We start from the raw sequence: 72,089 nt of genomic DNA on the forward strand, positions 1-72,089 counted from the left end.
GTCCGGTCAACAATTTTCCATCTTCTAATTTTTTCCCTCTCATATCAACAGTTACTTTTCTCAGCCTTGTTCCCGAACGTTTTTGAACATGGCCTACACATTCTATATTGCTAATAATGGCATATCCATATGGCTTAAAATTCACCACATTGTTGCATGCCTTAGTGTCACCATCGCCCAAATATTTGGTATACCGTACTCCTCTTCTTTCTACGGAGCGGTGAAATAATTGCTGTGTTCCATGAACTTCCATACCACCACTTGTTCCTCTAAAATTAGCCACACAGTTGTGTTATTTATGTTCATTGGCTTTACTACATTTGCAATATTTAGACATTATCTCCACATCTAACACTTTATCGATGTCTACATTCGTGGCAGTCACTACTCCATTCAGAGAAGTATGTCCTCTTTTCTGCCAACTGCCATCAAGTGCAACTGGAATATCCGAACATCCATCATTTTCTTCCACTGCTTTCCTAGCAGCCAGTTTCATGCTTTCCTCACTGACCTCACATACAGTTTTCTCTAATGTTGCGGTGTTTTTCAAATTTATTTGGTGGTTGATGTAAGTTCATCACTGAACAAAATGTTCTCCCTGCAGCCATGCCCATGATAATGGATCGTAAGGCATAAACTAATCTAGTATTGATTCCATAAGGGCCACTTGCATATGGTTTTGAAGAACTCATAAATGAAATCACACAGCTGAGCATTTAGTGCAAATTAAATCCAAAGCAATTGCTAGGCCTTTTCTCTCACTGGCACTCTCACAAATTTTCACACTCTGTGACTAACCACACTGTCGACATTGTACAAATTGAGAAATTACATCTGATAATATTCTTAAATGGTTTAAATGGCTCTGAGCGCTATGGGACTTAACATCTGAGGTCATCAGTCCCCAAGAACTAAGAACTACTTAAACCTAACTAACCTAAGGACATCACACACATCCATGCCCAAGGCAGGATTCGAACCTGCGACCGTAGTGGTCGCGCGGTTCCAGACTGTAGCGCCTAGAACCGCTCGGCCACCACGTCCGGCTGATAATATTCTCAAATTTATAATAATGTTAGTGCACCCCTTGTCATTTACAGTAAATTCGTTGTAACTCTCTAGAAGCAGTGAGAGCTTCTTTGATGATGCACTTGTTGAAGAATTACAATTAGTAACATCGTTGCCAGGCGACATAACCTCTTGTACAAAAGGTTTTCTAAACTTTTTTCCTCTAAATTCTCGTTTCTTGAAAATGCCTTTAAGTTTCGTCATCTTCAATAAACACAACAAAACACACGCAAACAACTACTCGCAATCACAAAAAAAAAAAAAAAATCCTAACGTGCAATGTAGGGGATATACAGATCTAAAATATATGCAGTAATGTGGATGACAGAAAAGTGGGCGTGCACATAAACACACGTGGTAGGAAAATGCCATTGAAATGCTCAAAAAAAATTTTCTCAGTAAAATCCTTTTCAGAGTACTTAAATAAAACCTTAATCTATCGAAATATAATGGAAACCGAAAATCGATTTTTTTCGACCTGAACCACCTTAATAAGGTTTTATATGTAAGTAGGACGCTATATACTCTAGGTTTTTATTTTCAGTGAGTCAAAAAAACCAAACGATAAATAAATAAATAGTCCATGATCTCCAGTGATACGTTACAGAGTAATGATGAAATTATTATTTATCACTCCAGTTGCCTTTGGTTGTGTGAAAATACCTTCACAACAGTGAAAACGCCGTTAGTACGGTATCACTAAAATACACAACACCTAAATACAGAATAGTGCAACAGTCCTTGGAAAGTAGTGTGGTGCGGCTGGCGCGACTGCGAAAACAGCTCAGTATAGTGTCGTCGTGCTGCTCGTGCTCTCAGGAGTAGGAGGAGGGGAAGATAAGTGTTTAACGTCCTGTCGATATCCAGGTCATTAACTCGGATTAGGGAAGCATGGAGAAGGAATGTGGCCGTGCTTCTTAGAAGGAACCGTCTCGGCATTTGCCTTGAGTGATTTAGGGAACTCACGGAAAACCGAAATCAGGATGGCCGGACGCGGGTTTGAGCCATCGCCCTCTAGAACGCGAGAACTGCATGCTATCCATTGCACTACTCTGCTCGATCTTCCATTCAGTGAAACCACAATAAGCTGCCTGTCAGACTACTCTTTGTAAGAAACCTATCCACACTGTCTTTATTACTGTTTGATATACAAGTTCCACTGATGGTAAAACAAACCTAAAACAGAACGAACTTTAATGAATGCAAATTTGGGTGCGAAAGCATTACAGGAAATAGCATGAATGAATGGAACTAATTTCTTTACAAACGAGACACACTGCGGATGCAATCGAGGTTTGCAATGTACCTTTATCTCTTAAGTATCTTTTACCTACTACTCAAAAAATATTGAACATTTTGCAATAAAATGCTCCATATGGTAAGAAAATACTGTTTACAGCGCAGAAAATCTAATAATGTGTCACAAAGAAAATTAATAAAAATGTGAGCGCAAAATGAGGACGCAAAACGGCAGCAGCAGCTTATTCTCGTTACAGAAAGATGTTTCCCTTGCGTGACGTGGTTGCCGTTAGCAACTGACATATTGCGGTTGTAAATAATCGACGTATCCCTCATACCATGAATGTGCGAAATTTCAGGTATGGAATTAGACTGTAAGAATAACTCGTTTAGCTATGAGACTCCAATATTGGACGAATGATGTGCTAATGCTTTCGTGGTTTGGGTGATACGTATGGGTTAGAAGACTATTTGCTGTTTTTGAGGAAAGTAGATCATAACTCAGATTACTAATTGTGTGAGAGCTGCATGTGGAGAGTATTTGTCTCGCCAGTCGGCGCGAATGCTTCTCGAAGTTATAATTATTAAGTAGTAGCCCCCGCGATTGCTAATTTTTGAAGGACGAGATCATAATAATATAAGATCTGATAATTAGCTTCATGTCCTCCTTCAAACAAAAGGTGAAAGTAAAGAGGTCAGAAGAATGGCGCGTACTGCAGATCGGCCAGCCAGGCTCAGATCGACTCGATGCCCAGCCAGTTAGAGCAACTATGGCAGTAAGACGTGGCAGGTCTGTGACCACATTTCGCACCTTGTACATCCGCAAAACACCTATAAATTTACTTACTCTTCTCTCTACTCTCTACACAAACGATCATCAGAATCGCATTATTTGGTATCTTTTCTGTTATACGAATAGTAATAACCAGTAGTGTATTAGGTCAACCTAATACGACTGGTTTCAAATACTATATCTCAGTTTTTTAGTAGTTCTAAAAGGAAACGCAGGAAAATCTTCAAGGAGTCTATCACTAAAAGAATTGTTCTTTCCCCATAAACTGAGTGCAATGAAATTTGCGTGTCTGACGAAAATAAGTTTTGGCACACACTTCCTTCTATTTGCGCTTTTCCACTAAGTATGAATAGCATACTGCTTATTTATGTGGTCATATGCTAACTCACGCTGTCAGTGTAGTTTTGGCCTCTGCTTTATAGAATTGCCTCGCTTTAGGGAACGTTTCTCCACAGCCCACTGGCAGCGGTTGCCTGGTGAAGCATCTGGGCAGGCCCGTCTGTGGACGCACATCACACTCCTGGTCAGTTTCGACGAGCCGCTGCGTGCACATTCGCCTCAAGTGTTTGCCGACCGCAGGAAGTTGCCTGCCGCTCCGTTCCGGCGTACTTTAATTAATTGGCAGGCTGGTGGAACAGCATTAACAGCCGCTTCCCTCCCATGCATGTTAACCAGCGCGCCAGGAATGTAGCGCTCTAAACTGTGTCAGGCGACACCGACTCCACTATTAATCTGGGGCGTCAGTCTGCTCTAATTGCAGTGGATTATGTACAAAAAACACTAGAAAAATTATGACGTCATCCATCACTGAAGTAAAGGATTATAACAAGGTAGTACAATATTAACTACTCTTATTAATAAAAATTAATAACTGGAAGTAATACAGGTTCTTACAAGAAGGTACGGCCAAACTTTCGGGAAACATTCCTCATACACAAAGAAAAAAAAATATGTTATGTGGACATGTGTCCAGAAACGCTTACTTTCCATGTTAGAGCTCATTTCATTATTTCTCTTCAAATCGCATTAATCATGGAATGGAAACACACAGCAACAGAACGTACCAGCGTGCCTTTAAACACTTTGTTACAGGAAATGTTCAAAATATCCTCCGTTAGCGAGGATACATGCATCCACCCTCCGTCGCATGGAATCCCTGATGCGCTGATGCAGCCCTGGAGAATGGCGTATTGTATCACAGCCGTCCACAATACGAGCACGAAGAGTCTCTACATTTGGTACCGGGGTTGTGTAGACAAGAGCTTTCAAATGCCCCCATAAATGAAAGTCATGAGGGTTGAGATCAGGAGAGCGTGGAGGCCATGGAATTGGTCCGCCTCTACCAATCCATTGGTCACCGAATCTGTTGTTGAGAAGCGTATGAACACTTCGACTGAAATGTGCAGGAGCTCCATCGTGCATGAACCACATGTTGTGTCGTACTTGTAAAGGCATATGTTCTAGCAGCACAGGTAGCGTATCCCGTATGAAATCATGATAACGTGCTCCATTGAGCGTAGGTGGAAGAACATGGGGCCCAATCAAGACATCACCAACAATGCCTGCCAAAACGTTCACAGAAAATCTGTGTTGATGACGTGATTGCACAATTGCGTGCGGATTCTCGTCAGCCCATACATGTTGATTGTGAAAATTTACAATTTGATCACGTTGGAATGAAGCCTCATCCGTAAAGAGAACATTTGCACTGAAATGAGGATTGACACATTGTTGGATGAACCATTCACAGAAGTGTACCCGTGGAGGCAAATCAGCTACTGATAGTGCCTGCACACACTGTACATGGTACGGAAACAGCTGGTTCTCCCGTAGCACTCTCCATACAGTGACATGGTCAACGTTACCTTGTACAGCAGCAACTTCTCTGACGCTGACATTAGCGTTATCGTCAACTGCACGAAGAATTGCCTTGTCCATTGCAGGTGTCCTCGTCGTGCTAGGTCTTCCCCAGTCGCGAGTCATAAGCTGGAACGCTCCGTGCTCCCTAAGGCGCCGATCAATTGCTTCGAACTTCTTCCTGTCGGGACACCTTCGTTCTGGAAATCTGTCTCGATACAAACGTACCGCGCCACGGCTATTGTCCCGTGCTAATCCATACATCAAATGGACATCTGCCAACTCCGCATTTGTAAACATTGCACTGACTGCAAAACCACGTTCGTGATGAACACTAACCTGTTGATGCTACGTACTGATGTGCTTGATGGTAGTACTGTAGAGCAATGAGTCGCATGTCAACACAAGCACCGAAGTCAACATTACCTTCCTTCAATTGGACCAACTGGCGGTGAATCGAGGAAGTACAGTACATACTGACGAAACTAAAATGAGCTCTAACATGGAAATTAAGCGTTTCCGGACACGTGTCCACCTAACATCTTTTCTTTATTTGTGTGTGAGGAATGTTTCCTGAAAGTTTGGCCGTATCTTTTGTGTAACACCCTGTATATACAAGAATATATGAAAATATCAAATAAGAGCAACTTAAGAGACCTCGTTGCACGCAGACGTTGCTGTAATACTTCAGTAAAGATAAGACAGCTTGCAATATGTACTTCAGTACTTGAATCACCTGTGTAAACAATGGTGTAATCAAACACATGTAGACTGCAATTAAATTCGTAAAGACACTGTGGACGGCGGTATATGGACTCTATAAACACACATTATCTTGGGGGAGCCATAATCTTTATTTCTTTGAGAAATGGAGTAGCGCTCTATGAAAACCACGTTTCAATAGATTTGATACAGTACTTAAAAGACGTAGTAAATAATAAAATTTCCGGTAGTATTGGTAGGGAAAGCAATATAAATGTATCTGTAAGAGAGAAAGTGGGAGCCGACGACTTCCATTTCTATTTCACATAATTAGAACCGCACATCATTCACTGTTAGTCCTCTGTGTATTTATATTCTTAGACAATATAAACATCATTTTAGAAGTAATAAAAGTTTTTTGATCACGTAAATTTTTCACTTTTATTTAACCAAAGTAATTACTTTAGATGCAAGTACAGGTTACATGGACAAACATAAAATACACTCCTGGAAATGGAAAAAAGAACACATTGACACCGGTGTGTCAGACCCACCATACTTGCTCCGGACACTGCGAGAGGGCTGTACAAGCAATGATCACACGCACGGCACAGCGGACACACCAGGAACCGCGGTGTTGGCCGTCGAATGGCGCTAGCTGCGCAGCATTTGTGCACCGCCGCCGTCAGTGTCAGCCAGTTTGCCGTGGCATACGGAGCTCCATCGCAGTCTTTAACACTGGTAGCATGCCGCGACAGCGTGGACGTGAACCGTATGTGCAGTTGACGGACTTTGAGCGAGGGCGTATAGTGGGCATGCGGGAGGCCGGGTGGACGTACCGCCGAATTGCTCAACACGTGGGGCGTGAGGTCTCCACAGTACATCGATGTTGTCGCCAGTGGTCGGCGGAAGGTGCACGTGCCCGTCGACCTGGGACCGGACCGCAGCGACGCACGGATGCACGCCAAGACCGTAGGATCCTACGCAGTGCCGTAGGGGACCGCACCGCCACTTCCCAGCAAATTAGGGACACTGTTGCTCCTGGGGTATCGGCGAGGACCATTCGCAACCGTCTCCATGAAGCTGGGCTACGGTCCCGCACACCGTTAGGCCGTCTTCCGCTCACGCCCCAACATCGTGCAGCCCGCCTCCAGTGGTGTCGCGACAGGCGTGAATGGAGGGACGAATGGAGACGTGTCGTCTTCAGCGATGAGAGTCGCTTCCGCCTTGGTGCCAATGATGGTCGTATGCGAGTTTGGCGCCGTGCAGGTGAGCGGCACAATCAGGACTGCATACGACCGAGGCACACAGAGCCAACACCCGGCATCATGGTGTGGGGAGCGATCTCCTACACTGGCCGTACACCACTGGTGATCGTCGAGGGGACACTGAATAGTGCACGGTACATCCAAACCGACATCGAACCCATCGTTCTACCATTCCTAGACCGGCAAAGGAACTTGCTGTTCCAACAGGACAATGCACGTCCGCATGTATCCCGTGCCACCCAACGTGCTCTAGAAGGTGTAAGTCAACTACCCTGGCCAGCAAGATCTCCGGATCTGTCCCCCACTGAGCATGTTTGGGACTGGATGAAGCGTCGTCTCACGCGGTCTGCACGTCCAGCACGAACGCTGGTCCAACTGAGGCGCCAGGTGGAAATGGCATGGCAAGCCGTTCCACAGGACTACATCCAGCATCTCTACGATCGTCTCCATGGGAGAATAGCAGCCTGCATTGCTGCGAAAGGTGGATATACACTGTACTAGTGCCGACATTGTGCATGCTCTGTTGCCTGTGTCTATGTGCCTGTGGTTCTGTCAGTGTGATCATGTGATGTATCTGACCCCAGGAATGTGTCAATAAAGTTTCCACTTCCTGGGACAATGAATTCACGGTGTTCTTATGTCAATTTCCAGGAGTGTATCTATATAATTCTTATTTGTTATTTTGTACTCAGAAGAACCTTGCTCATCATGATCAAAGACAGCAGTTTCTTGTTATTACTGATAAGTGCGAAAGTTGTTTATGAATCATAGAAACAGGTTTTATATAAGCTGGACGAACTTTGAAGTGATGTTTCATATAAAGGGTGTTTCAAAATAAACATACTGGTTTTAAGGCGTTGTAGCATTTATTACGTTCAACTTACAATTGTAAATAATACACCAAATGAAAGAGCAACTCAAACAGTTTTGTTGTATACCTATGCGCAGTGTGAAGAGTATGGAATGACAAAGAGTGACTGAAAGACGTGTTGAACAAGAGCGAGTCTTTCAAGCTTAGGCCCTAGAAATATGCCCGCGGAAAGTTTATGGGCATTTCTTTTGCGGTGAATCAACTGTAACTGATGTTTATTATCTTGGTGTACTACATCTATGGCCCGTGCCCCAATGGGAAGACCACATCTTTATTTGGGAGCAAGATGGTGCGCCGCCTCACTGGCGTAACTCAGTAAGCCACTGTTTAAACGACGTTGTATCCGACTGGTGGATTGGGCGCAAGAGGCCGGTTGACACAGCATTTTATGCATGACCTCCACGTTCACACACGATCTGACGGGATCACGTGTATGTGCCTCCGATACCAGCTGATATGTCCGACTTTAGAAACAGTGTTATTGCAACACTTACTCCTGACACAGTGATCAAGTTTTCGGAACAACTCGCCAATCGACTCGATGTGTGATCGGTGTTCACACTGAATAATTGTAAGGAAAACAGTTTGTGTTTCTCTTTCATCTGGTGCATTATTTATAGTTGTAAGGTGAATGTAACAAGTGCTACAAAGCCTTAAAACCTGTATATTCATTTTGAAACATCCTGTATTTTGTTTTCCAGATTTATTTAAATGTTACCTTTCTTGGGGAAACTGAGTTTTCTGGCCTGTATGATAAATCTGTATTTTTTTATTTTTCCTAAAACATCCCTGTTTGATGTTACAAATCAAATATTTTCGAAATCTAAGTTCAGTTTTGCTGTAAACACTTTTTTTTAAGTAACAGACAGGAGGATAGCTATGTAGTATAGAAACGTTTCATAGGTTTCGTGGCCCTCTCCTACAGCCTCACTCAATTTCTAGACGGTTCAGAGCTTTCCACTTTTTGTCGAATCTAATAATATGACCGATCGCATGCGTAAACAAAGCAATCAATATGAGGTAAACCTCGATAGGTATGTAACACATCTGATGCAAAGGTAATGCAGACACGATCTAGGCTACTAAGAGAGCTACCGTAGTCTACACTTACATATGACGGTCTACGGTAGCTGTACATCGCTATTTGCAATACATGTCACTTACGGGCAGATGACATCCTGTTGCGAGCTATGGAGGTAGTAATTCCCACTTAGGTCAGTAGCAATAGGAACCAGGAGGCAAGTTTTGGCTAGCGATCGCCAGAGATCAGAGGCCAGTACAAGGACTTGAAAGTCTCTTCGGGATTGCTGCCGGCTCCTAAAATAAACTTGACTCGATATTTCGGCGATCCAACTGGTCGCCATCTTCAAGAAAATGCTGCTTCTGCTGATGAGTTCCGCTGAGAACTGACGCCAGGTCGCAAATCGACGTCCTATATAGGCACCGTTCAGTACACGGCGCATGCGCCGCCCATCATGGTGTCTGCCTTCCAAGACAGGGAAGTGGCGCCGCCCTTAGTGAAACACTGCTGGCAACGATATATTGCAATCAAGGCCGCACCGAAGAACGTTCAGTTTTGATGCGAGATAATACGGGATTCCACGTCTTGCTAAGAGGAAACCCATTGTCTCTGTTGATTAAATTGTCAGCCAACCTAATTTCAATCGCTTCTCTATAGACACTGTTCCAAAAACCGGAAATGTTGGCAACTACCGCAGTTTCATCAACTTTCATACTGTGTCCCTTATTTAGGCAGTGTTCCGCTATTGCCGATTTTTCCGGCTGTTGTAGCCTCGTATGACGGCAATGTTCCACACACCTGTCATGCACTGTGCGAATCGAACGGCCAATGTAAGCTTTCTCACATTGACACGGAATTTTGTACACACCGGGTTTCCTAAGCCCCAAATCATCTTTCACAGAGCGGAGCAGAGCCTTAATCTTAGAAGGTGGACGTCATACAGACAGTCCTGAGGTGAATGTTTTCATAATGTTGTTGAAGAATACAGACATGGTGAAGAAAATTTACAGCACTGATGAATGCTGGTATGTCCGCTCGTACTCCTTCAGCTTAGACGGTATTAATAAAACACAAATTAATGTACTTTTTGAAACAAATTGAAGTGACAGTTTTCATTTATTATATTCAATTAAGACTTTTTTCCATTATCAAAATCTTTTAATGTGACCCGAATATGGCTCTAGAAAATGTGGTCATCTTGAACTCTTGTCAAGCGGCTACTGATGCCTGTACTTCCCATACTTCTTCATTGAGACAATGAGAAGCTGCCGACAATGAGAAGCCGCCGACTACTGGCGATCGCATACACAGCAATGCCGCTCCGCCCGCCGGAGAACCGAATACTTTAAATGTCAAACGAAGGCAAAGGTCCCGAGTTCGAGTCTCGTTCAGGCGCACAGTTTTAAACTGCCAGGAAGTTTCATATCAGCGCACACTCCGCTGCAGAGTGAAAATTTCATCCTCGTCACTTTAAGTGTCACTTGCCTTCTACTCATTGAGCTGTATAAAACTGATTTCAGTTACGTTTACGTTCGTATTCCTTGCTGCAAATTAGTACTAAGTATGAACGTGAATGTCTCTAAAATGAACTTTCGTAAGTCCTTGTTAATCTGATGTGTAATTCTGCTATTCGGACGGAGGCGTGCACCCGCTGGCGTTGTCGGCACTGAAAAACAAGCGAGAAAAGATTCCTGCTCCCATGACACCGCTCCCCGCCGCAACATTCGTAGCCACCGTCCAATTTATTTTCTACAGACTGTTTGTGTCTGGGAAAATAATCTGATCTGACCCAGACGTCCGCGGTATTTGAAGTTTTTGTCTATGGTCGGAAATTTAAGCGATTGCAGGCCTACCCCAGCGATACGTCAGGTTAATAGTTACTCGTTAATGGTACCTGGATTAATTTAATCCACAACAGTACCCTGAATCTGTTTTAAATGATGAAAAGCAAAATTACGTTATTCGGTACATAATTAAATGAACATGTATACTGCTTATTTTAACTTTGCCATACCCCTGAGATACGTCTTCACTTAGGACCATCCTCTGTCAGAGTAATGTAGCACTGCTTAAGTTGAAGTAAGTAAATAATTGCAGGATGGTTTCACTCAGAAAAATGAATCAATAGGTCGCTCATCAAAAACACTAGAGAGTGGTTTCAGTTAAAAGAATGAACAGATGGTTCAAGCGACAGTAAAACTACTGATCGTTTTCACTTGAAAAGAAAGAATGAATAATTCAGTCAATATGCGGAACTACAACGCTTTCGAATCTTTTCATTCGATTGCTACCACTGACTGCTTTCACTCGAAAAAAGTAGATGAATAATAATTCAACTGACACGTAAAGCTACAAACGACTGACACGATTGTCTTCATTCTGTTGCTCCCACAGACTAGTTTCACTCGAAACAGTGAATGAATAATTCAAAAATGGTTCAAATGTCTCTAAGCATGAGACTTAACATCTGAAGTTCAAAAAAAAAAAAAAAAAGTGGCTGAGCACTATGGGACATAACAGCTGAGGTCATCATTCCGCTAGAACTTAGAACTACCCAAAACTAACTAACCTAAGGACATCACACACATCCATGCCCGAGGCAGGATTCGAACCTGCGACCGTAGCAGCATCGCGGTTCTGGACTAAACCTCCTAGAACCGCTCGGCCACAGTGGCAGGCTATGAATAATTCAATCGATATATGTAACCACAACCGCATGAGTTGTTTGTTTTCCAACAACCGAATGAATCGATTGTTTTCATTGGGTTGTTCGTATCAGTATGTATTACTGCCGGACATATTAGGATATTTACAGTCTACTCATAACTCCTGTGTGGTGTATTCTGGAAAACAACTCTGTCTTCTATATTTTTCTTTTCCCTGTCCTTATCCGATGTCTTCCCAGGGTCGAGATGTTATTCTGGATTTGGCAGTGTTACAGGTAGAGGATGGTCGGTTGTAATTTGCATCGCCACCAATTCATCACACCATTTGGCAGCTTCTACTGTTAAACTCTATGAAAGGGTGAGACTTTTTCGAAATGCTTGAGAATCGTCCAAATAAAGCGGAGTTGTGGCCTCGCACGTTATTAACCGAGGTAGATGAGGCAAACAGCATAAAGATCACACCCAAGGTGTCGGCACACCATCTCTCGGTCTTAGTCCACGAGGATATTTGATTCATGGCTGGCACAGCTTGCAGAATCTCGGAAGCGGTGTGATAAACCACGCCGCCATCGAGACGGGTGTACTGCATAGCCATTTTGTGACCGAAAATGCCTTACAATCTAATGCTGCTTTCAATAAAACGGCGTTTCTCAAAATGTGCAGTTTCGTGAATGTTCCCACATATATCGGCGGTAGCAGCTTATTGAGTGACGAAAACAGTGTTACATACTGAGTCATTCCATTTCTACAAATGGGTGACTATGTCGGCTTCTCGGTATAAGGGATGGAAACAGAAAAATAAACAGCACTGGTGTACTTTTGGTACTCAGCACCGCGCCACGGAATAGGAAGAAAACGGTCTACAGTGTTACATTGTACGGAGGCAAGCAGTCAGGAGAATTTAATTAAAACTAGGGAACTGCCGGCAGGCGAAGGCTTCATGGGCGTTGGGGGAAGTGGCAGGCGGGCAGTGTGCGGTTAGCAACAATGAGGTAGAGTACAGGGAGGGAAAGAGAAGGAGAAAAATGACAATGGTGCTGCGAGGAGCCGCCCCTCGTTTCCTCGCATTTGCGACAGTTTCGCCCGTTGAATTTCTAACGCCTTCGTAGCCTGACCAGAGGTATTTGAAAATTAACATTGGGCACGTTTTGGCGCCTCGGGAGAGCGCCAGGGCGCTTGTTGACAAGGGAGCAAACGCGTCACAGCCTCCGCCGTCTTCTGTGTGTGAATGGGAGACGAGAGGAGGGAATGCAGCTCAAATTTAGGCGCTTGTGCAGGGAATGCATGAATGTCGGAGACGGCAGAGCGGGTTCCTTGCGATTTCTCTTCTCATTCCGAGTCGCGGCACATCCCTCGCTTTCCCGGGGACAGGTGTAGACGTTTGTACCTGTGCCGTCTGGATCCTGAATGCAGAGGAGGGAGGGGGGCAGGGGGGGAGGATGGAGGGACCTGCGGGAGGATGGAGGGACCTGCGGGAGGAGAGCAAAGAGCGGGAAGGGGAGAGAAAGTTCGCGGCCCGGGGTCTTAACGATCGGCTGTGACCCTAATCACCATCATCGGCGGCAGATTGTCGGGGAACGAAAGAGGGCAGGTGGAACTACTGTATTATTATCCAGCGACAGGAACTGGGGACGGTGGTGGGGGAGGGGGGGGGGGGAGTCTAGAACTGCAGCAGCAGAGCCGATGTGAGATTATTTCCGGAGGTTATTGAGTCTCTCCTGGAGGCTTTGGGAGAGGGCGTCCAGCCAGAGTGCGCGGTATAGAACCTTTGCGGCAGTAGGGAGAGTATTTTGACTGAGGCGGACTCAAGGGTCTGAGGGTGGTAGGGAGGGAGGGGCGAGGGATGGGGCTGGTCCTGCTGGCATCCAACACATGTATGACGTAATAAGGACGGCCTGCCCTGCGACCGCGGATGATGCCTCGTTACGGAGCCTTACCCGCCCACTTACAGTCGGGCGAGCTCGGAACTGGAGATGACAAATCAGACTGCTGCTGGGGAAATGGGAAAATCACCGCACGGGACTGGCTACCTGCTCCGCTGGTAGCGGAAAGGCGCGCACTGTGCGCCACGGGCGCCTATTGTGCGGAGCCAATTAAAAACGAGTGCCGGAGGAGGATGCGCGCTTTGTTACGGAGCGGGAGACGTGTGGCCCGGCCGGCAGCTAGTCCCAGTCCGCCGAGTGTGTTGGCGCCGGGGAGGCGCGCCGCCCGCGCTAACGAGTGAGCCCGCCTGGACGTGATCTGCGCTGCTCGCTAAACTAGCGGCCATTGTCTGCGGGCTCACACGGGAAATGCCCGTATAAATGCGGAAAGCGAGGTCCGCGTAGCGGAAGGCGGCAGTGGGGCGTGGGGAGGGCGGCGCTATTTCCGTACCTCGAGTCGGTCGAGCGTCCCTGTGCCGCACGCGGCAGCTTTATTACGTTAACGTACTCTGGCCGAGAATTCCCCCCCCCCCCCCCTCTCTCTCTCTGTCCTGCAACCGAATGATAACAAACACGTCCAAGCAAACGTACGTTAAAATATGACTTAGGGGTTGGAGTACTTTTACAATTACTCGGTTTCGACGCTAATGGGTCGTCACCAGAAATAAAAATCCGGTACCTTGTTGCGGAAGTAGTAAGACATGGCATAATCTAGCACTCATTGTGGTCATCTCCAGTTGATTTTAAGTGACCACAGTGACGGTTTGATTACACATTTATGTTTTACTTTCGTAAAAAAGGTTCAAATGGCTCTGAGCACTATGGGACTTAACATCTGAGGTCACCAGTCCCGTAGAACGTAGAACTATTTAGACCTAACTAACCTAAGGACATCACACACATCCATACCTGAGGCAGGATTCGAACCTGCGACCGTAGCGGCCTCGCGGTTCCAGACTGAAGAACCTAGAACCGCTCGGCCACACCGGCCGGCCGTAAAAAAGGAACCTCTTTCTCATTTCTAGTGACGGCTTACTGGAATTTGGGTCTTTCTGGTTAAAATAGCATTGTTATTGCCTCGTAAGGTATCAATTCAAAACGGAAGTGGAATGATGTTACAAAAATACTTGCTGCATGATGAAACAGGAGAAACATATGCGCGGAAACGTTTTTATTATTATTAAAAATGAACAGTCGAGATCACAATAATACACTCCTGGAAATTGAAATAAGAACACCGTGAATTCATTGTCCCAGGAAGGGGAAACTTTATTGACACATTCCTGGGGTCAGATACATCACATGATCACACTGACAGAACCACAGGCACATAGACACAGGCAACAGAGCATGCACAATGTCGGCACTAGTACAGTGTATATCCACCTTTCGCAGCAATGCAGGCTGCTATTCTCCCATGGAGACGATCGTAGAGATGCTGGATGTAGTCCTGTGGAACGGCTTGCCATGCCATTTCCACCTGGCGCCTCAGTTGGACCAGCGTTCGTGCTGGACGTGCAGACCGCGTGAGACGACGCTTCATCCAGACCCAAACATGCTCAATGGGGGACAGATCCGGAGATCTTGCTGGCCAGGGTAGTTGACTTACACCTTCTAGAGCACGGTGGGTGGCACGGGATACATGCGGACGTGCATTGTCCTGTTGGAACAGCAAGTTCCCTTGCCGGTCTATGAATGGTAGAACGATGGGTTCGATGACGGTTTGGATGTACCGTGCACTATTCAGTGTCCCCTCGACGATCACCAGTGGTGTACGGCCAGTGTAGGAGATCGCTCCCCACACCATGATGCCGGGTGTTGGCCCTGTGTGCCTCGGTCGTATGCAGTCCTGATTGTGGCGCTCACCTGCACGGCGCCAAACACGCATACGACCATCATTGGCACCAAGGCAGAAGCGACTCTCACCGCTGAAGACGACACGTCTCCATTCGTCCCTCCATTCACGCCTGCCGCGACACCATTAGAGGCGGGCTGACGATGTTGAGGCGTGAGCGGAAGACGGTCTAACGGTGTGCGGGACCGTAGCCCAGCTTCATGGAGACGGTTGCGAATGGTCCTCGCCGATGCCCCAGGAGCAACAGTGTCCCTAATTTGCTGGGAAGTGGCGGTGCGGTCCCCTACGGCACTGCGTAGGATCCTACGGTCTTGGCGTGCATCCGTGCGTCGCTGCGGTCCGGTCCCAGGTCGACGGGCACGTGCACCTTCCGCCGACCACTGGCGACAACATAGATGTACTGTGGAGACCTCACGCCCCACGTGTTGAGCAATTCGGCGGTACGTCCACCCGGCCTCCCGCATGCCCACTATACGCCCTCGCTCAAAGTCCGTCAACTGCACATATGGTTCACGTCCACGCTGTCGCGGCATGCTACCAGTGTTAAAGACTGCGATGGAGCTCCGTATGCCACGGCAAACTGGCTGACACTGACGGCGGCGGTGCACAAATGCTGCGCAGCTAGCGCCATTCGACGGCCAACACCGCGGTTCCTGGTGTGTCCGCTGTGCCGTTCGTGTGATCATTGCTTGTACAGCCCTCTCGCAGTGTCCGGAGCAAGTATGGTGGGTCTGACACACCGGTGTCAATGTGTTCTTTTTTCCATTTCCAGGAGTGTATGTCTTTATTAACCAGTTTCGGCTTATCGCTTATCTATAAGCTAGTTTCAGAACTTTTTTTTTTTTTTTTTTTTTTGCCCGCTGTGACTCGTGATACCACTTTTTTGAAAATCTCTTGTATTTAGTAAGTTTACTAGCCGCCACACACCATCACAACTCAGGGCACGGAGTATTCGGATGCCCAATGCAGATGCGGCGGAGGGACAGAAGAATCGGCAAAGAACAACAGGCGTGGCGGTGACAACCATCCGCAGTTTCCGGAAGAGTGAAGATTAAATATGAATTGCGTCACATCAGTCGTTGTTTAGTGCTGTTTCTGGACTGACCGAGTTAATTATGGCCCCAGGGCAGGATAATAGAACTTATTATTAAATGACTTCTTTTCAAATGTACAGGGGTTGAACAAAAATATGGAAACACCGCAGGAAATTTACTTCGTTTCCCTTAGCTTCGCTCAGGTCTTGTTTACCGAGAAATGCAGTACCTGTAATCGTGTACTGATAATAATGATAGAGAATCCGATAGACGGTAGGTTAGACCAATAAGAGCTTCACGAGGAAGGAATTGTGAGATTAAGTATTAAGTAAAGGGAAGTTTGAGACAGAAGTCGCGGAATGACTTTATAAAGTCCAGCCATCTTGAGCTAGTACACAGCTGTATGATAATACATGACATTATCTCAGCAAGAGAGAAAGCTTTCAACAGTAAACCCTCACAGGAGAACGTAATTACAGTTTGCATCTGTTGTGTACAGACACAATTACAACCTGGTACCTACCATAAGATTGGATCCATGTTTCTACAGATGAGGTTGCGATAGAAAGAGGTGAAAACACATTGGTACAGGTAATTAGTAAACTTCTGTCTAATGGCGTAGCGAACATAACTGGCCCTTTGATCGGGGCTCCTCCCCATCTGACACCCTCCCAGCATCCCTCCCCCCCCCCCCCCCCCCCCGACTTCTAGGCGCCAAGGGTACGAGACCACACTTTATTGGTGCCCTCCCCCGCCAGAGACATATTCACTTATTTTTTTTATTTACACGTCAAGTTCCGTAGGACCGAATTGAGAAGCAAATCTCCAAGGTCATGGAACGTGTCAGTACATGAAATTACAACATAAACGTAATAACAGATAAAAATAAAACGTTTATGACCCCGAAAAAAGCCAAGCCGCAAGCTTAAGTAAACGCAATCAACAATACAACAAGAATCAGCTTAATTTTTCAAGGAAGTCCTCGACAGAATATGACGGACACTGATAACCGCGCAGTTGAGCGCCCCACAAACCAAACTTCATCGACAGAATAGAAGGAGTGACCCATGAGGAAACTCTTTAGTTTCGATTTGAAAGCGCGTGGATTACTGCTAAGATTTTTGAATTCGAGTGGCAGCTTATTGAAAAAGGATGCAGCAGCATACTGCACACCTTTCTGCACAAGAGTTAAGGAAGTGCGATTCAAATGCAGGTTTGATTTCTGCCGAGTGAAAGCTGCTTATTCTTGGGAATAAGCTAATATTGTTAACAAGAAATGACAGTAAGGAATATATATATATATATATATATATATATATATATATATATATATATATATATATATATATATATATATATATATATATATATATACAATTCTACTGTACGTATGTATGTCACTGAACTACTCCTAAACGGTTGGACCGATTTGAATGAATTTTTTTTGTATGCGTTTGGGTGGCACCCTGGATGGTTTGATTCACAAATGATCCCGCCAGATGGCGCTGCAGTCGGTATCTAGGTCATTTATCTATACTGCAACGAAACGGCTGGACTGGTTTGAATGATTTTTTGTGAATGCATTCAAGTGGAGGCCTGGGTGAATTAGATTCACAAATCAGTCCGGCAGATGGCGCTGCAGTATTAAGTGTATTATATCCACATATAAGTTACGTACATAAAGCAATGCCATGTCTTCGTGGACGAGGAGGAAAAATTGGTCGACGGACTCGAAATTCACAATTAGTCCAGAGCCGTCGGTTAAATAGATCGGCAGAAGGAGAAGATGGGTATCATTTAAATATCAAACAAAAAAATGCAGTCGGCCGTGGTGGCCGAGCGGTTCTAGGCGCTACAGTCTGGAACCGCACGACCGCTACGGTCGCAGGTTCGAATCCTGCCTCGGGCATGGATGTGTGTGATGTCCTTAGGTTAGTTAGGTTGAAGTAGTTCTAAGTTCTAGGGGACTGATGACCTCAGAAGTTAAGTCCCGTAGTGCTCAGAGCCATTTGAACCATTTCACCTAACGTTACCGCTGGATATATTTCGTAAACCACATCAAATACTGACGAACCGTTTCCACAGACGGAACGTGAGGAGAGGGGCTAGTGTAATTGTTTAATACAAACCATACAAAAATGCACGGAAGTATGTTTTTTAACACAAACCTAGGTTTTTTTAAAATGGAACCACGTTAGTTTTGTTAGCACATCTGAACATATAAACAAATACGTAATCAGTGCCGTTTGTTGCATTGTAAAATATTAATTACATCCGGAGATATTGTAACCTAAAGTTGACGCTTGAAACCTCCGACGTTCAGTTGCGTGTTGTAACAAACACGGCCCACGGTCGGCGAGCAGCATATGCAGGGGCATGTTTACGATGACGACCGTGTTTACGAGTGTGGCTGTAGTGGATTGTTGTGGTTTGGTCTAGCTGTCGCAGTGTCCGCTTGTAGCGCTTGCTGCTATTGTTATTCTGCATTCGTCTCCGCACGCAGACCAACTGTAGTACACCATGTTACCAGACGTCTGTGATAGTGTAGTGTTGTAGGAACTGTGACCATGGTGTATTCGAACTCTGAAAAGGCGGAGATGATATTCATCTATGGCGAGTGTCGACGAAATGCAGCTGAAGCCTGCAGGGTGTATGCAGAACGGTACCCGGACAGAGAGCATCCAACGTGCCGCACATTACAAAACATCTACCGCCAACTGTATGCAACAGGTATGGTCGTAGCACGGAAACGGGTCCGTAACAGGCCCGTCACAGGAGAAGCGGGTGCAGCTGGTGTGTTAGCTGCTGTTGCCATGAACCCACACATGAGTACACGGGACACTGCGAGAGCTGGTGGACTGAGTCAAAGTAGTGTCATGCGCATACTCCATCGTCACCGCTTTCACCCGTTTCATGTGTCGCTACATCAGAAATTACATGGTGATGACTTTAATCATCGAGTGCAATTCTGTCAAAGGGCATTAACAGAGAATGCGTTGCAGTTCTACCTGTTTACCGATGAAGCGGGTTTCACAAACCACGGGGCAGTGAATCTACGGAACGTGCATTACTGGTCCGTGGACAATCCTCGCTGGCTCAGAAAGGTAGAGCGACAGCGACCGTGGACTGTAAATGTATGGTGCGGAATCATTGGCGACCACCTCATTGGTCCTCACTTCATTGCAGGGGCCCAAACAGCTGCAACATACATCCCCTATCTACAGAATGATCTGCCAACGTTGCTCGAAAATGTCCCACTGGAACGTGTCGACGTATGTGGTGCACCTGCACATTCCGCAATTAACACTAGGCTGACCCTTGACAGGATGTTCGACGGGCGTTTCATAGGACGTGGAGGAAGCATAAATTGGCCAGCCCGTTCTCCTGATCTTACACCTCTGGACTTCTTTCTGTGGGGTACGTTAAAGGAGAATGTGTACCGTGATGTGCCTACAACCCCAGAGGACATGAAACAACGTATTGTGGCAGCCTGCGGCGACATTACACCAGATGTACTGCGGCGTGTACGACATTCGTTACGCCAGAGATTGCAATTGTGTGCAGCAAATGATGGCCACCACATTGAACATCTATTGGTCTGCCATGTCGGGACACACTCTATTCCACTCCGTAATTGAAAACGGAAACCACGTGTGTACGTGTACCTCACCCCTCATGGTAATGTACATGTGTGTCAGTGAAAAAGACGAATAAAAAGGTGTTAGCATGTGGACGTAATGTGCTGTTCCAGTCTCTTCTGTACCTAAGGTCCATCACCGTTCCCTTTGGATCCCTACGTAATTCGGTGCTCTCCGATACACACGATCGAACAGCGGAGGAGTGGTACTCAAGCGTCAACTTTAGGTTACAATATCTCCGGATGTAATTAACATTTTACAATGCAACAAACGGCACTGATTACGTATTTATTTATATGTTCAGATGTGCTAACAAAACTAACGGGGTTCCATTTAAAAAAAACCTAGGTTTGTGTTATAAAACATACTTCCGTGCATTTTTTTATGGTTTGTATTAACCAGTTACACTAGCCCCTCTCCTCACGTTCGGACTGTGGAATCGATTCGTCAGTATTTGATGTGGTTTACGAAATATATCCAGCGGTAATTTTAGGTGACTCACCCTATATATATATATATATATATATATATATATATATATATATAAAATGTGTGTGTATTGAGAGGCCAGTGTCAAACACCCAGACTCGTGAACAGGGGTCGACAAGAAGTTCGAGACCTTACACCACCTATTGTCCGAAATTCCCGTTTTCGAGCCAAAAATATCCTTTTAGAATGGGAAGAGCTACCCCTAAATATAATTCCTTTCGATATAAGCGATTGAAATTAAGCAAAGCAGATAAATTTCGTGTCGAATGATCACTCACTTCAGATGTCGTTCGAATAGTAAAAATGGCAGCATTAAGTCTTTGAACAAGATCCTGAAGCTGGACTTTCTACAACAGTTTACTATCTTTCTGAACCTAGAAATTTGAACAGTTCAGTTTCACTAATCATATGCCCATTCTGTGAAATTAAAACGTCAGGTTTTGTTGAATAGTGTGTTAGAAACTGTATGTATATAATAATATAATATATAGAATTTGTTCAAATGGTAATGTATTTTCTGGAAGTTCTTGTTTGTCTTGGAAACCATTCGGTGGCCCTATGTAAGTGCTGCAGGGGGCATGGTAGACTTCATTGCCCTCCCCCTCCCTACGCTACTGCTTCTGCCATGAACTTCGCAGGTATTACAGCAGTTTTGATCCTGAAATTCAGGCCAACATAGTTGCGTTATATCAACTTCACTATCGAACAAACTAATTTCAGTCTTTTGATACTACATAATTCAGCGTCAACATTTCAAACTATATCTGTATCCGAACTTCCAAAAGATCCTCCTCATATAACATATCTAGCCTAAATTCATTGTTAAAGAAAAAAAAAGTTATTTTTCAGTGGGTTATTTATGACATTTAAATATCACACAAAAAATTAAAGGAAAGGTCGAATGTTTTATAAAATGATTTTTCTAATAATAGAGCATAAATTAGATTAGAGAAAGACTTGACGCACGTTTAAATGGTGCTCTAAATCACGTGTAGCAATTACATTTCATGCTTTCTGAACAAAACTTGAAGTTTAAAATAGTTGAAAAACGGTCAGTGTTTAGTAAAATGATGTGTAAAAGTAATAAATAAAGCAACATTTGACGTGCCTTTGCATGACGCTCGAAATCACGTACACCTGATATCCTCTGGTACTTTTTAAAATTCTAAGATTCTCAGTTTAACACTGAACTTTAAATTCCCAATATACACGTTATTTGCTACACATTATTTCGAGTATCATTCAAAGGTGCGTCAATTTCTTCTCTAATCTTATTAATCTCTTATTTCTAGACAAAGCATTTCATAAAACATTTGACCTTGTCTTTGAAATTCTTGTATGCTCTTTCATTATCATAAATTCAAAGACAGGATTGCATCCATTAATCACAAATGCAGTCACTACTAAGTTAAGCATGAGAAGTTACTAGACAGTCCATGATTGTTTCTCACTGTTTTCGTCGATTATATATATGAGGCCATTCCGCATATTTCGTTTTCTGCGTGTGGCGATGGATGTAATACAGATCGCATGTTGTTGCTGTTTATTCAGTCTGTTTTCATTTCTGCTTCAATGCTAGTGGACGTATGATTTTAATTTACACGATTTCAGTCAAAGTTGATTTACTTACAGCATCTGGTGTCCACTACCTGCCCATTTTAAAATTCTCGCCGGTTCGATGTATTAGCTCCTGTAGCTCCGATACTATGCCTGATATGCTCCTCTTTCCTCTAGTTTATCTGCATTTTATTTTTTTGAGGGCTTATAAAGTGTGTTTCAAATAGATACGCCAGATTTCACAAGGGTATATCTTGTACATGAATACAGATGGAAACATGAAGTAAATTTTTAGCTTACGCCTAGGATAGCAAACTTTTAATTTCAAAACAATCATCCGGTTTCTACAAGGCTATATACTGTAACAACCTTCCGATTTCGACAAGGGTATGCCGGCCGTTGTGGCCGAGCGGTTCTAGGCGCTTCAGTCCGGAACCGTGCGGCCACTACGGTCGCAGGTTCCAATCCTGCCTCGGGCATGGATGTGAGTGATGTCCTTAAATTAGTTATGTTTAAGTAGTTCTAAGTTCTAGGGGACGGATGACCTCAGATGTTAAGTCCCGTAGTGCTCAGAGCCATTTCAACCATTTTACAAGGGTATGTATTTTAAATAAATGACATACATATTTATTGTGTATTTTACAGTGTCATATAGAATCAAAATTTTCATTTACCCTTCGCAAATGTTCAATGTTCTCTCGACTGTATGCACCACAAACGTACAGATGATAGTCAGACTCGTCCCATACTTTCTGGAGCATGTCTGGAGTCGCTGCACTCACTGGTATTAGTACGAGGCCTCACAGTTCACACAAAGCTGTTGGCAGGTGAGGCGAATAGATTGTTTCACAAACACGATTACAAGAAATAGAAACATCACATCTACTGAGAGATCAGGTGGATTTGACAAAGCTACACTACGAGGACCCCGCAACCCTTACAACCGATTCATCTCTGAGGTACCTCTTTGTGAAGAAGTGTTCTTACCTGCGGGTGCTAGTACGGCGTTGATCTCTCTCGCTGAAAAACGACATTACCGTCATGATTTCGCAATTGTATAAAAGGACGGATCTCCAAGATATATATGTTCTTATATCTTTGGCAACGATCAATCCCACTAACTACACCAGGGAGACCCCTGCCGACAAAAACACGAGCGTGCAAGACAAACGTTTCGTTTGGATGCATAAGTTAAAATTTGCCGTGGTTGAAGGCGCAGGCGGCCGAATTTTACGACGAAGGAATTTACAAGCTCGTCCATCGCTACGTTAAGTGCCTTAATTTAAATGGCAACGATGTAGAAAAGTAGTATTCAAGTGTGGCTTTCATCTGTATACAATAAAAAAATTTCCAATACCTTATTTATTTTTAATTCCAAAACGTAATGTACTTTGTGAATAGCCCTCGTATATGTAGATCCAATCTGTGTACTATAGGTGAATCAGTTTGACTGTACTTATATGTGCTTTTGATGACCTCTGTTTATTACTATAATCGTTGTGTAGTATATGGGATGTTAATTACTCTGTGCAGGAAGTGAATCAGTTTTCACTGTTTATGTTGGACTGAGTGATCCGAGTTTGCATTCACATCTACTGTTGTAGATTTTCTGTGTACAGAGATTGTGCTTACGATTTTTCTTTCTTTCATTATGATGTCACAAACAAGAAAAATTTCCTTAAACGGAGAAATTAGGTTTTATTGCAGACTAGAAGACAGATAATTGACGACTATTTCTCCTGCTGACTGGCCTGATCAATAATTAGCGTCAGTCAGGGATTGAAGTCGATAGAAGTTCAAGGAATAGAAGCATCGTGTGGAGGAGAACGAGAAACGGATACAGGCGATCGGGTGGTAGAACAATATCACACATATGTTTCCTTTTAATTTACGGTGGAACACGACGATATTTCCACAACGAAGCTTGCTTGAAACCACGCCTTATAATACAGCAGCACATTAGCCGGCTCGGGACCTCACCGCACGTAATTACCTGGTTTTAAACCTCCAGTTACAGCCTGAGTTAGCAACCATAAATGTGACACGCGAGAGCCTCGAGAACGCGACAATTCGGCGCGTATGAAGTGAAACTCCGTGTAGCCAGAGGGGGGGGGGGGGGGTGAGGGGGAGGGGCGCAGCGGTGCAGCGGCGGTCTAATGCGCTGTGTCCACGCGGCTGATTTAGCCGGGCACTTAATGCTGATTTGCAGCTGCCGCTGACAGCCAAAATACATACAGACGCGCCGGCAAACATTGACCCGCCGGACAGAGGTAATTAGCAGACGGGGCTTCGTTTAAACGATCATCAGGAGGGCCCAGAGTTCAGGATTTTGCGCGGGATCAGTCAAATTACCGAGATGGAGTCTGTCCGCCTGTGCGCTGCATGTCAACGCGGGGCGCGGCTTGACACAAGACCATGGCCCACGAAACTTCTAGAAAATTAATTATGCGGGATTAATGTTGTAGTTCCACGCGTTCAACAGAGTTGTTGTTTCCGTTTTATGCTCAGTATTTCGCCGACGGAGCGAACAGTCATTTTCAAACGCTGCGAATTGTGCTGTTACACATAATACCACCACTACCAGTCTACCAGTAACTGAAGAAGACGACTGGGTCGGTAGTAAAAATATTCCATGGAATGGAAACAACGTGGCTGAGCAACCGGAAGTATAACATCAGTCAATCCCGCACAGAAAACCTGAGAAGTTCAGTAGGGTAACCATTGCCGTGGGTATACACTAGGTGACAGAAGTCATGGGGTAGTGCTATACACCCGTACAGACGGCGGTAGTATCGCATATGGAAGGTATAAAACAGGCAGTGCGTTGGTGGAGCTGTCATTTGTACTCAGATGACTCATGTGAAAATGTCTTCGACATGATTAATAGCTGCACGAAGGGAGTTAACAGCCTCTGAATGCAGAATGGTAGTTAGAGCCAGACGCGTGCAATTTTTCGTTTCGAAAATTGTTAGAGAATTTAGTATTCCGAAATCCATAGAGTCAAGAGTGTGCCGAGAATACCAAATTTTCAGGCATTACCTCTCACCACGGACAAAACAGTGGACGGCGGCCTTCACTTAACGACCGAGAGCAGCGACGATTCCATAGAGTAGTCAGTGCTAACAGACAAGCAACACTACGTGACATAACCGCAAAAATCAATGTGCAACATACGAGCAACGTATCCGTTAGGACAGGGTGGCGTAATCTGGTGTTAACGGGTTGTGGCAGCACACGACCGACGCGAGTGCCTTTACTAACAGCACGACATCGCCTGCAGCGCCTCTCCTTGGTTCGTGACCATACCTGTTGGATTCTAGAGAACTGAAAAACCACGACCTGATCAAAGGAGTCTCGATTTCAGTTGGTAAGTGCTTATGTTAGAGTTCGAGTGTGTTGCAGACCCCACGAAGCCATGGACGCAAATTGTCAACAAGGTACTGTGCAAGCTGATGGTGGCTCAATAACGGTGTGGGCTGTGTTTACATGGAATGGACTGGGTCCCCTGGATCTTCAGCTACATGGAGACCATTTGCAGCTGTTCATGGACTTCATGTTCCCAAACAGCGATGGAATTTTTATGGGTGACAATGCGACATTTTAGAAGGTACATGATAGAAATTTCAAATAGGTTTGATGCTCTCAGGACTTACGAAGATCAAGACGAGGATGTAAATAAACAGTGGATCACTGTCAGGAATAATATCAAAGAGGCAGTGAAGGTCACAATAGGTACAATTAAGAAGAACAGGAGGAAACCGTGGTTTGACTAGGAATGCAAGAAATTGGTAGAGGAAAGGAGAAAAGAGCGATTAGATTGGGATAGAATGGGAGACAGAAAACGAGAGGAGTTCTTGAACATGAGAAGGGGAGTTGGTCGTAGACTACAGGTAAAGAAGAGGGATTATTTGAACAATCAAATTAAAAAAATGGAAACAAACAGTAAACAAAAAACATTAGGGAACTTTACCTAGACATAAATGGGTATAGGAAGGGGTTCAAGGCTAGGACAAATGCACTTCGAGGGGATGCCGGGGGAATACTGACAGACCCCAGTGCTATATTAAGTAAATGGAGGGCGTATTTTGAGCATCTATTAAATGTACACCAGGAAGCCAGGAAATGAGCAGGCATACGAAATACATCCAGCAGAACCCCAGATACCTGAGCCAACGTTAAAGGAAGTAATAGTTGCAATCAACAAATTGAAAAACGATAAAGCACCAGGATCAGATTGCATAACTGCAGAATTAGTTAAAAATTGGGGACAGAAATTGGTGGAAGTAGTTCAAAAAGTGATAACTAAAGTATGGAACTCAGAGATGATACGTGAAGAGTGGCAGGAGTCGATTCTGATCCCAGTTTTTAAGAAGGGCTACAAAATGGATTGTAGTAATTAGAGGGAAATCGCTATTACCAGTATGTTCCAAAATTTTCTCGAATATTCTGCTAAGCAGGCTTACACCATATGCCGATGAAATTGTGGGAGATTACCAAGCTGGCTTTTGGAGACACAGATCAACTATAGACCAAATATTCACCCTGCGTCAAATTTTGGAAAAGAAATGGGAATACAATAAACCAGTTCATAATCTTTTCATAGATTTTACAAAAGCATATGATTCAGTATTGCAATCAAAATTGTACATAATTCTTTTGGATCTTGGAATACCAAAGAAGTATGTTAGACTTATAAAAGCGAGTTTGAACAATACAAAAGGTAGAGTACGTGTGGGGAGATTGGAGTCAGAAGAATTTGTAATAAAGAACGAACTTAAGCAGGGAGATGCCCTGCTTCCGCTACTTGTTTAGTCCTAGAATATATTGTACGAATGGCAGCAGATAATTCAGAGTTAAATGAAAATATTAAGATATTAAGATATGCAGATGATCTAAATATCATTAGCGATAGGCAAGAATCTGTAACAGCAAATGCGAATGCGTTAATCAAGGCTAGTGAAGATGTAGGTCTAACGATAAGTGAAGACAAAACTAAATACCTGGTTACTACTAGAATGCCAACAGCAGTAGATCAGGAAGTGTTAAGAGTTGGAGACATGCAGTTTGAGGAAGTGAACACATTTAAGTATCTAGGCGTGGACATCACTTCGAAAAATGAGATTGAATGCGAACTGAGGACGAGATTACGGGCGTTAAATGTGTGCTACTTCTCACTGAATATATTACTTTCATCACGGATAGGAATTTAAAGATCAGAATATACAAAACTATTATTCTACCAGTTATGCTGTATGGGTGTGAGACTTGCTCTATCACTGAGCAAAATGAAAAGCCGTTTCAAGTATTTGAAAACAAAATTTCGAGGAAAATTTTCGGACCAAAAAGGGCTGACATTAGCGGAGAGTGGCGAAAACGGCATAACGAAGAGGTTCACGAACTCTATTCAAGCCCTGACATAATCAGTATTATTAAACCACGTAGGCTGCGATGGGCGTGTTGAATGGATGAGGGCAGGGCAGCGCGCAGAGTACTGGTAGGGCACTTAGAGGGAAAACGTCCTGTGGGGAGACCGAGGCGTAGGTGGGAGGACAATGTGAAGGCTGATTTGAGGAACCTTGATACTGAAGGTGAATGGAAGGAAATAGCCCAAGACAGGGACAGGTGGCGAAAATACGTTGATGCGGTAACGGACTCTTGAGTCCGGTATGACCAGTGAATGAATGCGACGTTTCACGTGGCCACAGTTGTTCGCGACTGGTTTGAAGAACATTCCGACCAGTTCGAACTAATGGTTCGGTCACGAAGATTGCCCGTCGTGAATCAAATCGAGCATTTAATGGACATAATCGAGAGGTCAGTTCGTGTACAAAATGCTATACCGGCAACACTTCCACAATTGTGGACCGCTGTAGAGGCAGCATGGCTCAATATCTCTGCAGGGGGCTTTCAACGACTTGTTGAATCCATTCCACGTCGAGTTGCTGCACTACGCCGGGCAAATGGAAATCAGACAGAATATTAGGAGAAGTCCCACGACTGTTGTGACCTCAGTGTATACAGAGTTATTGGATGTTGAGAATGACAGTTGTGTTAAGATGAGCGAATAAAAAGTAAATACGATGATTTCTCCTCCTGAATATACAGGGTCTCACATTAATCTTGACTACCCCAGATGCAATATCAAAAAATTTACCGATTACTTTTTAGCTGCTAGGACGACCATAACCAGCGTGATTGCCTTTCTTGTAACTTTAGATACTGAAGATATGTGCAAGACTAGGCTCGTTTTAAATGTACTGTATATTTTGTATTTGACGATCCGTTTCCTCTTATAATGAACCTTTCATGAATACAATGTGTAACGGGTACATGTACAGATATTGTTATATGTGGTATCTTAATATGTACACACGTCAGTGTGTTGGTTATTTTTTCTCAGCATACTCGTCACAGAATTTACTACCTAGTGTTTTCTGCACGATTGTAACTGCCCACTAAGTGGACTACTCCAATCGATATAATTTGACTGCGTCTGTGAGTCCACACGTCAACACCTGATTTGTTTCCCAGGGGAATACAAGCATTAAGGGCCTGCTTTTGTTACATGTGCTTGGAGACACTAACCAATATAAAAACATACTACTCGTAATAGGTATAATTATTTGTCTTCAGATGAAGTAAAAACTAATGCAATGTTGTTCAGCACACTGTCCTCTTTCACTAATAAAAAATATCTGCACTTATACCTGTGTATCACACTACACTGTTCTAGCAAATATGACATTATTAAAAACGTAACACAAAACTGACTTTGACTTTTTTGTACTACCACACAGTGCAAATATCTGGGCTGATGTAACTCGTCCACTTGTTGGATTTGTGGTTAATAAATGTAAGAGCGAGGAATATCCACACGGGTCATTCAGTTATCCATCCGCATTACAAGGTTTGTGTGAGTTGAATGTACACCAACGAAAAGGGCTTAGTTATCAGAACAGTAACTGAAATAATGTTTTCTTACTTATAGAACGACTACAGATAGTATATTACTGCAGTTCATTCAGTAGATGACAGCACCTCAGACTTTTTCGGTTACAGAATGTAACACCCTGAGTTTCACCTGCTCCGTGGCTTCGATGTACATAACGTCTAGATTTGCCACGACAGACCACTCACAGTCAAGTGGACGAGTAGTTATAGATCCCGTACATCCTACGGAGGAGACAGCATCCATAAGGGAAACGTTTCGCGTCTCTGGTCACAGGAGTAAGGACGATTTCTAGCCAAATGACTCTTCTCGTATTCGAGAACAGCCGTCATAGTGGGAGCTGCAGTGTGGCTTGTTGCAATGTTTTACAGAAGAGTAAATAATTAATTAACAACAAGGTTGCTGTTTCTCAATTTCTGGAAATGTTAATATAAAGGTACTACTAATCCTCTTTAACAACTGAAATATTTAAGAGGTAAAAGAAGATTTATATTAAGGCAACAGAAAAACCTCGGGTAACCTAATTTCCTGAAACTTAATGAACAGGAACGCACTTTCTCTGAAATAGCTCTAAATTTCCAGCTAACACCAAGCATTAACTTTCACTGTGACAGTGGGAACAACCAGTTACGACTCCTACCTTGCATTATAAAACGGAGTAGTTTGACGTCTAGCAGGTTTTAGGGTCATGAAATAGTATGAGAGAGCTGTAGTGTCCGATGGAACGTTACAGACAAATGCTGTAATTATCGTTTACTGGTATTATTACCTCAATTACCTTTGTTTCTGTGAAAATACCTTCACAACAGTTAAATAGCCAGGAACCTGCGAACACCATATCATAAAACAAACAGAAATGCTACAACACTCAGGTGCAAAAAATCCGTGATGCAGTTGCCGTCTTTGCGGGACCAGCTCGGCACGTCTCGTTGTGAGGTTCTGCCGTTGCATCGAGTGAAACCATGTTCATTAACCACCACCTGCTTAACAGCGTGTTGTTCCACATCTGGAACACAACAGCTACGATTCTGGGTGGCATGAATTCGACTGATGCCTGGTAGGTTTCCGAAAGTATATGACACCAGATGTCTACGCAGTTCCCATAAATTACAAATTCAAATGGCTCTAAGCACTATGGCACTTAACATCTGAGGTCATCAGTCCCCTAGACTTAGAACTACTTAAACCTAACTAACCTAAAGACAACACACACATCCATGCCCGAGGCAGGATTCGAACCTGCGACCGTAGCAGCATCGCGGTTCCGGACTGAAGCGCCTATAGCCGCTCGGCCACAGCGGCCGGCCCATAAATTACAAATCTGTGCTTTGTGCGCATGGAGATGGCACCCATTAGCGTCCTAGATGCGTACCATCAGGCTCCGATCAGGCGAATATGGTGACCAAAAAACTCGAAATGAGGTCCGAAACTATTGCAGCGGCGTTCTGGTAATGTAACACGGTGCATTACCCACCTGTAAGATGCCATTGTCGTCGGGGATGACATCAAGTATGAAGGGATGCAGACTGTGCACAACACGGTATGTTCACATAATCCACATCTATCATGACGTCTTCGAGTGCTATCATGGTTCAGCTGACCCTAAAGACCTGCGATCATTGTGCGGTGCATGTTCCATGCAGCCATTCACGTGGATGATGCCATATCGGGAGTCGACCACTGATCTGATGTAAGAAGAAACATAATTCTGGTCCCGTCCCTTCAGCTTACGTTTTAACAAACTTTTAAATAAACGAATTTTAATCGGTTTGGACCAAAGGGGCAGTTGTAAGATTCGGTCGTAGACTTGATGCTGCCGGCCGGAGTGGCCGAGCGGTTCTAGGCGCTACAGTCTGGAACCGCGCGACCGCTACGGTCGCATGTTCGAATCCTGCCACGGGGATGGATGTGTGTGATGTCCTTCGGTTAGTTAGGTTTAAGTAGTTCTAAGTTCTAGGAGACTGATGACCTCAGATATTAAGTCCCCTAGCGCTCAGAGCCATTGGAACCATTTTTTGTCATGGTCTTTCAACCAAGTGCACAGCAGACCAGCTTCGCTGTTTTCGAGTAGCTGTATATCAGTCTGTCATTGGTCAAAGTCGCTTCTGTCAGTAGATTTCACTATACGGTCCGTATCGTTGCTAGTATGACCCCGCTTTCCTCTCTACTACGTTTACATACCTACCTGGCCACGCCACATGTCCGCATCCCTACAAGGCAGCATTCCGTCTCGCACGGGGAAGTGATCGTTAAGAATTGCTCGAGCCATTTCCAGGGGTGCATCTAATTGGAATATACCTAAACCGTTTCGCCGGAAAAGCGTACGTATGCTGCTTCTCCACAAAACAAGTTCAAAATAGCGCAGCTCTTTCATGGCAAAATAGAGGAGAGATTGTCATGGATATAATGAGAAAGCTCGGATGGCAATCGCTAATATAAAGACTTTTTTATTGCGGCGAGATCTTTCCAAGAAAATTCGATAACCAACTTTCTCCTCCGAATGTGAAAATATTCTATTGTCACCAAACTACATAGGAATAAATGATCATCACAATAAAATCAAGTAGAAAGGGTTCGTAGAGAAAGTTTTAAGTGTTTATTTTTCGCACTCACTCTTAGAGAGTGCAACGGTAGAGAAATAGTCTGAATTTGTTTCAAAGCACCTTCTGCTAGGCACTTAAGTGCGAATTCCAGAGTAGTTGCGAAGATGTACATGAAGATCATGCAGGCCGTTGTTGAAGAGTATCGGAATTAGGTCTCTTCAATTCCTGCACATATTTCCATATTATTTTAATGAATTCTTAAGAACCATTGTTAAGGAACTGCACGCTTCTGCCACTGAATGTAAAACGGAAACACGATTTCCGGCCTAGCTAATACTTTTAGTAATAAACACTACATTTACTAATGAAGGTGATGGCTTTAACGTGGTACACTCCCTTTGTTCAGTACAGCGGTTCCTCGCAGTAGTTTGTAGTCTTTCACTGTAATGTGTTACTTACTTGCATGTACTAGTGTAAATATCAAATCTCTGTGCTTCTCATTTATTTCAATTTTTTTATTTTTATGAGAATTTTGTTAATTACATCTAAATCTACATCTACATGGATACTCTGCAAATTAAGTGCCTGGCGGAGGGTTCATCAAACCACCTTCACAATTCTCTATTATTCCAGTCTCGTATAGCGCGCGGAAAGAATGAACACCTATATCTTTCCGTACGAGCTCTGATTTCCCTTATTTTAACGTGGTGATCGTTCCTTCCTATGTAGGTCGGTGTCAACAAAATATTTTTGCATTCGGAGGAGATAGTTGGTGACTGGAATTTCGTGAGAAGATTCCGGCGCAACGAAAAACACCTTTCTTTTAATGATTTCCAACCCAAATCCTGTATCATTTCTGTGACACTCTCTCCCATATTTCGGGATAATACAAAACGTGCTGCCTTTATTTGAACTTTTTCGATGTACTCCGTCAGTCCTATACGGTAAGGATCCCACACCGCGCAGCAGTATTCTAAAAGAGGACGGGCAAGCGTAGTGTAGGCAGTCTCCTTAGTAAGTCTGTTACATTTTCTAAGTGCCCTGCCAATAACACGGTCCACATCAGTTTCTATGTGTTCCTTCCAATTTTAGTTCTTGGTAATTGTAATACCTAGGCATTTAGTTGAATTTACGGCTTTTAGATTAGACTGATTTATCATGTAACCGAAGTTTGAGTTCCTTTTAGCATTCATGTGGATGACCTCACACGTTTCGTTATTTAGGGTCAACTCCCACTTTTCGCACAATACAGATACTTTTTCTAAACCGTTTTGCAGTTTGTTTTGATCTTCTGATAACTTTATTAGTCGATAAGCACAGTGTCATCTGCAAGCAACCGAAGACGGCTGTTCAGATTGTCTCCCAAATCATTTATATAGGTAGGGAACAGCAAAGGCTCTATAACACTACCTTGGGGAATGCCAGAGATCACTTCTGTTCTACTCGATGACTTTCCGTCAGTTACTACGAACTGTGACCTCTCTGACAGAAAATCAAATAACTGAGACGATATTCCATAAGCATGCAATTTCACTACGAGCCGCTTGGGTGGCACAGTGTCAAGTCTTCCGGAAATCCAGAAATACGGAATCGATATGAAATCCCTTGTCAATAGCACTCAACACTTAGTGTGAATAACGAGATAGTTGTGTTTCACAGGAACGATATCTTCTAAACCCATATTGACTGTGTGTCAATAGACCGTTTTCTTCGAGGTAATTCGTAATGTTCGAACACAATATATGTTCTAAAATCCTGCTGCATATCGACGTTAACGATATGGGCCTGTTATTTAGTGGATTACTCCTACTACCTTTCTTGAATATTGGTGTGAAATGTGCAACTCTCCAGTCTTTGGGTACGGATCTTTCATTGAGTGAACGGTTGTATATGATTAAGTATTGATCTAATGCATGAGCATACTCCGAAAGGAACCTAAGTGGTATACAGTCTGGACCAGAAGACTTGCTTTTATTAAGTGATTTAAGTTGCTTCACTACTCCGAGGAGTCATGTTGGCAGCTGTTCTCGATTCGAATTCTGCAATATTTACTTCGTCTTCTTTTGTGAAGGCATTTCGGAAGGCTGTGTTTAGCAACTCTGCTTTGGCAGCACTCTCTTCGATAGTATCTTCATTGCTATCACGCAGAGAAGGCATTGATTGTTTCTTGCCGCAAACATGCTTCACATACGACCAGAAGATCTTTGTATTTTCTGCCAGGTTTCGAGACAAAGTTTTGTTGTGGAACCTGTTATAGGCATCTTGGGGATTTTGCAAATGTTTAAATTTGGCATGTTTGTTTTGTTGTTTCTGCAACAGTGTTCTAACACGTTTTGTGTACCAAGGAGGATCAGCCCCGTTGTTTGTTAATTTACTTGGTATAAATCTCTCAATTGCTGCCGATACTATTTCTTTGAATTTAAGCCACATCTGGTCTACATATGTATTGTTAATTTGAAATTAGTGGAGATTGTCTCCGAGGAAGCCGTCAAGTGAATTTTTATCTGCTTTTTTGAATAGGTATATTTTTCGCTCATTTTTCGAGGGTTTGGGGATTACAATATTTAATCTCGCTACGACAACCCTGTGTTCACTAATCCCTTAATCGGTTTTTATGCTCGTTATTAATTCAGGATTATTTGTTGCAAAGAGGTCAAGTGTGTTTTCACAATCGTTTACCATTAGCGTGGGCTCGTGAACTAACTGCTCGAAATAATTTTCAGAGAATGCGTTTAGCACAATTTCGGATGATACTTTATGCGTACTTCCGGAATAAAACATCACCATCAACTATTATAGTATAACTCGGGTACGTGTTTGAAATTAAACTCAAGTTTTCTTTAAACCATTCAGCAACTGTATCATCTAAACTGGGAGGTCGGTAAAAGGATCCAATTATTATTTTATTCCGGTTGCCAACAATGACCTCTGCCCATACTAACACACAGGAAGTATCTACTTCAATGTCGCGACAAGGTGAACTTTCTCTGACAGCAACAAACACGCCACCGCCAACCGTGTTTAGCCTATCCTTTCGGAACACCGTTAGGTTCTTCGAAAATTTTCGGCCGAGCTTATATCCGGCTTTAGGCAGCTTTCAGTGCATATAACGATTTGAGCATCAGTGCTTTCTATTAGCGCTTGGAGCTCTGGTACTTTCCCAACACAGCTAAATGTTTAAATGTGTGTGAAATCTTATGGGGCTTAACTGCTAAGGTCATCAGTCCCTAAGCTCACACACTACTTAACCTAAATTATCCTAAGGACAACCACACACACCCATGCCCGAGGGAGGACTCGAAACCCAAACACCTTTTGGCCCAAGTCGAGGAATCTGTAACCCACACGGTCGCAGAACCGTCTGAGCCTCTGATTCAGACCCTCCACTCGGCTCTATACCAGAGGTCCGCAATCGGTCCTGTCGACTATGCTGCAAATGGCCAGCTCTGCTTTCATCTTGCAAGAAGGACTAGCAGCCTTTACCACTTCTGTTAGCCGCTCGAAAAGTGAGAGAATCTCTTCTGATCCTAGGGGCACACATCTTTGGTACCGACGTGAGCAATCACCTGCAGTTGGCTGCACCCTGTGCTCTTCATGGAGTCCGGGAGGACCCTTTCCCATCTGTAATGACTCCACCCGGTATGCACACGGAGTGCACACTGGTTTTCTTACCCTTCTTGTCAGCCAAGTTCCTAAAGGGCCCCACAACGCGCCTAACGTTGGAGCTCCCAACTATCAATAATCCCATCCTCTGCGATTGCCCGGATCTTGCAGGCTGAGTGGTTTTCTCTGAAGCAGGACAGGCGACAGCATCTGGCTCAGCGACAGTGTCAGCCACAGACAGGACCTGGAACTCGTTTGTCAGACAAACCGGGGAGGCCTTACGTGCGGCCGCCTGGGAAGTCTTACGCCCTGAAGCGACCTCTCACTCAACCACAGGTGAGGTGTCAGCCTCAGTGCGAGCAGTAACTGGGTTTTCCACCGGTGAGGACCGATCGGAGGACTCGGACGTGCTGGACGTCCGTAGGATCCCCACGGCCGGCCCACAACAGTGGTGCCCATCCACTGCAGCCTCAAGCTGTGTAACCGAAGCCATCACAGCCTGACGCTGAGAGCGAGGTGTCACCAACTCGGCTCGCATCCAATCAAACAATCGCAGTCCCTGTCCATACTAAAGGCCGTGAAAAACTAAACTATGCAAATAACGGACTATCGGCACGTGTTGCGCAACTAGACCCCGACGAAAACGCACGAATTGTGTCTAGTAATACGCAGATATTCAAAACCTAACTACCGAAGCAATCAGTTGAAACTAAGTAATTTATCTCTGATTAGGAACTCGTAATATGTCACAAAATCGATTTACTTTCTGACGCAAACTAAAACGTGACAACTGTGGCTATTAGATATTAAATTAACAGGCAGAAACTCAAGAAATTAAACTATTAAAGCACACAGATGAATAATAAAATTCGCTCCTCGTTAGGAACTCGTAAATGTCAAATGGTTCAAACGGCTCTGAGCACTATGGGACTTAACATTCCAGGTCATCAGTCCCCTAGACTTAGAACTACGTAAACCTAACTAACCTAAGGTGATCACACACCTCCGTGCCCGCGGCAGGATTCAAACCTGCGACCGTGGCGGTCGCGCGGTTCCCGACGGAAGTGCCTAGAACCGTTCGGCCATAACGGCCGGCTCGTAAATGTCACAAAAGCGGTTACTTCCCTGGTGCTGCGTCTAGTCTCGGTCGGCTATTACTGCCTGACTGAAGCGACCCATTCCAGTTCCGAGTAGTATGAGCTCAAATGGCCCCACGGCACCAGGGAAAGGCGATTGTGAAAGCGATAAACAACTTACATAAATGTTTGATACGGCACTGAATGCAGTATACCATCAAGTGCTATTCCCTCCAAACACTGATAGTTCCTGACGTGCCCGCTAAGTGGCGTGCGCGAATGAGTTATTCCAACAGTCATCATAGAGTCGTATTACGGTGCAGCGCATCGGCAGTTTATGGTGTCATGAATCCAAAACCACTACATGCAGGACAAAATATCGCAAGCCACTGCCTCAAAGATAAACTGGTGGTAAGTAGTACAACCCTTTCACCGAAACTGGCTGTGCATCACATAGGAATCCTGGTCAGGACCGACCAGCATTCTCTGACGCAGCAACTGAACAAGTTAGGCAGTCTTACATTCGTAATCCGTGTGAAATAAGCGAAGCGTACCAGCTTAGGATTGAATTTGCATAGTGTTACAGTGTGGAAGGTATTACGGAAACGCCGGCCGGGGTGACCGAGCGGTTCTAGGCGCTACAGTCTGGAACCGCGCGACCGCTACGGTCGCAGGTTTGAATCCTGCCTCGGGCATGGATGTGTGTGACGTCCTTAGGTTAGTTAGGTTTAAGTGGTTCTAAGTTCTAGGGGACTGATGACCTCAGTAGTTAAGTCCCATAGTGCTCAGAGCCATTTGAACTATTATTACGGAAACGCCTGTCATTCAAACCCTACAAACTGGAAATGTTGAAAGCTTTAAGAGAAAGTGACACAGAAAAAGCAAGTCAGTCTTTGGTAGACGTGTTTAACAAAATGAAGACTGAAGATGGTTTTCTTAATAAAATTGTGTTAGCGATGAAGCCACCTTTCGTATCTCCAGTAATTTTGATCGGCTACAAGCAGCGACAGCGGATAAACAAGCAGTTGCCACCATTCGTCAAAACTTGCTGCACAGGACTTGGCAGGAAACTGATTACATGTGAGATATTTATGAGTCACAAATGAAGAAACCACCTTACTTAAGCGACAATGATAAACAGCAGATTCCTATGACCCGGAACTTGGTAACTTTCATCTAGCAAATTGTGAAGCTGATCGTCTGCTGTCTTGCTGCTCTGTTGCTGTAGTGCAAAGAGAGCGGTTGAAGGACATTGAAATCACGAGCAGGTGACAGGGTGTTGGAAGCCAGCGCCGCACCACAGGTCGGTGCGCAGTCGATGCTTTAAAGCTGCACACAATCTGTTCAGTGCACATTTTTCAACATAGGGTTTCGCAGCAGACGACCTCTACGTGGTCCCATGCTCACCCAATGACACTGTCAGTTATGGCTGAAGTGGGCAAGTGACCAGCAAGTTTGGACAGTGGATCAATGCAAACGTGTCGTCTCGCCGGATGATGAACGTATCTGCTTATACCAGATCAATCGGCCGATTCCGAATACGTCGTCATCGAGGCGAACTGTTGTTTGAAGCACGAATCAGGCTATGGAGGCAGACGGATGTGTGGCAGTGTTATGCTACGGGAGACATTCATCTGAGCTGGTCTCGCCGTAGCTTTTAGAAATTTGTGGTAAGATCCTAAGGGACCAAACTGCTGAAGCCATTGGTCCCTAGGCTTACACACTACTTAATCTACCTTAAACTAACTTACGCTAAGGGCAGCACACACACCAATGCCCAACGGAGGACTAGAACCTCCGACGGGGGAAGCCGCGCAAATTGTGGCATGACGCCTCAGAGCGCACGGCTGCCCAGCGCGGAGCGCCGTAGCTACCAACGCGACTGATAGATACGTGAACGTTACTACGGACCTCTTGCATCGTTTCATGTGTGATGCATTCCGATAGCGATAGCGTCTTCCAGTAGAATAAGTACCCGAGACACAACGTCAGGATAATGGTTTGAAAATCATGGCAGTTAACAAGACATGTTGATCTCTTGACCACCAAATTTGCCTGATCAGATACCGATTCAATACATCTGGCTTGCCACTGTGTGCCAGCTCCGCGCCCACACACTGGCCCGTAATTTACGGGACTGACGTGACCTGTGCGTAGAAATTTGATGAGACATTCCTCTGGAAACCTGCCAAAGTCTTACATAATCTATGATGCTCAGGATCGCTGCTGTATTGTATTGTAAACGAGTACCAACAAGTTATTATGCAAGTTGTAATAATGTTTTGGTTCATCAGCGTACTAGTACCATAAAGTTGTCGTCACCCACCTGAGAGGGAAGGAGTACTTCCTAGCTTGGTTCACAGGGAGCATGTTCTCCTAGACCTGAAAGTTTGTCAGCTGAGTCAGTTCACATCCAGGTCACCTCTGGCCAGAATGGTCATGCTGAAAGACAGATCAGATGCACGCTGCGCTACCGGACAACCGTGAATCGCTAGAGTTAGGAAACTTGTGAGACGGCACTTGAGTGTACGGCGTTTCTGCCTTACGCAAATAGCATTTCCAACAGTATTGGTCGTATTCTGCGGAAACGCTATGTCATGTGTGTTTTTCGACTACAGTCTAAGAATAGGGCCCCTTCAGTATCTGTGAAGGATAACGTTGAATTGCGTAAGGCGGATGTCTGCTGTATCTCTTATGGCAGGTCTTACACTGGTAAGACCGTGAAACTGTGGAGGACCAATGAATACAGCATACAAACACATTTACAATAGCCACATAGATCTGCTATTGCAGAGAACTGCCTTCGGACTGGTCGTCCTATGGAATATAACTACACACGGATCCTGACGTGCACTAACAGTTGTTAGGATAGTGTTATAAGAAGGCGATTGTGATTAAATTAGTAAGTGACCTCATAAATAGAGACAGAGATATTTGCTTAACTTCAGTATGGAACACAGCTTTCTCCTTAGCCAAACAATAGAGAGACGGAGTTGATGCTACTTCCTCACCCGCTTGCCATTAAATTTAACTATAGATATCTTCTGACGTCTGTCATCTTCGTTATGTGGTTGCACTACTTGTTTACGCATTGTGTGTTTGTGTGTGTGTGTGTGTGTGTGTGTGTGTGTGTGTGTGTGTGTGTGTTTTAGGGGATGGGGATGTTTCGTCTTTCTCCATATGCCGCATTATGGTTCTTGGCCGGCATAGCCCAGCCTACCGAGAGTTTACACTTATTAGCACAGTGCTCTCTCGTTGCATTAGTACCTTGAAAATGACGCCTTTCGAAACATTGGTGGTTCGGCTGTATTCCTGTAAGTCGTTTGAAGATTTAACTTGAACATTTCGTTTTCCGGGAGAAACTAAGTTTCTGCCTTTCGACATTAACAAATGTTTCAGTAAAATAATAGTCTTCGTGAATTTTGTTTTTCACACCAGTTGTTTAAATAACGAAGTTCATATGACTGTTATCAACTAACTCCTCCGAAACTCATGTGATGGTCTGGACATCATACATCTTGTTATTCCATTGGTCTTACGAAAAACTCGCCATAAACAGATACTGTTCTCACAAATACTATTATTCCACACGTCTTAAAAATAAGCAGTTCTTAGAATAGAATTAAGTGGGGTCTTATTTAAAAAATTATTTCTAAGTCCCTGCAACACAGAGGTGAGATATATGCCACACCACCTTAAACAGATATCAGTCATTCCATTCTCGAACAGCATGTGGGAAAAATGGGCAATGCCAGGTGTCTTGTACCTTTGATCAGACATTGCATGTGTAATGTATACCACACAGCGCACTAGGGAGTGACAAGTTTGTGCACGCAATATTCATGTGGGGGTGAGATATACTCTTGAAAAGTATTGGGGACCTGTGGATGCTATACTAAGCACTGTATAATTACAAATACAGCAGCACGGTATATTTGAGAATTATTAATCTGCCTTGCCCTACATTTTCGCCATTAAAAACCTATAGTCTTCTAGATATACAGCAAATTTCGTTCTCCTAATTTCGAAATCCATTTTGCTTATTGCCGTAATAACTTCTTTAACTGTAATAGTTACATCACAACTTGGCAGTCGTCCACAGTGTATACATCCTGCATATGGTGGAAGGTACTAGGTACCCTGAAACTTCACACAGTACGCTGGTAGTCTTAAAAGCCGAATAACTGCACCATCATGCACACTTACGGATTATAAGGGGACGGTGAATAAAGTGGATTGAATTGGGAATCTGAAACATTTTTTAGTGGTTTGAATGTAGGTAAAGGTAGTATCGTACAGCAATACTTTAACTAATGCCCCTATGCCCCTATACAATACACAATGACTATCTAATTGGCTAGACGGCGTCTGTACTACACATCCGATGTATTTAGCTGACATGGATACCTTATTAGTGGGTTGCGCTTTATGTGCTGGAGTACTGGCAGTTCTTCCTTTTTCAGTATCTCTCTTAATACATTTTGATTAAACGAATATCAACCCACACTAATTTGGAATTGCTCTGTCAAACAGCCAACACTCTATCTCTGAATGATACAATAGTGGAACTTAAAAGAGTTAAAAGCTTTGTACATTGTGAGTAATCTGAATTTGATTTCATCTGCATGTACGTTCTTGTGCGTCAGTACTGAAATGCCCTTCTAGTTATTATTGTGACATTTACCATATTATTAGTGTGACATCTACCATAATCGCAGTTATACAGGGTGGCACAAAATAACGGGAATGTTTGAAATGTGTAGCGGCAACTGCGAGCAGGTGGCAGTACTGCAGGTTCGTGGCAGTTAGCGAGTAAACAATCCGCCACGTGCGTTAGCAATGGAAATGTTTTACAAAAACAATGATAGTTTGGTAGTGGTGCAGAGGCAGTTTCGACGTTTTTATAATTTGGGACGTCATGATGCCGTTCCGTCGAAACGCCCGATAAAATGTTGGATTAATGACTTTGAAAAGACTGGATCTGCCCTCAAGAAGAAACCAACAGGACGACCAAGAAGTGTGCGTTCTCCAGCGAACATTGATATACGCAAGTCTGTCTTAGGGAGCCGACGGCGTTCAATTCGTGAGCAAAAAGCAGTGGTTGGAATGTCCACGGAGAGTGTTCGCAGAACTCTTCATCTTGATGTAAAATTTCATCGGTACAAACTACAGATGATGCAACAACTGAAGGACGATTACCGGTTGCGATTAGGATTCTGTCAACAAATGATAACAAAAGTAAAAAATGACGATGAACTTCCAAGCAAGTTGTGGATGTCACATGAGGCACATTTGCATCGCCGGCCGCGGTGGTCTAGCGGTTCTAGGCGCTCAGTCGGGAACCGCGCGACTGCTACGGTCGCAGGTTCGAATCCTGCCTCGGGCATGGATGTGTGTGATGTTCTTAGGTTAGTTAGGTTTAAGTAGTTCTAAGTTCTAGGGGACTGATGACCACCGATGTTAAGTCCCATAGTGCTCAGAGCCATTTTTTTTAACATTTGCATCTCACAGATTATTTGAATAAACATAACTAGCTTTACTGGGTAAACACAAATCCTAATGACGTTTATGAGCGCTCTTTACACGCTAGTAAAGAGACAATATGGCGTGCTGTTTCATCACATGGCATTATCGGACAGTATTTTTTCGCAAACAAACACGGAAGCACAATGACTGCCAGTGCCGATCGTTACGTGGAGATATTGCGAACTTTCGTTACACCTGCACTGAACAACTTCCCAAACATTCAAGAAGCCTGGTTTCAACAGGACGGAACGACGTCACACAGTGCACGATAATCAATGGCATATGTGCGAGAATTGTTTGACGACCGTGTGATCTCACGATTCGGTAACATTCCCTGCCCCCCTAGATCGCTAGATTTATCCGTTTGTGATTTTTTCTTGTGGAGATACCTCAAGAGAATAGTTTACACGACTCGACCGAGAACTCTGGATAAGTTAAAACAGAGAATTCGGGCTGAAATTCACAGTATCTGAGATGAGGTGTTGCAGCGGTCAATGAGGAACCTCAGCAGCAGATTTCACGAATGTATTCGCACAGAAGGACGCCATCTAATGGACGTAATTTTTAAAAAATGATAAATGCCATCAATGTTTCGTAAGTGGCAAAGTTGTAAGGTTTCAATTACTATGAATGCAATTTCTTTCCTTTATCATTTCTAGTTTTATTGGAATGTAGAAATGTTACCTTTTTTCTGTTTCACCCTGTACATTGCTTAGTATTTTCTCACTCACTATAATGCCAAAACCGTGAAAATTATTCTATTTACGATGATCTCTTGGATGGTGATATTGCAAAATAGTGTAATGTGGATAGTTGGAGCTTCGATTCCTAGAGTCAAGTGCAAGTTTGATGCTGAAGTTCGTCTTTGCGAAACACAACATCATGGTAAAATGACATTTCTCCTACATGAGACGAGAATGTCTGACAGCTTTAGCAGTACTGGGAAGCATTTCAGTGAGATGTAAAAATCCTATTACAGTAAAAAAAAGATATCCATGCAACTGTGGATCAGTTGTAATATCCAATCTTTTTGAAACAATGTGTAGATATATTCTTTATGTAGACAGGAGAACATGATGGTCTACATAGTGTGATGCACTGTTGGTGTGGTGTCGAAAATGATGAACTAAGTAGTTTCTATACTGGTCTTGGTATGGAAAAATATCTCAGGGAGATGGAATGTTAAAAACGTCTTGTTTCTGAAAATATTACAGTTACAAAGTTCTTAGAGTTTAAGACGGCCTACATACGATGTCCACAGCAGTGGCTCCCTGTGCATATCTTCATGTCTGCTGAATGCTTCACATACAGACAAGCGGCGGCCAACCGAACTAACAGTCTACTTACTGAGGCAGCTGCTGTCGTTCTTCGAGGGTGAGGACTTTAATTCTGTCATTTCAGATGAGGTGCTGCTAACAGCCAGTGCACAGTAGCGTCACATCCCCAGGCACGAAGCAAAAGCTGTCGTGAATAGTTTTTTTTTATGTAAGGGGCCAAGCCAAGTGACGTTACTGTTTACATGAGGACAAGAATGGACCCTTTGCGCTGAAACTGGAACAGCTCCACTATTTATACTTTTAAGTTCAAGGAAGGAGGAAGGAAGGAAGATTAGAGTTTAATGTCCTGTTAATGACGATGTCATCAGAGATCGAGCACACACTCAGATTATGGCAATACGGGGAAGAAAAGGGTAGTTTTCAGCAATACCTTCCTACCAGTTTACTTAAGCGATTTCAATCATGGAAATCTACATCCCAATGGCAAGTAGGATATTTGAATCTCCGTTCTCCCGAATGTGAATTTTCGAGGAGGGACGTTCATAAAATTGACCGAGAAACTCAATTTTCAGTTTAATTTTTATTTATTAGTAAAACTCATGGGCAATAAGTTCCTCTAGTTTCAAAGATGAAATTTCTTTCGAAGTGCCTGAAAAATAATTAAATGTGTGACCCGACCTTCCTGCCACACTCAATTTTGTGAAGCAATACTTCAATACCAGCTCGGTGAACAACGTTTCCGTGGATTACTTTCAAGCATACTTGTGTGAGATATATTTAGAAGGCTGTGATATATACGAGTCTTTGGTTTTATAGATCATCTGTGACTCTTTTCCGTATCTTGTCAGCTACAGGAAAGGTGGAAAGTTGGAAGATGAAAAGAGCATTGGTGGACGCAACATACAAAGAAGATGATAGACAATCTTCAGGTGTTTTACGGTAAGGCTACCAGACAGAACCTGTCCAGTGTAAGTGACATGAAAAGTGCAGTGTGGACTATATATTTCGACATGGTATTAACACACGAATAACCCTTTCATCATCTGTGCCACACTAGCTTGTGTAAATATCTACAGGCACAGAGGGACATCAAGCCTGCATTCACAAGGAGAGGCTCCCGTGTAGTATCCCGGATGCCTTTAAGCCCACTTACAGGTTCCTGGCCGATCCTGAACTTCTAAAAAAGTGTGTTGATGGAAAAATCCAGGATCCAAATGAGTCTCTAAACCTACTACTATAGAAACGATGCCCCAAAAAACTTTTTCATCTGCTAAAGTTGCCATAATTGCAACTTATGATGCAGTCCTTGTATCTAATCATGGGATCGTAGAGGAGATGGAGGTATTAGAATGGGCTTTTAGATAGGAAATTTCATTTAAGATGGCTTGAAAAAAATAGATTTAGGACGCTTCTCTGCAAATGAAAAGTCAGCTGAAGACCTCGTAAAGGAAAGTAGACGGAAAACAAAAAACCAGAAGAGAAGCCTTGAAGGGTAAGAGTACCTTGAGTACAAATCCGGAGCCCTCTGAAGAGGTGAAATAAGATAAAACATTAGGTTGAAATTTAAATTGCATTTTCCGAAAATCGTGTTTTCTAAAGTTTATGTACCTTTTCCTCAGAATCTACGAATGCTCGAATTATGGAGTTTTGTACACTTATTTTTATCTACCCAATAAATATTTTCTCAAGAGTAAATTTTTGATTTCTGTGTAAGCTGAGATGTGAGGCAAAATGGTTATAATTTTGCGTGAAATTTATGTTATACTTGCAGAATTACTATTGAAAAATATTAAAATTCTCCTACTGGATATATTCAAAACACCTCACGAGACAAGATTACTATATGCAAAGAGATTCAACACAAAACATCTTCTAGAAATTTCTTGGATAGTTTCTAAGGAAAAGGTATGTACATTATTTTCTGAAAGAAAAATTTTTAAATTCCGTAGAAATATTACACACATACAATCGAAGAAACTTAACAGTAAATCTGTTCACTTCGTGTAAAAAGTACTTGAAAATTTCATTGCCGTATCTTTAAAATTGTGGATTTGGTGCATCTTTTAAACAGAGTGCGTTACTCATAAATGTCTCCCTTTAACGAATGTTCACCGTGTAGTCAATGTAATAAGCATTTGGTCTGCCAGTGAAAGAGTGTTTCCAAGCCAAGATGCACCTTTTTTCGGGATAGTCTCCTATTAGGTCTCCACACATAGTCCTACGCTGAGACAATCGTGGACAAACGTGCCGACAGGTCTCATAACATGAGACACATTAAGCTCTCCCAGACCCTAGAAGACGAATGAGATCAGCACAGTTGGAAAAGTAACTGACATGTAGTAGAGCTTAAGGCATATTCTCCATTTCTTGTGGGATATCAATATGGTAATAGTAGTTAAGTTCTTCTCTTAGCACTCTGTAGTAATCCTGGCAACTTTCGAACGAAATTGTTCAGGGTATCTTTGCTTCTGTGTTAGCATACACAGTTCATTGACCAGAGAAGTTTGCAAATGTGTAGAAGCCTTTTCTTCCGAAGTTGCCAGTAATAAGGTAACGGTATAATAAGAGCATTGACCAATGGTCAAAGTATACCTGATCTTTGGCGATACTTAAGGATGGACTCAGCTGTTGCAGGTCTGCACGGGTAAGTTTTGGTCCGACATGAGGAACTGGTATGTCTCCCCTATATAGGTATCTGAATGCTGCGTACTTCTTAAACTATCAAAGATTATCGATTTCATATAGATGCCCTTTCAATTTTGTAACTTGATGTTTCCTTTGTGCATTGAACTATGAGGCTGCAAGCCAACCTATTCCTGTAGTAATACCACTAAATATTTCGAAACTGTTTTCATTCATTATTGAAAACATCAGTGCAGTGTTTTTCTTAGCGATTTCATATACATTACGGCTTAATTAATTAAATTTGCGTCATTTGCTTTTAAATTTCGTGGCTGCAGATCAGCCTATTTACGTTGTAAACGTAATAAACGTTTCTATGTTGCTTTCTTTAGCGATTCACATAGATTATGGTTTAATTAAGTGAATTTATGTGGTTTTTCCTTCTGTACTGAACCATGTGGTCAACGTATCATTCGGCTGCATGAGCATACGATGTAGGTTTCGTAATACATGTGTGTGCAATACGTTCTGTGTCGTGTGCTTCCATGTGACTCAAGAGCAAATCACCAGTCGTTTCTCCAAGCTATTCAACTTCATTAACGCGCACAGCTGACTACCACAAATAATTTTCTTTCTACGTCTTTGGTTTGTGTTCTGTTGTTATGGGAAGTACTACGGACTCTTCACCTATATTTTTATTACTGACAGCGTGTTTTCTTTCGTATTAATGTATATAACGCCACTGAATTTACTTTTCTGAAGTATTTTATCACAAATTCAAGATATTTTACTCGAGTTCCTCATACAATAAATTTCATAAAACCTCATTAATCAGCAACCAGTATCTAAGCAACCCCCTAGACAGGAATTAATTCCAACTGAATTGCTAGCTTGCCGTTCCTACTTCCCAGGACGACGATTTCTAAAATTTTCGTACGCCCTCTTACATTAAATGGAAACTCTAGTAGGATTTTGCTATTACGAATGACATAAAGAGTAAAGTCTTTGCAACGTTTTGCCATCGAGTATATTCCATCACCGAAGCGTGATTTTGGAAGGATTACAGAATGAAAGCATAAAGCGGTCATAATCTCGTCACTGGTCTCGGGACACTTGTTAGTCACAAATCTATTTACAAGATGTTAGTCAGTAAGATTTCAAACCTGCTGCAAGTGGAGAACCGTAGACGAATGGACGAAATGATTGATTGTACAACAGAGTAAAGAGTACAACATGGATCAAAATGGACAGGGAAGTGCTTCTACGGAAGTTCTCATTAAAGACGAAAACTTAGTCTACAAAGAAGGTGAGGATTTCTTCCTGAGATAAAAAGACTATTTAAAAGATCGAAAACCAACATCTCTGGAACTTGACTCCTTGAACAGTGGGAATGATGATGAGAAAGGACCAGAATTCATAATGGAAGACGTAATGAGTGCAACGGCTGCAATGAAAAACGGAAAAGCGGTTGGTACAAATGCGTTAAAGGATAAATATCAAAATACTGGAACCAAGAACTATTAAACAAAGTACTAAGGATATGTAAAAAAATATAAAATGTGTGACAGTAGTGAATGGTTAGCGGACTTTCTGGCAACGATAGCCATTCCAAAACCCAAGAAACAGGGAACCAAGAAATGCAATGAGCACAAGACAATTAACCTCACTTCACACGCAGTCAAGGTTATGTTAAGAATCATTAATGAAAGAGGAACAATTTAGCTTTGGACGGAACAAAGACACAAAAGACGCAGTTGGCCTCTTGCAGTCCCTCCCCCAAAACAGTTCTCGGATCATACTGCAGGGGCAACGAAGACGCTCCTGCAGTGTCCTTGACTGCTCATTATACAGCCTTGAAGTGGTTCCCTTCCCTCTGAATTTCATCTCTCCTTACGTGAACCGCTGGCTATGAAGACAACATTTTGGCTCAGACAGTGGGCTGCAGTTCAGTGTAGAGAACTGGCGGAATGCTCATGCGCCTACCTTCTATGACGAGGGCACTGAAAAAATTGGCACAACGCTACGAAAGGTCTACATCGGAAAGGCGACAATGTAGACAAGTAGCTGGAAGATGTAGCTACCTGTTGCAAATAGAATATTTTTGACTTTCACAGTGGTTTCCATTTCACAGCCGATCGGAACTTACTTTCCAAATTTCTCTCGTGTATATGTGTATTTTTTAGACATAGAAAAATCATGTAAGATAAAGCTGGTCTCCTACAGTTGTCAGTCTGTACTTAAAAAACAGGAATCACCGCTGCTCTCTAGATGAAAAGTGCATAAAAACTGCAAGAAGAAGAATTTGGTGTTCCAGGTTTCTAGACGACACTATCCTTCTAGCAACAAATGAAAAAGAATCACTGGATGTAGTGGATGCTACTGAAGCAAAGGAAAAAGCTACGAAATGAAAAGCAGTACAAAGAGAAAAAATGTAATGGCACTAAAACGAAACAAAAGGGTAAAGATAATGCCGAATAGAGCAATATTATAACATGTTGAAGCCTTAAATAACTATGAAGCAGGAGAGAAAGCAGCTAGAAGAGCAGCACAGAGAATAAAAGCAGAATATCAATGGTAAAAGAGGCTTTTTGTAAGAAAAGGATAGTCTTTTTGCCGCAGTATAGCTAAAGATTTGTGAAAGAGAATAACAAAATATTTTAAATTGAGTGTCTTATGTTGTGCTGAAATGTGGACAATGAGGAAGAAAGATAGAACAAGGCTGAATTCTTTTGAGACAAAGACGTAAGGGAGGATGAAAGACTAAGTTTAATTAATAGAGTGAAAACTGAGGAGGTACTGAGAAGTAAAGGAGACCGAATACAATTAATGAGTGTAATAAATAAAAAGCGAAAGAAACGTGAAAATAATTTTTTCGAAATTTGTGGGAAGGATTATGGGACCAAAAGAAACTTGACTGAACATGTATGGAAGGGAAGATGATTGAGGGAGGAAGAGGTTTTAGGTCGTAGATGACGTGCCTGAAGACAACAATGGATCGCAGAAAATGGAGATACGATGGACCTGCTAACATAATAGACCAATAAAATGCAGTCTCAAAAGGAGAGAGTCCAGAATAACGCTGCAGTATGTTGGGCCAACAAGAACCTGCGAGACCAGCGTACAATAGACGCACACAAGGGGGGAATGGCGGCACGAATGCTCACAGGTTTCTTTGACTCACGGAAGAGCGTCACTTACAAAGGTTGGACAAAAATTTGGAAACACAGCGACAAATGCACGCTTGAACATAAATGCAGTTGCTAGCGTTGCGTGAAGGTTGTGCTGTTGTATTTCACCGTCAACGATATCTGTGCAATGTCCTCAACACGTTGGAGGTTTCCCGTGCAGTTCTGAGTTCGTTATGTCGTAGCTAAGTGAAGTCTAACGTGGGCAAATTGTTAACACTCGTACGGTACCTTCCGCAACCAAGGTACCCGAAGTGTTCGGTATTTCAAGAGGTACGATACCCAAGCGGTACATGGCACACAGGGAAAGTGGAGAAACATAATCCACTGCGGATGAAATTGTGTGTTGAGTGATAGTGGAAGACGACTGTGACGAAAAATAAGAGCATGAGAGCTTCTAGAGGCACTGCAGAACTAAATGTCGCACTCCGGTAGTTTGTCGGCACCAAAATTGTACGAAGGGAGTTCCATAAGCAGTGAATTTAAGGACGAGCTTGAATTCCAGAACCATTCATCTGTGATGCAAATACCCTTAACAGTAAAATGTGGCGCCGAAGCCGTAAAACATGGATTAAGGTGCAAAGCAATAAAGTAATTTTCCACGATGAGTGTTGTTTCACAGAGTTTTCAACTTTTGGCAGAGTTTATTGCCCAAAAGCGAAACGCGGCAGGGGGATTCGGTGATGTTTCGGGCAGTTATATCGTGGTATTTCATGTGCCCCATGGTTATTCAGCAAGGCTGCGTTACCGCCAAGGATTGTGCGGCCATTTTCGCCGATCAGGTCTATCTAAAGGTATTTTTTTCCCAACGCTGATGCTGTACTCAAAGACGACACCGCATCCGCTCACACATCGTTCACCACTGGTTTTGTGAGCACCCATCGGACCTGGCCACCAGAGGCACACGATCCCATCGGTCCTGGCCATCACAGGAACACGATCTCAGTATTACTATGCCTTTGGAGAGAAGGGTGCGTGATTGCTGTCTGCTTTCATCACCGTTATATGGTAGGGAGAGCGGTATAAGATTTCCTTGAGAATCGAACAGGAGCCATATTTATCCAATCGGAGACTACTGGACGGTGTCCGAATGCCAACCGTTTCCCCAGACCGTATTAGGCATAGTAATGTGATGTTGTATTGTATTTCCGTAATTTTGACCAAAACCTATAAATACTGAGCAACGTGACCCTGTAGACTCTTGGAGACAGACGTAAACTCTCTCATGGAGGCCTACGTAGAAAGTTTCAAGATACTGTATTAGGAATTTATGAATATAATACACCCCTCTAGGTGGCAACTCCGTAGTGACCTTGTGAACGATGTTAGACTATTACAGCAATTTAAGCAGTTATTTTCTTTTGTACGCAGATGGTACAGGAAGAAATCCCTCCATGTGGTACTACGAGTAGTATCCACAACCAGGGTCTTCATTCTGATATTCTGTAGAGTATGAGTGTAGATGCAGGGCTCCTGCAGATCAAATGCAACAGGCTTCCTTCTGCAATTTTGCTTTCTTTCTTTCGTTTAAGATTTTGTAAGATGGCTGACTCACATAGCTCAAACGTACATATTCTTTACATATTTTTAGCCTCCAACAGTACTACCCAGGTCTATTAACATAATGAATGGGTAACTGACATATCCGTTTCATAACTCACATTGTGAGGGTGGAGTTGATCTGAGATTCTGTTATTCTGCGCAACGGATTAATCTGAGATGTACCCTTTACCCTGTGGCTCCTGCAAGATGCAATTTCCACCCCCACACTACTACAGAAGTCAGACAGATGCTCCTAACGTTCTAAAGAGAAATGCCTGAAAAACTTTCAGGAATAAATATCTTCTGGAGTCGTCCGCTGTAAGGAAATGACACAAAAATTCACAAAATTTCTTACTTAACTAGTGGGATACTTGGGTACTGGAGTAGTGCTAGTTAGTGTAAGAAAAACATGAAACAAACGAAAATTATTATTTATTTTGCAAAAATTCTGGGAAATCACAATGGCACTTTTAGTTATGAATTGAACAAGTTATATCCTGGTTCTTTTCGGAATGTGAAGTTACCTCTCCAGGATAGGATTCGCTAATGAAATTTCTATACAAAGTTTAAGATTGTTACAATCAAATGAACACCCTTAGCTACTTACAGGCGTACGTCAACGGTGACAGATGAAAATGTGTGCCCCGACCGGTACTCGAACTTGTGATCTCCTGCTTACATGGCAGATGCTCTGTCCATCTGATCCACCGAGGACACAGAGGATAGCGCGACTGCAGAGATTTATCTCTGGCATGCCTCCCGCGAAACCCACATTCTCAACGTATTGTCCCGCACTACATTCGTAGTGCCCTCGCCCATTATACTCATTACTCGCGGCGCGTTGCCGATTCCCGTAAGAGTTCGGGCACTGTTTGTGCATTCGCACAGAAGAAGAAGATGGTCAAGTGGCCGGTGAGGCTTAACTATATATTTTACTAAGATGGTATCTGTTCTTTCGGACATGTCCAAAAGAACAAATACCATCTTAGTAAAATATATATTTAAGATTGTTGTTGACTTGGCAGAATGACTGAGAGACGCGCCTACTCAACTTGAATAATGATCCTTTAGAATGTTGCTAGGTATGGTCGAGGCTGCCGCATATGAAACGCAGTGAAGTGTATTGTTGTGGAGGAAATATGGGGCTCACAATAGCTGTAGTGCACAATACCATAAGCTGCGATGACTGCTGTCTGTGCTGCTCGCTGCTGACAAATAAGATAACTCTCGTTCTATCTGGATTGACCTTCGCCAATCAAACTCTCCCTACGCCTTGATGAAGTCAAGGATTCCTATTCACCCCTAGTCTAACTATTGGCATGGTACACCGGTCAGATAACCAGTCCACTGCGATGCCACTCAAAAATTCACTCGCAGGTGTTTAACTATAACTCTGTCCGTTCACACCACACAATAAGTGTGTCGGCCAACAAAGTGAACAACGCTTATTCGCAAGGACTCAATATAGAGAGTCGCACTTCGATTCGCTCTCGACAGAGGTGCTCTCCCAGTGAAGTGATGAGGAGAGACTTGTTCCTCGCTCCAAGAGCGACAACGGAAAGGCCCCTCTCCACGCCAGACGTGAAGGGATATATCTTTCGGTCTCTTCCATTATTCCTTCAGCTCAAGGCTTCAGAAATATCGTCTGCCAATCAGCATTGCTCTTCTAAAACGGGAGAATGACGTTCCGTTTAAGGCGAGCAATCCGGAAACCTGTAGTATCGGCGTTTGGCGTTTGCTGTCTCCCTGTGAAAATCTCTGAAACTGCGTGCTGTGTGTAAAGAATGCGTAGGCTGGCCGCTCCCTCACAATGTAGCGGAATCTGCTTTTAAGCCGAACATGGGGTCGTTCCTCCTTTCCCTCGGGCGAACGCTGTCCGCTTCACGGGCGGCCACCGACCGACGTAGATGGGTTGGGACTGGCCTCCTGGAGTGCGGTGGCCTCTCTCGACCTAAAAGCTCCTGTGACCATCGTGTCTGGAACGTATGTGTGTACGCCAGCCTCGAGTATTTCAACCACGGTGCGCACTTGCGATTTATTAGTTATTTGCATATCGTTTACATGAATTCATACAACATTGACTTTATCTTATCGAGTTTGGTTTCGAATGAAGCGTCTTGATGTGTGGAACATGATTGTGAGGGCGGAATATGTAAGCAATGAACGTCAGGAGACCACGACGTCTTACAACGTTGCTACTTGGAGAATGCATCTGTAATTGAACATATTGCCTACGTTTAAGCTAGCATTTGAATTAGCTATTCACTGAGGCCTATTAGAAAGGCGGTTGGTTTATGCCCGAATTCCCACCCACAAAATAAACAAAATATCTCACCTCGCTGCTCCTCTGTAGAAATTTTGAAATTTCGTTGGGGAGACGGCTACAATCTCGGCAAAACTCGGCAAGAGATTGGATGGCGCTCGGAATCGTTACCATCATTGGTGGATGGATTGGACCTTTCCCAAAACTTGAGACATAGAGAGAGAGAGAGAGAGAGAGAGAGAGAGAGAGAGAAAAGTTTCTGTTGGAATACACTTTGCCTGCTACTTCTATTGACGACGGTCTTGCTGACATACTAGCGGCCGCGCCCGCGTGAATTCCTAAGGGACCAAACTGCTGACGTCATCGATCCCTAGACTTATACGCTACTTAAACTAACTTACGCTAAGAACAACACATACACCCATGCCCGAGGGAGGACTCGAACCTCCGGCGGGAAGGACCGCGCACGCCGTGCATGGTGCCTCAAACCCCACGGGGCAGTAGGCTGTTAACTGCAACTCACAACCGACGTGCACGCAGGCGACTGCTATTTGGTGTGATTCGACCAGCAATGCTTTTCCGTGGAAATGTTCACGGAGCGCGCTATTTGTTGATTTTGGTCGTTTCGGTAATCGACGACCGAAGTTAGTTGCTTGATGTGCGGGATGAACTTTGCATCTGTGAATGGTGTTTGTTCTTCAGAGTTCACTTTCCATTATCACATTCTGATATGCTCTTGCTCAGCCACTGGCAATATAAGTATGCTATTCTAAATTTGGCACTTAGATTGTATGGAAAAGCAAATCTCTACTTTTGCATTCATTGATATCTCGTTGACAGTTTTCCGCTTGAATGTTTGTTAAGAGAAATAATTGGCGTCTTTTATAAGCATGCATTTTCATTTTATAGATGCCTCCCGTAAGTGAATTATGCTGTCGTATGGTAGTTGATCTCCGAAGTTCATGCGTTGCTATTAACTTTTAAGGTTGATACTACCCCTGTCAAAATCAGACTTAATGACTTAGTAAGGCGGTTAACCGTTGTGCGACTGTTTTATTACCTTTTAAAAGTAAATTCGCATGATTGCACAGGGAGCTTCATTCCATTTTCCAGTCACGGGGACTTCAATTTTGCATCTCAGTGGTATTCAGTACTTCGACCACAACCACACCACCTGACAATTTGATAAGGTAGAAAAAATTCCTAATAAACTTTTAAAATAGTCTGTCCATAAATACTCTTTTTCAAATGTTCCGTTCATTTCTGAGGCGTGGTCTTTTCATCATTTAGTACATGTGCTGCTTATTTCGCGCAAACTCTCTCATTTGTGCTTTCAGTTTTGTGACATCTTTCAGCTGACACTACGTAAAACACAAACCTGTCCAAAATCTGAACATTAGTTCCGTCACTGCTGTTTTTACCAGGCCTGTCCGTATTGAAAGTGTCATGCTATTGCCTCCTTCGACCTTTGATCTGCCACTCATAGCTGGAACTACAATTTATAGTGATCTTAGAACCGTGGCGCAACTCAGCATTTTTCACCTACACATATCATTCCACAGGAGCAAGAGGATCCTACAATCGATTTAGGATCGAACTCAGGTAGTGCACCTTGGATAAAATTATATCCACTTACGAATTCCGTATGTTTTTTTTTTAAATGAAACGGAAAACACTATATAAATAGGTGATTGAAATGTTTGAATTTCTTTTGGCTATAACTAGGGTGCGTTGGCTCAGTTTTGCATACAGGCTGAGGGGAGGACACGGAGACGTGCATACCAACTTAGTTCACCGAACTAATCGAAAGGAGTGTAGGGACATAGCAGCATATACGTTTCCTGGAGTCACCAGGTGTGCTGTGATAGTTTAGAAAATTGCAAACGAACAGTACAAAACAATTTTTTATGTTATAGGCTATTTTGTACACCGTATATAACCAGGATGGATCAACGGAACGTTACAGCGCAACTCCAAGACACTTGTAACTGCTTTTTTTAATTACGAGTATTCTGTTTGTTGTTGTTGTGTGTAAAGTGATTTCCTGTCCTTAAAATTTCATGTGTGCTTGTGTTGTAACGTGAACCTGAAAAATACAAACGGTGTACTTACGTAAAGGCTATCTCACAAAAAGAATCACCCAATCCAATTTAAACTGTGTAACTGTACTCCAATTAACTTTTACTAGACATGATTAGAAAACGTAAAACTGTATACTAAATAAGCTATTCTGTTAAATCCTGTATCATGCATCGCAATGAGCAGTACTACGATGTATGATGCCACAGTGCTTGCCTAACACTTCCAACAAGCAAAACTAACAAAATAAAAATTCTACATAAAACTACAAAATTGAATTTAAAGTATAAAATATTTCTGTGAAAACGCCCTGTTAATTGATGTACACAAACTAAGTAAAATAATTGATACACACAAGCATATGTAACATTACACTGTAAGAATAAGATTGTCTGAAATGAGCTTTAATTAAACTGACACTGATGATGATTTTGAAATGCAACGCTTGATTGTAAACGATCGTATTTTGTCATGGCTGCAATGTTAAACTAGTTCTAACAAATTTTGATGACTCTCCTTGCGATAACAGAAAGCCAGTACTGCTCGAAAGTGGTGAAAGCTAAAATGCAGCGCAGCTGCAAAGGAACCAAAGAAAACCTTCGTCAAATGCAATCCAGGAAAAAGCAGCTATGCTATGCACCTCACGCTTTACGTTTTGCGTAACTGTGTTCTGCTCAATGTGACGCGGTGGCACACAACTACAAAATTAAACTTTCGTGTGGAGACGGGGGAATAAGCTCGACTTACTAAATGATTGAAAAGAAACTAGCATTAAAAACTGTATTATGAATCTTATTCCTTAACAGTGTAAGTAGGCTGTTTAGGTTTTTATGTTGGTAACGCCACGTAGCGCTCTATATGAAAATCAGTGACTGGGCTGTGTGCTGTCTGTGGCTGATTCGACTCATTGTTGAAATATTCGCTTGTGTAGTGTTGGGCAATTGGATATGAACAGCGCGTAGCATTCGGCTGTTGCAGGTGAGCCGCCAGCAGTGGTGGATGTGGGGAGAGAGATGTCAAGAGGTTTGAGAGGTTACTATAAGCGGACGATCTGGACGTGTGTACGCCAGAGATAGGAAATTTGTAAAGATGGTGGTCATGAATTGATAGATGTATATGATGACTTTTGAACATTATTAAGGTAAATACATTGTTTGTTCTCTATCAAAGTCTTTCATTCGCTAACTACGCATATCAGTAGTTAGTGCCTTCAGCAGTTAGAATCTTTTATTTAGACGGCAGTATTGGCGCTTGCTATATTGAAGTATGTCGAGTAACGAAGATTTTTGTGAGGTAAGTGATTCATATAAGGTATAAGTTATTGTTAGTCAGGGCCATTCTTTTGTAGGGATTATTGAAAGTGAGATTGCGTTGCACTAAAAATATTGGGTGTCAGTTTAGTGATGATCAGAATAAGTAAAGAGAAAACTGTTTGAGTACGTTGAGTTTTGCTCAGCTGTCTGAAAATCAAATAACGTAGAAGGTTACCAGCACAGTTATTCATAATTTTTCTAAGGGGACGTTTCAACTGTTACAACTGTCTTTACAGAACACGCTTCTTATAAAAAATGTTACTCTGCCATATAGTACGTTACTGAAGCGTAAAGGAGTGGCGAATTTGTAACCCTGGGTCCGAGCTAAGTGAGCAGATAACTTTATTTATTCACATCTCGACAATCAAACTAACTTACCCGAATCAATAAAGGAAAAAAAATCTGCCAAATATTTGGCCTTCTCTAACTCGTGATAAATTATGCACGGGAAAGCAACGCAGCGACAACATTACGTAAATATCTTCACTATTCTCAAATCAGTCTTTGCCAAATCACATTTCCAAAAAGCAACGTTCTCTGCTCTTGAATATTTGAGTTCTGATTTTTATTTCTAGACCTCTCAGCAGCGTGCCCAACATCTGACTCCTCTAATGGCTTCACTCTGAATGCTGCATCACACATAGCCGACGACAATGCTACGGAATATCGAAGATAACACCTTCTATTTAGAACCTCTGCGGCGTCACAAACGACTATTGAAGACTTCCGTTTGAAAAATATCCATTGTACAAATATGTAGTATGACAAATCAAATGAAACGAGAGCTGACGGTTCTATCATAGGATACAAAAATAAGCTATAGTCCGATTAAAATTAGTTGAAAGGTGACACTTCATGCATATCTGGTTTCCCTAAAATCAGAGTGTCGACGTCACGCCCAAACCGTTCGCCACAATTACTTCACTTCCTGTTACTTGTCCGGTATTCTTTCTTGGTGTGTCTGGAATCTGAATCCTGGGTCTGGACCTCATATTTCGCATTTCATCACACACCAAAACACACACACAAAATTATGCTAACGAAATACACCCGTTCCATACAAAGCACTAGCCAAACACTATTGGATTCTTCCGCACAACACGCGATTCAGTGTCATTTATACATTTATTATAGTCAGAGAGATCTGCTTACATTAGATATCAGTAAGCTTTGCAAGCCATTATGTGAAGCCGAATTCCGTAAGCTTATCAATTAATCATTGAGACCGCACCATAAGAGTTATAAACACAACAATGATTTACATTTTAATGCCAGAACGTAGTAGCTAGCATATAAACCTGACGTGTGGAGGGTCGAAAGTTCAGATATTATCAAACGCAGCTAACTATTTTATTTTTCTAAATCCGATCAGAAGACTTCGAATATCATTTCTATTCATTTAATTGGTTTAAATGTAACTTATTTATTTCTAATACATTGTTGCATCATTTTCATCATCGTATTGACTTCTTTATTTGCTCTTACTTTTCTTCCTATCATTCTTTTTTTGTGTGGAATCTGCTTGTGTCGCCCATGAGTTGCAGTTAAGTGCCAACGAGGACTGCTCATGGGCTCGTTACTTAGCATCTCGTGTGGACAGTGTGAGGATAGCTTCGAGTAACCAATCACATCGAGAAATTAGATTGCTTTTACTGCTAAAACTGAAGTTTTGTTGCGGAAGATGGTTACGCAAACAAACATCTTTTGATATTTTTCTGCCTTGAGTTCACTCGTAGAGGTTAGCCTAAAACGCCGTGAATAAAGGTATCGTGATTTTAGTTCTGCAGCAAATTGTTGATGGACGTTTTTTAGGACACATTGCACATCACGAGGTTGCCACAGTTCAGTCAACTGGTCACAATCAGCTCTCGACTCAACAGCTCCTGTTTCCGTCATAGTTCGCGGCTGCCGCTTCCAACATTACTCGACGTTAAACATTGACAGCTCTCGTGAAGTGACCCGCCGTGCTTGTATGTCGCCTATATCCGAGTGGTAGCCGGTAGCGGATGTGGCAAAACAGTAGCGGCAAGTGTCAAAGATCAAGTAATTTTAATCGGTCGATAGTAACCTGACACACTGGTATCATCTTCGGGAAGATGAAGTTTTCTCTCTATGACCATCCGGATTAGGTTTTGTAAAGTCATTTTAGGTTAACACCAGGATGCTTCGTCCAGAAAGGCCATCAGTTACCACCACACCATTTATATTCTATGTGTACAAATATATTAGGTATTTATTTTCATTGTTTTATTAATGGTATCCTATATCATGACAAAGAAATAAATAAAAATATTTTATAATGTCACAGTATTCCAATTTATACATTTGAACAAATCCCACAGAACACACCTCCTCTAGAAACCAGTGTAAAAACAATTACTGTGCATATAAAACAGAAGATTGAGTTATCTTACTGCACAATATTTATCAGTATTAGAAATACAAAGCTTCATTAATACGAAACGTCATGTCAGTGTCAGGTCGATGATGTTTCAAGCCGCTCATGTTAACAAGGTTGGAGACAATTTTCTAAAGCTTAATGTAGACAGTGCTGGCCTAAATAACTCATTGTCATGTAACACAGGTTTAAAATGTTTTTATGCATTGGCAAAAGAAAAAAAAAAACGGCTTAAGAGCAGTAGAGAGATACTGGATGCTGTGATGTGAATAAATGGCTGCTTAAGATATTGTTCCACACAAGTCCAAGAATCCTATAAAAGAGGTGAGGATGTGGCAAATTGGGAGGAATTTCTGCAGAGATGGGGAAAAGTTGTTTCTTTATAGCTGCCCTGTTTTCTCTTTTACGACCTCTTCCCTTTCTGTGCTAGATGCTTTGACCCTTCATATTTATAGAGATCACCCAGGTTTCTGTAAGAAAATACAGGCAGCTTGAGTGGCAAACTATGTTCCTACCCTCGTGGAAGGTGGAGTGCGTACTTCACCTCACGCGCTTACGTGCCCTGGGTGCTCTTGTATCATCACCTAGGTGGCAAGACGCGCTGTCACAATATACGTCAAGAATTTCATCAAATATTAATATACAGTTGAAGATTCCAATGAATATTTGAGAACTGTAATCAAAATCACCTATATTTAGTTCTTCCTCACAACTTCTCCATATGGGTTTCATAACAGTGGACACATGTTTCTCGCAGCACAATCTCAGCTGTGGAAATAGCAACACGCAGATGTATGTCAGCTTTCTGACTCGAAGTTCGGGCAGATTGCTGGAGTGCAGCTGTACAGGTCGAATGAACTGCAGACTGCCAATACGTCACATTCATCGAGAGCAAATTTCTTCTACTTGATGGCGAAAAACACGCCTTCTACTGTACATACTTACTCCACAAGCCACTATATGGCGCATGGTGAAGGGTACCTTGTACCACTACTAGTCGTTTCCTTTCTTGTTACACTCTCAAACACGGCAAGGGTAAAACGACTGTCTATATGCTTCCATTCCATACGAAGCCTAATTTCTCTTATCCTATCTTCGTGGCCGCTACGGGAAATGTATGTTGCGACAGTAAATAAGTTCTGAAGTCAGCTTCAGATGCCGGTTCTCTAAATTTTCTCAATGGTGTTTCGCAAAAAGAACGTCGTTTTTCCTCCACGGAATTCCATTTCAGTATCTCCGTTATAATGTACATGAGACCAAACCGGAAACCGGTAAAAAATCTAGCAGCACGCCTCTGATTTATTTCACGTCTTCCTTTAATCCGATGTAGTGGGGAACCCAAACATTCGAGGAGGACTCAAGAATTGTTGCTATTAGTGTTCTATAAGCGGTCTCCTTTGTAGATGACTCACATTTTCTAAAAATTCTCTCAATAAACCGAAGTCAACCATTCGCCTTTCCTTAAGTGCTCGCTCCATTTCATATCGCAATGCAGAGCTACGACTAAGTATTTAATCGACGCGACTGTCTCAGGTAGCACATTACTAATGCTGTTTCGACCATTACAGGAACGTTTTTCCTACTCATTTGCATTAACTTACATTTTTCTACATTTAGAGGAAGCTGCCAGCCGGCCGTTGTAGCCGAGCGGTTCTAGGCGCTTCAGTCTGGAACTGCGCGACCGCAACGGTTGCAGGTTCGAATCTGCTTCGCCCATGGATGTGTGTGATGTCCTTAGGTTAGTTATGTTTAAGTACACGACTGGCCATTAAAATTGCTACACCAAGAAGAAATGCAGATGATAAACGGGTATTCATTGGACAAATATATTATACTAGAACTGACATGTGATTACATTTTCACGCAATTTGGGTGTATAGATCCTGAGAAATCAGTACCAAGAACAACCACCTCTGGCCGTAATAACGGCCTTGATACGCCTGGGCATCGAATCAAACAGAGCTTGGATGGCGTGTACAGGTACAGCTGCACATGCATCTTCAACACGATACCGCAGTTCATCAAGAGTAGTGACTGGCATATTGTCACGAGCCAGTTGCTCGGGCACCATTGACCAGACGTTTTCAGTTAGTGAGAAATCTGGAGAATGTGCTGGTCATGGCAGCAGTCGAACATTTTCTCTATCCAGAAAGGCCCGCACAGGACCTGCAACATGCGGTCGTACATTATCCTGCTGAAATGTAGGGTTTCGTAGGGATAGAATGAAGGGTAGAGCCACGGGTCGTAACACATCTGAAATGTAACGGCCACTGTTCAAAGTGCCGTCATTGCGAATAAGAGGTGGCTGAGACGTGTAATCAATGGCACCCCATACCATCACGGCGGGTGATACGCCAGTATGGCGATGACGAATACACGCTTCCAATGTGCGTTCACCGCGATGTCGCCAAACACGGATCCGACCATCATGATGCTGTAAACAGAACATGGATTCATCCGAAAAAATTACGTTTTGCCATTCGTGCACCCAGGTTCGTCGTTCAGTACACCATTGCAGACGCTCCTGTCTGTGATGCAGCGTCAAGAGTAACCACAGCCATGGTCTCAGAGCTGACAGTCCATGCTGCTGCAAACGTCGTCGAACTGTTCGTGCAGATGGTTGTTGTCTTGCATACGCCCCATCTGTTGACTCATGGATCGAGACGTGGCTGCACGATCCGTTACAGCCATGCGGATAAGATGCCTGTCATCTCGACTGCTAGTGATACGAGGCCGTTGGGATCCAGCACGGCGTTCCGTATTACCCTCCTGAATCCACCGATTCCATATTCTGCTAACATTCATTGGATCTCGACCAACGCGATCAGCAATGTCGCGATACGATAAACCGCAATCGCGATAGGCTACAATCCGATCTTTATCAAAGTCGGAAACGTGCTGGTACGCATTTCTCCTCCTTACACGAGGCATCACAACAACGTTTCATCAGGCAACAGCGGTCAAATGCTGTTGGTGCATAAGAAATCGGTTGGAAACTTTCCTCATGTCAGCACTTTGTAGGTGTCGCCAGCGGCACTAACCTTGTGCAAATGCTCTAAAAACCTAATCATTTGCGTATCACAGCATCTTCTTCCGGTCGGTTAAATTTCGCGTCTGTAGCACGTCATCTTCGTGGCGTAGTAATTTTAATGGCCAGTAGTGTAGTTCTAAGTTCTAGGGGACTGATGACCTGAGATGTTAAGTCGCATAGTGCTCAGAGCCATTTGAACCACTTTAAGCTGCCATTCATCACAGCCACTAGAAATTTTGTCTAAGCCATCCTGTGTCCTGTGACAGTCACTCAACGACGATATTTTCCCGTACACCACAGCGTCTTCAGCAAACAGCCGAAGACTGCTGCTCCCCAAATCAGTCAGACCATTTACATATATGGAGAACAAGAGCAGTCCTACCACTGTTTCATGGGACACTCCTGACGGTACACTTGTATCTGATGAATGCTCCCCGTACTAGGTTCCATGACTTAAGAAGTCTTCGAGCCCCTCACATATCTAGAAATTTCATAATCGTGCTGGAACTCCGTTAACAGAGTGCGTTTGCGTACTCTGTAGCAGAATGTAATAGTGAGGAACAAAAGTGAATACGAACCAGTCGCCTTCGTCTAGGATGGCTGCGCTTTGAAAAGGCCTCCGGAAGAATTTCTAGAAACAAACATTGAGGAAATGGGACTCGTCTTTTAACGGGGACAGTGAAATGTTATTTATTTTGTTCTATTACATACAATTCAACAATAATCCGGTGACGGGGTGCAGTGGTTAGGACACTGGACTCTCATTCTGGAGGAAGACGGTTCTAAACCACGCCCGGCCATCTTGAGTTAGGTTTTCTGCGATCTCCCTAAATCGGTTCAGTCAGATGCCAGGATGGTTCCTTTCAAGAGGCATAGCTGACATCCTTCGCCCCCCCCCCCCCCCACCACCACCAAAAAAAGAGAAAAAACAATCAACCAACCAATTGAATAATAGCCTCTGTCCTCAATATGAGTGATACTATTAATGTAAGGTGGTGTTATGAATCCGTAGCCGTGACTTAGGCTAAATATAACATTTGATGATGCAGTAAATCCATTGAATCACTGAAAGAAGTGAAGCACAGGTTCGCCGTGTTTGGCCTCGAGGGCAAAATTGATGCTGGTTGGATTTATCGCACAGTCTGGTTATTCATATTCCAATTACACTACTCTAACAGATAGGACAATCAGGATTTATTGGGAATGTTTTAAAAGCTGTACTAACTGATACATTACCATGGGGAAACTTGTATCTCATTTCAATAGATTTAATCAGGCCATAGTTTCACTAATCTCAGAACACCTTTTTTCCTAGGTACGTACTCATGACCTCTCATGTTCACTGGGAGTTAAGCATTAACCTGAACTTCTAGTCACTGATTGAATTTGAAACGTTTATTCTCTCCAGTTATTTTTAGAATATTAGCATTACTTTGTGTTGTAAAATAGCAAATTAGGAGTGCTGAAGGCTAAGGAAATTAACCAACACTGTAGAAAATAAAACCAAATCATCACCATATGGAGCCACAAATGGCATATTACAACTGCCACAAAGTTAGTTAGTCTGTAAAACCGTCTGTAAAAATATGAGCTCGTTGTGCACTCCCCCAAGGCTAAATGGCTGTAGACTGGCCGTGTGTCACAGTCTGCCATTTGGCGTCATGCAGATTCGGCACAATGATTGAACTAAGGGGATTTTCCATGAGCCTAATTTTTATGAGCACACCTTTCCACGGAATTGTAGTGTCGCGGAATAGTAAAGAGTTGGAAACGTGGAATTTGTCAAAGTTTAGTTGCCTATGCCGAGAGCCAGAGGCAGTAAATTAGCCAAGAGGTAGGAGGATTGCACATATATTGGAATGTGTCATCACGCAGGGGCAATGACCTGGTTACACACAACAGGCGAGAGAGAATTGCTTAGCAGGCGGGTTTGTGTTAGACGGAGACTTTCGTAGAGTGCAAGACAGAGGTATAGCGCCAGCTGTACTGCATTTCACAACTTTGCTTAAGTCTGCCACAACAACACGTAAGTCTGTCACAAGAACACCTAAGGGGCGAGTACGACAGATAAATCAGCAGTATAAGTGGAACGAATGCGTTCATTACAAACGAGCATGACGTCAGGACGTCGCTCGTGGTTCCTTTAAATACGCGAGCTTTGTATTCAACAAGGCACTCGCAGTTAGACTTGCAGTTAGATGTGTACTGGGACACTGCATAGCGCTCAGCTCGGTGATCAACATGTTAATCTTTATAAAGGAGATGTTGCAGTAAGGGCGGCCCATCCAGCAGCAGACGTGGGGCGACAATACCAGCTCTGGTCCTCTCTGCTGCCGCTGTCAATCATCAACCCAGGATTAGCAGATATCGCGGCAGACTCGCTCGCCGCCAATGCTGACCACATGAGTGAGCCGTCGTCGAGATCGTGCGAAGCCTAGGCCCTGTGCATCCGCCGTCACAACTGGGTGAGCCGACGACGCTGGGGGACTGCAGTCCGTTCCGTCCGTCCACCGCGGACGAGCCACCAGGAGGAGCAGGGAAGAAGACGGAGTGGGATAGAGTACACTCCGCACTACGAGAACGCCTCTCGTGCCGACAGCGCCGGGACTCCAACCCGGAGCCACCTGCCTTCCGCCGTCGAGCTGGCCGGCGAGCCGGACGCCGCTACATCACAGCATGCGGCGCTGCGCTAGCAAGACTGGTGCGGCCTGGATCTGGTGTCATCGGTACGAGTCAGCGAGGACTAGCGGAAGGTCGTTGATATCACCAAGCCACATTGTACTCGGCAGGAATAAAGGAGTTATGAATTAATAATGTTTCTTTGGCGTTTCTGACGCTTCTACAGCCATTTCCCAGCCATCCAGTCCACCGTAGGCGACCGGGACAACCGGGGCGCCTACAGAATGACCAAAAACCACCATCCAAGTCTAAAGTAATATCACTGCACTAGATTAATAATTTGGAAGACGAAATCGTTACACCAAAAATTTCAGATCATGTAATTCATTACTATTATCATTTTTAAATTTCTTCACCCACTTCCAAATCATTTTAACATTTACCTCTTCAAAAAATTGAAAGCCGCAACTAATAATTAACTTACAGCATCTATCTGGCAAAATAATCTTAAACTCGCTATTGAGCTCCACACAAATTTTTTCTCCATATACATTATTGAATATTCACAGGCAGTGACACTATATAAAACAATTAACTCCAACTCACTAATCCTTTTAAAGAATTAGGATTGTTGAGCTTCTTAGATAGTGTTTCCATTTATATAGAAACATCTTCAATAATATAAAAAATTTATGTGTTATAAATGTACATTTGTGTAAAAACTTGGAATCTTGATATGACAGATTTTATTGAAAACAATATTATTCAAGCTATTGAATTATTTGAGTTATGTGTTTTTTTCAAAAAATAGAAACATTTAAATGAAAATGAGAAAATATTTGCAGCTATAACTTGTTTAAAAAGCAATTATGCCCGAAACGCCGATCGAAAAAATAGAAATAGAAAATCATTTCTTATTCTCAAAAAGAACAAAACTTTGAAAGAAATTAATGAGAAACCTTGAGGACAACCAAACAAAGTCTATACACCAAATATTAAAATTTATATAATAATTATAATTTTTTAAAAAAATATTAGATAATGATTTAAAAGAAGGAAGGATGCAGTACATATATTTAATGAACTCTGACATATTGAAAAGAAATTTTTTATATTTCTTACTTTCGGATTGTGATTTTGATATTTTTCAAAATTATGAATTAAGGGATTTAAAAAAAGAGAACTAAAGAGGAAACAGATTTAGAAAACAGAGAATACAAGAAAAAAAAACAGAATGAATACACTGATGAGCTAAAAGATTGTGACCATCATCTTAATAGCTTGTCTGTCCGTCTTTGGAACGAAATATACTCATCTTCATAAAAAAAAAAAAAAAAAAAAAAAAAAAACAGAGCACCTCGAACGACTAGAGATAGGGTGTTCATATTCACAGGATATGTACATTAGTATGTTCTGCATAAATAATAAGCATTTGAACCATGTCAGCCCACGGGTGCAAGGTCAAAATCGATATTGCAGCGCAACGCCATCTACCAGTAAAATGTGCCTCCGGCTCTCGTTGTCGCCATAAACCGAAGGTAATGGATCAGTGTGACTTGAGCAGACATGCGGAATGCCTCGCAGACGTATACGCTAAGCATACCGTCAAATCAGTGAGTTTCAAAGAGAGCGCACTATTGGCATGAGAAAATGTGATACATCCATCCGGGAGAGTACTGTTCGTGTGGCACGAACTGTTTCGGCAGTAAAACGGGAGTGTGTAAAATGGTTCACGGAAAGCTATAGAACACGGCGAGACCACCCACACCCCCCCGCCGCCCATCCCCCCGGGAATATCGACATCTCATTCTAATGGCACTGCAGGACAATCTGCCACCTCTCGGCTCTGGCCCAACAATGGAACAGTGGAACATACCGTACGATATCAGAGCTAACAATTCGTCCCTGTTTATTACGACATGGGTTACGTATGCATTTTCCACTTCTCCGCTTCCTTTAAAGAATGTGCATTACCATGCTAGTGGGCCATGTTATAGGGAACGACGTCACTCTGATCGGGAATGGCGTGAATGACATCCTGCGACTGTAGCCATACCCTTCCTGCACAACTCCCCAGACCCCTTTTTCAGCAACACAATGCACAGTCACATGTTGCTGGACGATGTTTTCTTGGTGTCCCAGGATGTCAACATTTGTCTCTGGCCCACCAGCGCCAATCGAAAATGTGTGGGATGTGGTGAAACGACAGGTGCAGTGCTGTGACCCAGTGACAACCACCAGAGATGAACTTAGGAACCGGGTGAACGCAGCGTGGATGACTACATTACAGGGCGCCATTCGCTCCTTATACACATTGATGCCATCACGCATGGAGCAAGTTATCAGAATCCTGATTAGTGTATTAAACACAAAACGTAAATATGAGATATAAATCAAAGAAGAAACGCTAATTACTATGAACTGTACTAATAAAAATTAATTTCAACTTATCGAGATAATGTAACTGTTTTAGTAAGACAAAGTACCCCAGATCGTTACGAATTAGCAAAATATTATGCGCATTCGGCCGCGAAACGGTCTCTGTCAACCTTCAGACCAGTCAAACTAGATTTCCGTTGCTGACATACCATGAAAATGTGCAAATTTAGCAACGCGTGAAGATTCATAACGAAATTCAGCTAAAAATCATTCAGTGCCACACTTCAGTCAATTCAATTATTGAGTGTAGCGAAAAAGGTAGGCAGTAACAAGTATGAAATTCTACCAGATTTTCATATTGACATCCACAGGGTGCCGGTATTGGGAGGCTCGAGAATTTCTTAAAATAGCCTTACTGGTAGTCTATCTGCCTCCATCTAGATCAGAACCGTAAACAAACCAGACCTCCCTTGCAGTAGCAAACACCTTTTACTACGCTAGCAGACAACCAATGCAAACAGCCCACTATTATTACCCCAGACATGAATAAGCCGGCTATTTCGCAATGAAAATGACAAACTGATCTGCAATTTCTGTTGCATAGAGCTTTCTGGACTCAAAAACATTAATTTCCTACCTTTATGTCACCCCTTTTGTGACAATAATTCGGGATGTTTATCGAAATAACAAAATATTGTTATTAGCGAGTAGATTTAGTATGATAATTCTGCACCACCTCAGGAAATAAACGGTGACATAGCTGCCAAACGTATTCTACAATGTTTCGAATTCTCCATTATACTCGCCACAGCCATAAAACGTTCATTAGCCGAAGTGTTTCTTAAACTATCTAGCAATGGGAATGATCGCACTCCAAAAACGCGGTGGCGTTAATACTGGGATCTGAATTACCACGTGTATAGGCAAATGGATTTTATTTGCATTCCTGTAAACGTGATTTGGATCGAAAGCGTAGTTACGATTAATATGCTGATCTATCGACTGCAACTAGAACGTTTCGAATAAAGAGTAGCGGGTAATATTTATGCGGCGCTCATCTTCAGTAACTGTCGTAGCTATTTTCGTTGTTAGGATTTCGTCACCTAAATCGGTAGAAATGGAACCCTACTAGTCTCACTTTCTTGACCGCCTATCTGCCTACCTAACCCTTAAAACCCGTTTACCTCGAGTACTGGTGGACATAATAAGCGGAAATGTTTCGCACTTCCTGCGGTATACGGTCCCTTGGTGGTGTAAAAAGTGAGCTTCTATGTCAACGCAGTCTAAAGATACGGCCGTTTATGTAAAGAAAATTTACGTTAAAGGTCAAAAAGTGGCTCTATGAACTATGCGAGCAAACTGCTTAGGTCATCAGTCCCGTAGAAATGGTTCAAATGGCTCTGAGCACTATGGGACTTAACATCTGAGGTCATCAGTCCCCTAGAACTTAGAACTACTTAAACCTAACTAACCTAAGAACAGCACACACATCCATGCCCGAACTAGGATTACAATATGCGACCGAAGCAGCCGCGAGGTTCGTTACTGAAGCGCCTAGAACCGATAGGCCACTGCACCCGGCGAAACCCTTTTCACCTGATGTATAATGATAATATATACTGTCTAGTGAGGATAAACTGTATTCGCCAGCAACTCAGATCGTTTGAGCACGGAACTTTTACGATGCTACATTCAAATTTTGTTCGAATTCGTCTGCAATATACACTTACAAACACGCTAGGAAGGTCGTATGCGATATCCACTTCTGAAGACGCTGGCAGATACTGCAGTACAATAACAAGTAGTTAAGAATTTATTGTTATGGGTCTATGATGACACTTTATTTCAGTATCAATTTAACGCACCTAGGTGTCTGTCTATGGCTGGAAATAATGAACAAAAAATAAATGAACAGCAAACAACTTCGATGTTCAAATCAAATGTAACTCACATGTCGCAATTACAACATAATTTCGTTGTTACATCTACATGACTACATCTACAGGATTTCTTTGCAATCCAGACTTACGTGCCTGGCACAGGCTTCGTCGAACCACTTTCGGACTATTTCTCTACCGTCCCACTCTCCAACAGCGTGCGAGAAAAAGGACCACTTAAATCTTTTCTTACGAGCCCTGAATTACATTATTACTACGGTCATTTCTTCCTGTGTAAGTTCCCGAGGAAATAATATTTTGTCATCGAGAACAGATGTTGGTGATTGCAATTTCGTGCAAAGATCTCGCAGCAACGAAAAACACTTTTGTTTTCATGAATGTCACCCCAACTCGCTTATGAAATGTGGGACTCTCTCTCCCCTATTTCGTGACATTACAAATCGTGCTACCGTTCCTTGGACGTTTTTGGCGTGCACCGTCAATTACGTCTCTCAAGGATCACATACCGCGCAGGAATACTATAGCAGTGGACGGACAAACGTGGTGTGGGCAGTGTTTTCACTAGACCTGTTGCGTATTCTTAGTGTGCGGCCAATAAAACGTAGTCTTTCGTTTGCCTTTCCCACAAAAGTATGTTTGCGATCGTTCCAGTTTAGGTTTTACTGGGTACTGAGATGAATAAACAGTATTTCTAATTGTGTTTTGTCATGGAACCGAAATTCGTTATTGTTATTGGACGCAGCTTTTGTGTTTAATGTATTACTCATTCAACAGAGTACACTCCTCGTCCACCACACGCAACTCTTTCAAAGTATTAAATTGTTACTGATGTTACCAAGTTGCAGTGGTCATCTAAACTTGCCGTTTTGAAACAAAGGAAAATACTACAGCGAAATATGGCAAATAAAAAGCGGACTATCCAAATAAACAAACATTTCCGGTTCAAGTCGTTGCAGTAGGTCTACTACACAGTTACGTAACCTAGGAGAAAAGTCCGTTAGTAGATCGTTATCAGGAAAACCAGTCCTCATAATGCAGACTGCCACTACTAGAAGGAAAGTTTCCAAACATGTCAATGAGTAGTTGAGGAAAGTCGACTTATTGTCTACTGAATCGCAACTCACGCGACTTACGAGGGGAACAGCCAAGTGTCATAGCTATATCTTGCTGAAACTTCGCTCAGTGAAAGAGGGGACAAAAATAAGCGAACACGTGTCTCGGCTTATCTGCATACACTCGACTGCTTCTGAGAATACGACGGTCAAAGTTTACAATGCGTTGTTGCTATAGTGTGGATACCTTTTAACAGCTGAGAGCTGAGCAATCACTTCAACTGAATGCTTACACGCTGAAAGGTTTTCCGTTTCAGTCAATAACTGATTTGACTTAAGTGTGGCACTGAATGATTTTTAGCTGAATTTCGTTATGAATCTTGACGTATTGCTAAATTTGCACACTTTCATGGTACGTCAGCAACGGTAATCCAGTTTGACTGGTCTGAATGTTGACACAGAACGTTTCGCGGCCGAATGCGGATAATGTTTTGCTAATTCGTAACGATCTGGGGTACTTTGTCTTACTAAAACAATTATGTTATCTCGATAAGATGAAATTAATTTTTATTAGCACAGTTCATACTAATTAGCGTTTCTGCTTTCATTTATATCTTATATTTACGTGTTGTGTTTAACACACTAATCAGCATTAATATAGTCTTACACATGACTGAAAACAGTCTGAGAAAGTTCGGATGGATTTTCAATTTCACTCCTGTGCGTAGTATGTTGGCAGCACTTCGTCTCCTTGCCTGTTATGCTGTGTAGCAGACTTTAAAGCTGTGCGGATCAGCATAACGAAAAGACGAGGGGTCTCGCTCGTTTTGTCCACGACTGTACATGTCCTGTGAACATCAACGTCCTATCTCTAGTCATCCAAGGTGTTCTGCTTTTTTATGAACATTAGTGCATGAGTGTACGTCACTGATTCTGTGTATCTACATCTACATCTACATGATTACTCTGCTGTCCACAATAAAGTGCCTGGCAGAGGGTTCAATGAACCACCTTCAAGCTCTCTCTCTACCGTTCCACCCTCGGACGGCACACGGGAAAAACGAGCACTTAAATTTTTCTGTGCGAGCCCTGATTTCTCTTATGTGATCGTGATTATCATTTCTCCCTATGTAGATGGGTGCCAACAGAATGTTTTCGCAATCGGAGGAGAAAACTGGTGATTGAAATTTCAAGAGAAGATCCCGTCGCAATGAAAAACGGCTTTGATTTAATGTTTGCCTCTCCACGTATCATATCTGTAACACTATCTCCCCTATTTCGTGATAATACAAAACGAGCTGCCCTTCTTGTCCACACCGCACAGCAATACTCCAGAACAGGGCGGACAAGCGTGGTGTAAGAAGTCTCTTTCGTAGACCTGTTGCAACTTCTACGTGTTCTGCCAATGAATCGCAGTCTTTGGTTTCCTCTACACACAATATTATCTATGTGATCGTTCCAATTTAAGTTATTTGTAACTGTAATCCTTAAGTATTTAGCTGAATTTACAGCCTTCACATTTGTGTGACTTATCGCGTAATCGAAATTTAGCTGATTTCTTTTAGTACTCATGTGAATAACTTCACACTTTTCTTTATTCAGGGTCAATTGCCACTTTTCACACCATACAGATATCTTATCTAAATCATTTTGCAAGTCGTTTTGATCATCTAATGACTTTAGAAGACGGTAAATGACAGCATCACCTGCAAACAATCTAAGACGGCTACTCTAATTGTCTCCTATGTCGTTAATATAGATAAGGAACAATAGGGGGCCTATAACACTTTCTTGGGCAACGCCGGATATTACTTCTGTTTTAATCGATGGCTTCCCGTCTATTACTACTAACTGTGACCTTTCTAACAGGAAATCACGAATCCAGTCCCACAGCTGAGGCGTTACTCCGTAGACACGCAGTTTAGTTAGAAGACGCTTGTGAGGAACGGTGTCGAAAGCCTTCTGGAAATTTACAAATATGGAATCAATTTGACATCCCCTGTCGATAGCACTTATTACTTCATGACTATAAAGAGCTAGTTGTGTTTCACAAGAACGATATTTTCTGAATCCGTGCTGACTATGAGTCAATAAATCGTTTTCTTCGAGGTACTTCATAAAATTCGAATACAGTATACGTTCCATAACCCTACGGCAAATCGACGTTAGTGATGTAGGCCTGTAATTCAGCGGATTACTCCTACTTCCCTTTTTGGGTATTGGTGTGACTTGAGCAATTTTCCGGTCTTTAGGTACGGATCTTTCTGTGAGCGAGTGTTTATATATAACAGCTAAATATGGAACTATTTTATCAGCATACTCTGAGAGGAACCTGATTGGTATAGAATCTGGACCGGTGGTCTTGCCTTTATTAAGTGATTTAAGCTGCTTTGTTACATTGAGGATATCTACTTCAATATTTCTCATCTTGAGAGTTTTTCTTTTGATTGGAATTCAGGAATATTGACTTCGTCTTCTTTGGTGAAGGAGTTTCGGAAAACAGTGTTTAATAACTCTGCTTTAGTGGCACTGTCATCAGTGACTTCACCGTTGTTATTGCGCAGTGAAGATATTAATTGCGTCTTGCCACTGGTGTGCTTTATGTATGACCATAATCTCATAGGATTTTCTGCCAGATTTCGAGTCAGAATTTCGTTGTGTAAGTTATTAAAAGCATCTCGCATTGAAGTACGCGCTATATTTCGAACTTCTCTAAAACTTCGCCAATTTTGGGGATTTTGCGTTCTTTTAAAT

This window comes from Schistocerca serialis, chromosome 5 (genome assembly GCF_023864345.2).
Source record: "Schistocerca serialis cubense isolate TAMUIC-IGC-003099 chromosome 5, iqSchSeri2.2, whole genome shotgun sequence".
In the NCBI taxonomy this organism is placed as follows: domain Eukaryota; kingdom Metazoa; phylum Arthropoda; class Insecta; order Orthoptera; family Acrididae; genus Schistocerca; species Schistocerca serialis.